The following is a 62,789-nucleotide window of genomic DNA, read 5'->3' as shown; positions in this document are numbered from 1 at the left end:
AAAAAAAAAAAAAAAATATTTATCCAGTTCACCTAAGTTTAAGTGGTTTAAAAATCAAATTACCTTGGGGGTTGGGTCAAGATGGAAGACTAGAAGCAGCTCATGCATGCCATTCTCATGGAGAGGAAACAAAAGGGCTAGTGAACACTGACCCTGCAGGCCAATCATCTGAGAAACCACATCAGGATGCATCAAGGCAGCAGGGGGGCAGAGAGAGCAGAGAGGAGCGAAGCTGGGCACCAGCCTGTCTGGGCTTAGGGTGGAGGCAGGAGAATCTCTTCAACACAGAAAAAGATCAATAAGTGAGAGCCCCCTGGGGGACACACACTCTCCACAGGGACCTGTGCAAGACTGGAACAGGAGAACCCTCCCGGCCCCCCTGCACCTCCCTCACTGTACTTTGAGGACTGAGGTGGAGAGACACTGGGACATTTTGTAGGGGCAACACTCAAGTCCAAGGGGACCTCGACAAGCCTTGAGCCCCAGAGCAGACCAGCACTGGTGCCACAGACCCAATAGAGGCTGTAGTCATGGTGCCTGGGAGCAGTAACATTACTGCACACCCCCTCGCTGGACAAGGCTTGGTGCTGGCCTCCAGCCCTGCGGAACCACTTCCGCCTGGACTCAGCCAGTGGCTGCAGCCTCTTGTCCTGGAAACACCCAGACAGCAGGGTGGGTGACCCCACTCACCCCACCCACCCCACTCACCCCTACTACTAGTAGTCTGGTGGGCAGTGCTTGCCAGAGCTTCCAGCTCAGGGGTCGCACTTCCGTGTGAACTCAGCCAGAGTTTGCAGCCCCCTATTGCCCAGGAAGCACCTGGATAACAGGGTGAGTGACCCCACCCAACCCCACCACTAGAAGCCAGGTAGGCAATACCTGCTACAGATTCCAGCCCAGTGGTCCCCTTCTGTGTAGACTTAGCTGGTGGGCACAGCCTCCTGTTGTCCCAGGAAACACCTGAATAACAGGGTGGATGACCCCACTCACCCCTGCAGCTGGCAGCCAGGCAAGCAATGCCTGCTAGAGCTTCCAGCCTAGCTGTCCCACTTCTGTCTGATTGTAGCACCCTGTTGTCCTGGAAAATACCCAGAGGGCAGGGTGGGTGACTCCAGGAGAACCACACCTGCTAGAGCTTCCAGTCCAGAGGTCCTACCTCTGCCTGAATTTGCTGAGGGGCACAGCCTCCTGTTGCCCTGGAAATGCCTGGATGGCAGGGCAGGCAACTCCATCCACTCTCTTAAGAAGGGCCATACCCATTAAAGCTTCTAGTCCAGGGGTCCTGCTTATGCCTGGGCAGGCACAACCCTGTGGCCCCCCAGGAAGCACTCGGAGAGCAGATTATGGCTGACCCAGCAAGTATATGGCTTGTCTACAACTGTGAAACCTGCCTGAGGGAGCTCCATGGACAAGAACACCCAACAAAAGAAAAGCAGGGGCCAGGTGCAGTGGCTCATGCCTGTAATCCCAGCACTTTGGGAGGCCAAGGCAGACGTATTACTTGAAGCCACAGGTTCGAGACCAGCCTGGCCAACATGATGAAACCCTGTCTCTGCTAAAAATACAAAAATTAGTCAGGCATGGTGGCAGGCACCTGTAGTCCCAGCTACTCAGGAGGCCAAGGCAGGAGAATCACTTGAATCCGGGAGGCAGAGGTTGCAGTGAGTCAAGATTGTACCACTGTACTCCAGCCTGGGCAACAGAACAAGACTATGCCTTAAACAGAAGAGAAGAGAAGAGAAGAGAAGAGAAGACAAGAGAAGAGAAGAGAAGAGAAAGGAAAAGAGAAGAAAAGCAGGCACAGAGACAGTAATTGAGGGGGGAATCCTCCAAGACCCAGGAGCAGACTAGAATTAAGGCCAGTTGACTGAACTCACCTTATACCACAGTGAAACCACAAAGGGCATCAAAGAAGGTAAAAGAGGGGGGAAAAAAACATTCAAAAGACAGCAACTTCAAAGATTGAAGGAACATCAGCCCACACAGATGAGAAAAAACCAACACAAAAACTCTGGTAACTCAAAAATCCAGAATGTCTTCTCATCTCCAACCACACTAGTTCCCCAGCAATGGTTCTTTTTTTTTTTTTTTGAGATGGAGTCTCGCTCTGTCGCCCAGGCTGGAGTGCAGTGGCCGGATCTCAGCTCACTGCAAGCTCCGCCTCCCGGGTTCACGCCATTCTCCTGCCTCAGCCTCCCGAGTAGCTGGGACTACAGGCGCCCGCCACCTCGCCCGGCTAGTTTTTTTTTCCAGCAATGGTTCTTAACCAAGCTTAAATGGCTTAATGTCAGAAATAGAATTTAGAACATGAATAGCAATGAAGATCATCAACTTTCAGGAGAAAGCTGAAACCCAATCCAAGGAATCTAAGGACTACAATAAAATGATAAAGCTAATAAAAGACAAAATGATCCTTTCTACTTCTCAGTAGAAAGAACTACTGAATTGACAGAGCTCAAAAATTCACTTCAAGAATTTTATAATATAACCACAAGTATTAACAGCAGAATTGACCAAGATGAGGAAAGAATCTCAGAACTTGAGATTGCGTCTCCAAAATAACTCAGACAAAACTACAAACAAACAGCAAACAGAAAAAAGCAGGGGTTGCTATTCCAATTTCAGACAAAACAGACTTGCGACCAACAATGATCAGAAAAGATAAAGAAGGGCATTACACAATGGTAAAGTGTTCCACAAGAAGACCAAACTATCCTAATATATTAATATATGCACCCAACACAGGAGCACCCAAATTCATAAAGCAAGTTCTTAGAGACCAACGCAGAGACCTAGATAACCACACAATAATAGTGGGAGACTTCAACACCCCACTGACAATATTAGACAGATCATTGAGGCAGAAAACTAACAAAGATATTCGGGACATGAACTCAACATCTGACCCAGGGGCCTAACAGAACTCTCTTCCCCAAAACAACAGAACATATATTCTCATCTGCACGTGGCACACACTCTAAAATCAACCACATAATCAGTCATAAAACAATCCTTACCAAATTCAAAAAAATTGAAATCATACCAAACACAGTCTTGGACCACAACACAATAAAAATGGAAATGAAAACTAAGAAAATCACTCAGAATCATGTAATTAAATGGAAATTAAACAACCTGCTTCTGAATAACCTTTGTTTAAACAGGAAATTAAGATAGAAATAAAGAAATTCTTTGAATAAAACAACATATCAGAATCTCTAGCACACAGCTAAAGAAGTGTTAAGAAGGAGAAGTTGGCTGGGCCCAGTGGCTCAAGTCTGTAAACTTAGCACTGTGGGAGGCTGAGGTGGGCAGATCACTTGAGGTCAGGAGTTCGAGACCAGCCTGGCCACATGGTGAAACCCTGTCTCTACTAAAAATACGAAAATTAGCCGGGTGTGGTGGTGTGCGCCTGTAATCCCAGCTACTCTGGAAGCTGACGCAGAAGAATCGCTTGAATTGAATGAACCCGGGAGGCGGAGGTTGCAGTGAGCTGAGATCGTGACACTGCACTCCAACCTGGGCAACAGAGTGAGACTGGGAAAGCTAAGGGGAAAGGGGAAAAAGGGAAAAGGGAAAAGGAAAGGGAAAAGGAAAAGGAAAGAAAAGAAAACTAAACTTCAGGTCAATATCCTTGATGAGCATAGATGCAAAAATCCTCAACAAAATACTATCAAACTAAAACCAGCAGCATAGTAAAAAGGTAATCTATAAAAATCAAGCAGGGTTTATCCCTGGGATACAGGGTTGCTTCAACATATACAAATCAGTAAATATGATTCACCGCATAAACCAGAACTAAGCACAAAAACTATTTCAATAGATGCAGAAAAGGCTTTCAATAAAATTCAACATCCCTTCACAACAAAAACTCCCAACAAACTAGTCATTGAAGGAAAGCACCTCAAAATAATAAGAGCCATCTATGACAAACCTACAGCCAACATCATACTCAATGGGCAAAAGCTGAAAGCATTTCCCTTGAGAATCGTATCATGACAAGGATGCCCACTCTCACCACTCCTATTCAATGTAGTACTGGAAGCCCTGGCTAGAGCACTCAGTCAAGGGAAAGAAATAAAAGGCATCCAAGTAGAGAGAAAGTCAGTCTATCTCTGTTTGCAGACAATATGACTCTATACCTAAAAAACTCCATAAGCTCTGCCCATAAGCTCCTAAATCTGATATACAACTTCAGCAAAGTTTCAGGATATAAAAATCAGTGTACAAAAATCAGTAGCATTTCTAAACACCAAGACCGTCCACGCCAAAAGCCTAATAAAGAATGCAATACCATTCACAATAGCCACGAAAGTTATAAAATACCTAGAAATACAGCTATATACAGATATATATACATATATATATGAGTATATTAAGTATTAACTTACAAGATCACAAGGTCCCACAATAGGCTGTCTGCAAGCTGAGGAGCAAGGAGAGCCAGTGAGTCCCAAAACTGAAAAACGGAGTCCGATGTTCGAGGGCAGGAAGCATCCAGCACGGGAGAAAGATGTAGGCTGTGAGGCTAGGCCCGTCTCTCTCTTTTCATGTTTTTCTGCCTGCTTTGTATTTGCTGGCAGCTGATTAGATTATGCCCACCAGATTAAGGTGGATCTACCTTTCCCAGTCAACTGACTCAAATGTTAATCTCTTTTGGCAACACACTCACAGACACATCCAGGATTAATACTTTGTATCCCTCAATTCAATCAAGTTGACCCTCAGTATTAACCATCACACAGACTAAACAGACAACCTACAGAATTAAAGAAAATATTTGCAAACTATACATCCCACAAAGGTCTAATATCCAGAATCTATATGGAACTTAAATTAACAAGCAAAAACAACCCCATTAAAAAGTCAGCAAAGGATATGAACAGATACCTTTCAAAAGAAGACATATATACAGCCAACAAGCATATGAAAAAATGTTCAACATCACTAGTCACAGAAATTCAAATCAAAACCACAATGAGATATCATCTCACACCAGTCAGAATGGCTATTAAAAGTCAAGAAAAATGTTGGCAAGGTTGCAGAGAAGAGAGAACACTTATACACTGATGGGAGGAAGGTAAATTGGTTCAGCCATTGTGGAAAGCAGTGTGGCAATTCCTCAGAGAACTGAAAACAGTATTACCATTCAACCCAGCCTCACTGTTGGGTATATACCCAGAGGAATATAAATCATCCTACCATAAAAATACATGCACACGTATGTTCATCACAGCACTATTCAGAACAGCAAAGACATGGAATCAACGTAAATACCCAACAACAGTAATAGACTGGATAAAGAAAATATGCTATATATACTCCATGGAATACTACACAGCCATAAAAAAGAACAAAATCATGTCGCTTGCAGCAACATGGATGGAGAGGCAGGCCATTATACTAAGCAATCTAACACAGGAACAGAAAACCAAATACTGCATGTTCTCATTCCATGTGTACTCAATGTGGAAGCTAAACATTGACTACACAAGGACACAAAGAAGGGAACAACAGAAGTTGGATGGTGGGAGAAGGGAGAGGACTGAAAAACTACCTATCATGTACCATGCTTATTATGTAAGTGACAAAATAATCCCTGTAATCACAATTAACATATGTAACACAATGTAATCACAATTAACAATGTAATCACAATTAACATATGTAGCAATACTGCATATGTACTCTTGGACCCAAAATAGAAACTAAACACGTAAATCTTAAAATGTTACAGTTGAACAAAACTGCATTCTAAAAAAAAAAAAAAGTTTTTATCCTATTGCTGTTACTACATATCTATGTGATCTTAGACATTAATGTATCTGTGTTCTTACCCTCTGTTCTAGTTGTTGTGTACCCTACAACAAATCAAAACATGGATGATCAAATATGGTAATATACATATGAGAGAATATTATTCAGCCTTAAAAAGGAAATTCTGACATATGCTATAACATATATCAATCTTGAAGATATTATGCTAAATGAAATAAGCAAGTCACAAAAATACAAATACTGCAAGATCCCACTTATATGAGAAAGCATAGTCAAAAGTTTGGAGCTGGAAAGAATAGCGGTTGCTAGGACCTGGGAGAAGGGGAGGGGTATTATTTAATGGATAGTTTCATTTTTGCAAGATTAAAAGAATTATGGCAATGGATAGTGATGATGGTTGCATATTATGAATGTATTTGATATCACTGAACATCTCTTAAAAACTGTTTTAAGATGAGATGGGCACGGTAGCTCTCACCGGCAACCCAGCACTTTGGGAGGCTGAGGTAGGCAGATAGCTTGAGCCCAGGAGTTCAACACCAGCCTGGGCAACGTGGCAAACTCTACTAAAAAATACAAATTAGCCAGGCATGGTGGTATATGCCTGTAGTCCCAGCTACTCAGGAGGCTGAGGTAGGAGGATCACTTTAGCCCAGCAGGTTGAGGCTGCAGTGAGCTGTGATTCCACCACTGCACTCCAGCCCAGGTGAGAGACCCTGTCTCCAAAAAAAAAAAAAAAAAGTTAAGATGGTAATTTTTATGTAGTATGTATTGTACCACAAGAAAAAGTATTTTTTTTAAAGAAATAACTGGCCGTATCCAATGGCTCATGCCTATAATCCCAGCACTTTAGGAGGCTGAGGCGGGTGGATCATCTGAAGTCAGGAATTGAAGACCAGCCTGGCCAACATGGGAAACCCTGTCTCTACTAAAAATACAAAAATTAGCTGTGCATAGTGGTGGGTGCCTGTAATCCCAGCTACTCAGAGAATCACTTGAACCTGGGAGGCAGAGGCTGCAGTGAGCCAAGATCCTGCCATTGCACTCCAGCCCACACAACAAGAGCAAAACTCCATCAAAAAAAAATTAATAACTGCAAGTACTCTGGATGCCCTAAGTTACATGCATCCCAAAAGGTTAGAGATAAACCACAAAAATTCAGAGGACAACCACATTGGTAAAGTTATGAGGGGTTCACTGGTCTGGAGCATGCTAGGACTGCCCCTCACTAATGGATAAATTATTTCACCTTGATCCTCCTACCATTAAAAAGAGATACAGCACTTTATAGGCTTCTGGATTTTAGCAACACAAATTGTAGACAGGAAAATTCCTTTGACCCATTTCTTATGTGGCTTAGATTTTAATGGGGCCCAGAGTGAGGGCGTTTGGGAGCAAGTTCAGGCTTATAGTACAAATAACTCGACATTTAGGCCATAGGACCTGGCAAATCCCATGATGCCAGAGACACTCCTGGTAGACAAGGATGCTACGTAGAGTCTCTGGCAAGCCCTGGTTGCATAAGTTGTAACACAGACCTTTAGGTTTCTGGAGTTAAGTCAGTCTTTCCATAGCAGATAACTAGTCACTATTTAAAGAGTAGCTCCTCACATCAGAGCACATCAACTATGTGACCAGAGCTATCCATCACAAGCTGGGTATTGTCAGATCCACCAAACCCTAAGAATAGACCAGCATAGTAATAACTCATGGTACATTCAGGATGGTGCCCAAGCAGTTCCCAGGGCTCCAACTTTCAGGAAAAGGTGGCCCATGTAACTTACCTCCAAGACACCAGCACCTTTCCCTCAGCTTATGGCTTCGTTGGGGTTCACCACTACAATTAGGTGACACAGGAGGAAAAAACCCCACGCTTGATTCACAGATAAATCAGCTTGGTATTTTACTGTAAACCAAAGACTGACTCCTGCCATATTAGCCTGAGTAGACTTGAAAAGCGCAGATAAGGAAAAAGCTCCCTAGAGGCCTGAGCTTCAAGCAATAAACCTGGTCAGCACTTTGCTCATGATGTAACATAAAATGAAATGCTCACCAGACTGTATGTCATCTTTCTAGGCATTTAGCTTGCTGAAGGTGCATTTTCTAGTCTATTCCTCAGGACACACTCAAGGGAAACACGTTCCCTGAATTCTTGCATGTTGATAGTGTCTGAGGAGCTATTTTTATACTTAATCAGTTTTGGTAGATACAAAATCTTTCACTCAAACATTTTCTTTCTACAGATACCTTAAAGGGGCTATTCTTTTTCCTCCTGACATAGTGCTGCTGTTTTAACTCTTGCTCTTATAAGTCAGTTGCTGTTTTTGTCTAGTCAAACCCAGTTTGTATATTGCCATTTGTTGTTCCGGTATAATCTCAGGTAGGCAGGGTTGTTTTCAAAGTAGTCATTTGATTTTGTTCTGTATGTTGCGTTTTTTCTTTTCTGTCTCTAAAGTTTGTCATATCCCTACTAATCCTTTTTATCTCTTTTCTTTCTGATTTCTAAAAGTCCTCCATTTTTATTATTCATTTCGCTTAGGGTATTATCTGTTGTTGTTCATCAGCTGTCATTTATTCTAGTCTTAATTTATGGTGATTTTTTCCTCTATTACTACTATTTCCCCAAGTTCTTCAATTTTATTTTTGTTTTCTCATATCTTGTATCATTTTCTAAACATCTTAAAACTCAATTTTAAGTATACTCTATAGCTTTTATCTATTTTATGGGCATGCCTTTCTGGTGTGCTTTCAATGTCTACAGGGATGTTATTTTTTTCCTTATACTCTTTAACAACCTTGCATTGACTACAGTTTCATATCATTTATTTTTGTTTGAAGTCAGCTTCTCTGAGGTTTTAAAAGGAGGCTTAGTTCAGGGTAACTTTTCTAACATCACAGATATTCCACTTTTGTTGTTTTTATATAGTGTTCAAAAATAAGACAGCTTGCTTTCTGAAATTTTCCTGGATCTTTTAAACTAAATGATAGATACAAAGATGGGTAGGATATGATACTGGGAGAAATAATAAAATATAGCAAACAAGTATTTTTGGCCCAAAAGCAAACTTCACACTCCATGAAGGCCTATGCAAATAAATAAAACACTCCCTTCAATAAACAACTCTTTTAATAAAATGTGTATTAATTCAAATACAAATGCAGAACTTGTAAAATGGAATTTAGTAGCCAGTTCTAAATTGAATAACTGAGTTCTGCACATAATGAAATAGGATATAAATATAATCCTAAATTGGAAGAAAAAGACTTCAATGTAAAAGTTTTCAGATGAAAATACACTCTATAAATGCATTTTCATTCATGCCAGTACATTCCTCAGTATTACTTAGTAATACTTCCCAGTACTTTGGGAGGTCATGGCAGGCGGATCACTTGAGTTCAGGAGTTCCATATCAACCTGGTCAACATGGCGAAATCCCGTCTCTACTAAAAATACAAAAATTAGCCAGGCATGGTGGCGCACGCCTGTAGTCCCAACTAATTGGGAAGCTGAGGCACAAAAATCACTTGAGCCCAGGAGGTAGAGGCTTCAGTAAGCCAAGATTGCACCACTGCACTCCAGTCTGGGTGATAGAACAAGACTCTATCTAAAAAAAAAGATACTAATTATGTCCAGTGGGATACTGACATTGTAATTCCAAGTAGAAATATTTTTTGATATATCCTCAAGTATTTAGAGTAAAATGACATCTTATCTGAGATGTGCTTTAAACAAAATAAAAGGGGAAGAAAAGAAACAAGTATGGCAAAATTTAACGGTAATTAAAGCTGGTATATAGTGGTTCATAACATATTTTCTCTTTCAAAGAGTACTTAAAGCTTTTTATAATAAACTGCACTTTCAAAAAATGTTCAATACATATTGATATCATTTGGGTATCTGTCCCCACCAAATCTCATGTTGAAATATGATCACCGATGTTGGAAGTGGGGACTAGGGTGAGACGTTTAGATCATGGGGGCAGATGCCTCATGAATGGCGTGCTGCCCTCCCTGCAGTAATGAGTTCATGTGTGATCTGGTTATTGAAAAGTGTCTAGAACCTCTTTCTTCCTGCTCTCTTCCTCTCTTTCACCATGTGATATGCTCACTGTCCTTCAGTTTCCTCCATGAGTAAAGCATCACGCTTCTTGTACAGCTACAAGTCAAATAAACCCTGAGCCAAATAAACCTCTTTTATTTTTAATAAATTACCCAGCCTCAGGTATTCCTTTATAGCAATGCAAACAGACTAATACACATATCATTGACAAGGTTTATTATCAAGAAACTTTAGTACTAAGTTTTTAAAAAGAATGCTCGTTTTAGAATACATCAAGAGGACATTCTGTGACAGGACATATACAAACAAGGATAATTAAAATATTAAATACTATCTAAATTAAAAGACCATAATTCAAATTGCTAATTATAATCTTTGTGTCAGTAGAAATAACTACAGTTCCCCTTCATGAAATTCACCCCCACGTTCTCATGAAGACTAAGAAGTCTCACCACAATTTCAGTTATTTAATTTACAATAATCAATGCTGAGTTTTCGGTGCTGAAGCATGCACTGTTACAGAAAGCACAAAATCCTATTCACAGGGATTTTTAGTTTTCTTTAAAATGTATCTCAAGCATCTTTTAAAGTGCGAGCTACGAAAAGGCTGTATCCTTAATGAAAAAGGCTTCTTTCTAAAAGAAGTATGAGACAGCTATCCAATATTGCAGGAACGGTTATATAACTAACCGAAGGAACCAGCAGCACTCTGCTAACTCGGTTTTAGTGTAGCAACCTCCTCCTTGGTCTTCTACTACCAGCCAAACATGTACTCCATTGCTTTGGATACAAGACTTTCATCTTTTTTTGGCGTTTGTCTGTCAGAAATAACCTATTAAAAACACATACACACACAAAGCTGTTAAGTTATTGTTACTTCAGTGTCATAGTCAATTCTAGAATTGCTCATTTAAAAGAGAAACACCAAAATGCATGTATAGCACTGAATTGTATATTTTTAAAATTAATATATGGACTTAGAATATCCTTATGCTTTTAAGAATGCCAAAATTTCATTTCTTTGGAAAAGCAAATAGTATCTGTTTCTTAAATTAGAAAATTTAATAGCTGTGTGCAGTGGCTCATGTCTGTAATCCCAGCACTTTGGGAGGTCAAGGTGGGCAGATCACTCGAGGTCAGGAGTTCGAGACCACTATGGCCAACATGGCCCCATCTCTACTAAAAATACAAAAAATTAGCTGGGCATAGTGGCACGTGCCTGTAATCTACTCAGGAGGCTGAGGTAGAAGAATCAACTGAACCCAGGAGGCAGAGGTTGCAGTGAGCTGGGATCGCACCACTGCACTCCAGCCTGGGCAACAGAGTGAGATTCCATCTCAAAACAAAAGAAAGAAAACTGAATAAAACAAAAGCTGCAAAAAATGGGAAATTTAAAATAACAGTAACAGAAACTAAAGAAACAGTTCTAGAATGATCTCCAAATTTCAGAGGAAGTCAAAAAACTGAACTACCACTATCTGCCCTACTAAAGCACAAGTGTTTCACGTACTGTGTTTGCAGGACCTGTTTCTGCAGCTGGTTAAGTTCAAACACTTGGCTACTCAGTAGGAGACAATAATATACTGAATGAGGTCATAATACTTCTACCATTCTTCAAAGAACATAATTAACTTCTTTAAGCTTTTTTGAAATGAGAAATTTTTTTCTGTCTGAATGGGAGTTGGTCAATGTCTTCATTTCAATAACCAAAGCTACTCCAACCTAAGGTTCTGCACTTTGGATACCATCAATTTAGTCACCAATTTAACAGAGCTTTAATGCGCCCTCATGTCAAAGATGTACATGGGATACATTTTGTATGTATGCAAATATAACTTAGAAAAAGCTAAAACAACTCTCAAAAAATTTTAAGGAATGGCAAATAAATTGTTCTTTAATTCATGATAACTTTCCAATTGGCCAAGATGCTAACTTTAAAAAAGAAAATTTTTAAAGTGTAAAGGTTTCATCAAGGTAATAGCCTCATCAAGAAACATTTAATAGCATACAAATCAATACAATGAAAAAGTTAAACATGCTATGCACTCAGCCGCTAAGGTACATCTTTTTTTTATCTAATCCTTAAAATACCTGATAATCACTAGTAGAGGCTTTGTATGCTGTAGCAAGAGGTCTCATGGTAGAAATCCTAGGAGTACTTCCAGGTTGTGTTGGTGTACCTAGAGTTTTGATTGGTGGTGTAAAGGCTAAAGATGGAGATGATAAAGCACATCTGTCACTGCTTTCCATAACACTCTAGAGAAACAAAGAAACAACTCCTTTGTTTATAAAAGTAATACATATCATCCAGTATTACAGTCTACTTAGAAAGAAAATTTAATTAAAAGATAAGGATGAAATACTTTATTTGCTCTACTTCCAAATAATTTTAAGCTTGAGAAAACATTTGCTCCTTAGGTAGCATTTGAGATTGAATGCTCAGCCAGAAATCTCACTTCAGTGACCTCAAACAATCTCAATACAACTATAGACCACAGAAATAAGAATTTCCTAAAACACTATGAAAAATCATCAAGGACAAAAAAAGTTCTTAGGGAAACCTGGAAAAGAATCAAAATCCAAAGATTTTTAATGCTCAGTAACCCCAAATATTCTCTGGCCTCTGCAAACATTTGTTACAACACAGTATTATAACTATATAACTACACTGCTATAACAGATTCTAAGAATAGGAACCACGTCTTGCTTTGTTCATTAATGCGTGTATACTGGCACCAAGCACAATGCCTGGTATGTAGTACAAGTTCACATATACTTAAAGAATGTTCACAATGATTTAACAAGCCACAAAAAACAGTTTAAATTGTACTCTGTACTATTTAATGAGTATATATAGAATAATTTTAAAATAGTTTGAAATAGAAATATTTTGAAACAAAAACCTTTGGCATTTAAAAGTTAACTATCAGTTAACATTCATATGAACTAATTCATTCTGAAATAGTATCATTCCATTTAAGTACTTTAAAGAATCTGGTATCGCTTTGCACAAGAAAGAGAATGAATTAGTAGTCAAGAGACCTAAAACCTAGGCCTCATCTGTAACAACTCTGGACAAGTTACTTAAGTCCTCTCGGTTTCTTTCCTTTATCTGAAAAATGAAGAAGTGAGGACAGATTATCTCTAAATTCTAAAGTCTATGATTAAATACCTTCGGCTTACCACAAAGAGTACTGTAAGTATCATCACATGTTACAAACTACGAAAAAGAGACACAGTGAAACCAAGTGACACAACCACCAATTTCAATCCTTGGTTTGTGTTCTTCATACAGATTAAGCTACTTTCCTTACATCACCAATAACTTACTTTGTCAATACATGGTTTTACACCAATCATGATGGATTCTCCAAAAATCCTCCCATCTTTGCTTAAGGCTTTCCGAGCCTGCAGTTTAGATTGGTAACGAATATGCATCCAATTTCCTGTATTAGACATCTGCAAAGAATGAAATTCTCTTAAAATAGAAAATATATAAAATCTACATCTAATGAATTCTACTACAAAATAGAAACGTGAAGATAAATTTACTTCCATTTCATATTTGATGCCTTGTAAAAAGCTGTGAAGTTCAACAAAAATCATATTTAAAACAGCTTCAACAATCTCTCAATTCTCTACAATCAATATGTACATATTCTCTGAAAGTAAAATACTTCTCAAAATATGTTTATTGTAAAGAGATCATAGCAACACTTGCCATAAAATTATTTAAAACTACTCAATTTGATTTTGTATAGGAGTTAATTAAGTCAATCTCTAGTAACAAAAAAAGATTTGTTACTTATAACTTGTAGCACAAGGTAAGATAATTTTTTAAATTTTAGAACTATAAAGCTCTAAAAACTCTAAAAGCTCAGGAACCTCCTACTTCCTTTATCCCCAATAAAAGAAGCTCAAAATTGGAAAACAGTAATATAATACTTGGTATAATCTATCTTTTTTAAGACTGTAAACTGTTTAAGGAAGGGGGTGAGAAGAGGTGGATTTTCAAACTCATTTTATCTCTTTTTATCAAAAACTATGCAACTTCCAGCCTTCCAGACTTCAAAGGATATACGATATCAAAACTTTTAAAAAAAATTAAGTTTAAAAAAAAAAATCCACAAAATTCAGAAGCAAAGTTTCTCTCAATTCACAGCTTACCCCTCTTTAGTCAAAACTCTGAACTGAAAAAAAATTAAGCCTTACCACATGTTTTAAGATATTCCCATACTGTGCAAATTGTAATAATATGTAGGACGCAGATGCTTGAGGAAACCTGAAAAAAACAGTTGTCCAAAGAAAACAGTCAGCTTCTACTATCAATGTGAATGCAAATTACTACAAGATAATGTTTCAAGATACATTCCCCCCAACTGTCTAGAACGTTAACAGGAGAGTGCTGATCATCCTGTTTTCCTCGATATGGGCTAATTCTGTCAACGACCAGTCACTCAAAAGCAAATACCTTAAAGTTAGTCTTATTCTGCCATTCTTCTCCACCCTCAAATTCTACCTCTGAAATCTCTAAAAATGCTACTCTCATTGCCATTATCCAGGTCTTAGAAAAAAACTATAAAGTTGCAGTTCTATATATAATTTATTTCAATATATGTACGTTAATACGTAATACATTTAGGTATACTACAGTTACGAAAAGATAAAGAATTTTACATTATAAGCAAATCATTATACATTGAGCATCACTTAAAAATTCTGAAATTAAGTCTTATAACAAAGATAAAATTCAGCATCAATATCTATGGTATAGAATCACTTAAAAGGACAGTTACCAAAATTTGATTAGCCATATCTCTGCATGAGAAAATTCTAAGTAATTTTTACTTTCTTCTTTATAAAGTTCTGTATGGTTTGAATATTTTACAATGACACATTATTATTTTATAGTCCTAACAATAAAGCTATTTTCAATTTGAGAACAATAACCACTACCAACAGAATAGAAATGGCTATCTGGAGGCTCTCTAACCTCTAACTTCAGTTATCTGAAGACTGATTTAGAACCCTAAAGACAAAAAAAAAATCTGAGTCTCAAAAATAAATCAGAAACCAAACACATTAAAAATCTATGTGAGGCCGGGCACGACAACTCACGCCTATAATACCACCACTTTGGGAGGCCGAGGCAGGTGGATCACTTGAGGTAAGGAGTTCGAGACCAGCCTGGCCAACCTGATGAAACCCCGCCTCTACTAAAAATTAGCTGGGCATGGTGGCGGCACCTGTAGTCCCAGCTACTCAGGAGGCTGAGGCAGAAGAATCGCTTGAACCTGGGAGGGAAAGGTGGCAGTGAGCCGAGATCATGCCACTGCACTCCAGCCAGAGTGACAGAGTAAGACTTTTTCTCAAAATAAATAAATTAATTAATTAATTAAATCTGTATGAGTAACATATTCATGCAATCAGAACTGAAAATTCATTTGTATAAAATATGGACATGAAATTTCTAACCACAAAGAAAAACAACAAATAGGTTGGGTGCCTACAGGGCGGAGATAAAACAAAAATGAAAAGAAGAAAGAACGGCTGCAAGTGAGGGAAGTACTTAAGAAATAAAACATAATTCTAAACTCTTGGACCACTTTGAGTAGAAACTTACATTCTAATACTCTACAGTAGAATCACCCAAAACAATGAATGATATTTCATAACCCTAAGTCAGTAGGAAAAAGTTAAACTACCAAAGAACATATATAGTGCATCTTTCAGAGGTACTTCCCCATAAATGATCAAAATAAAATACTTTATCCCTTAAAGGAGAATGCTTCAGTTCTTGAAATTAAAGTCACAGAGGGTTGTTAAAACCTGAAAGTAAAAAAATAAATAGCTGGGAAACTTAATATCTGAAATTTGAAAACATACTAGGAGTGCTTCAAGTAATTTATCTAATTACTGGAAATCTTAAAAGTTAAACCACTACTATTGAGCCTGAAAAACAGATTTAAGAGTGCGTATCTATTTTCAAAAACATGCAGCCAAGCTGGCTCATTACTGTTATCCCAACTACTCATAAGGCTGAGGCAGAAGGATTTCTTGAGGCCAGGAATTGGAGACTGCAGTGAGCTATGATCAAGCCACTGCACTCCAGCCTAGATGACAGAGACTGTCTCAAAAAAAAAAAAATCAAAAACAAAAACAAAACAAAGCAAAAAGCCATTTTATGAGAGAATATAAAAATGTAAAAGAAGAAGAAGAAAAAAAAAAAAACACGCCAGCCCAATTGCTATGGATATAGGACTGAGTATGGGCTTTCTAGAGAACAACAAAATGCAATGACCCTGCTTTTTACCTAAATAGAAATCAATAACACAGAAAATCTCTCTGGAAACATACACAAAAAACAGGTGGCAATCACTGCCTTAAAGAGGAGGAAAACTAGCTGGGGAGAAAAGCAAAAGGGAAGACTTCATTGTTCATTTTCACACACCTTTTGAACTTTTTAATTTTAAATAAATTGAATACACTAAACATTTATTGTGCACCTTTCTTCCTTCAAGGAGCTCATGTGTTACTTTTATGTTTTTTAATCCCCCCAAAAAATATAATAGATAGATACATTCCAGTATCAGCATGTGATACAGTTCAGCTGTGTCTCCACCCAAATCTCAACTTGAATTGCATCTCCCAGAATTCCCATGCGTTGTGGGACGGACCCGGGGGAGGTAACTGAATTGGGAGGGCCGGTCTTTCCCATACTGTTCTCATGATAGTGAGTAAGTCTCAAGATCTGATGGGTTTATCTGGGGCTTCTGTTTCTGCTTCTTCATTTTCTCTTGACATCACCATGTAAGTTGCCTCCCGCCATGATTCTGAGGCCTCCCCAGCCATGTGGAACCGTAAGTCCAATGAAACCTCTTTTTCTTCCCTGTCTCAAGTATGTCTTTATCAGCAGCATAAAAATGGACTAACACAGTAATTGCTACCAGTAGAGTAGGGCATTGCTGAAAAGATACCCAAAAATGTGAAGCGACGTTGGAACTGGGTAATAGGCAGAGGTTGGAACAGTCTGGAGAGCTCAGAAGAAGACAGGAAAATGTGGGAAGTTTGGAACCTCCTAGAGACTTGTTGAACGGCTTTTACAAAAATGCTGATACTGATATGAACAATAAGGTCCATGCTGAGGTGGTCTCAGATGGAGATGAGGAACTTGTTGGGGACTGGAGCAAAGGTGACTCTTGCTATGTTTTAGCAAAGAGACTGATGGCATTTTGCCCCTGCCCTAGAGATTTGTGGAGCTTTGAACTTGAGAGAGATGATTTAAGGTATCTGGCGGAAGAAATTTCTAAGCAGCAAAGCATTCAAAAGGTGATTTGGGTGCTATTAAAAGCATTCCATTTTAAAGGGGAAACAGCATAAAAGTTCAGAAAATTTGCAGCCCGACAAGGCAGGAGAAAAGGAAAACTCATTTTCTGAGGAGAAATTCAAGCCAGCTGTAGAAATCTGCATAAGTATAAAGAAGCCTAATGTTAAGGCCCAAGAGCATGGGGAAAATGTCTCTAGGGCATGTCAGAGCCCTTCAAGACAGCTAATCCCATCACAGGCCTGGAGGCCCAGGAGGAAAAAGCGGTTTCGTGGTCTGGGCCCAGGATCCCTGTGCTGTGTGCAGCCTAGGGACTTGGTGCCCTGTGTCCCAGCCTCTCCAGCCATGGCTGAAAGGGGCCAATGTAGAGCCTGGGCTGTGGCTTCAGAGGGTGGAAGCCCTAAACCTTGACAGCTTCCACATGGTGTTGAGTCTGTGGGTGCACAGAATCAAGAATTGAGGTTTGGGAACCTTCACCTAGATTTCAGAAGATGTATGGAAATACCTGGATGCCCAGGCAAAACTGTGCTGCAGGGGTGGGGCCCTCATGGAGAACCTCTGCTAGGGCAGTGTGGAAGGGAATTGTGGGGTCAAAGCTCCCACACAAGGTCCCTACTGGGGCACTGCCTAGTGGGGCTGTGAGAAAAGGGCCACCATCCTCCAGACCCCAGAATGGTAGATCCACTGACAGTTTGCACTGTGTGCCTGGAAAACCCACACACTCAGTGCCAGCATGGGAAAGCAGCCGGGAGGGAGCCTGTACCCTGCAAAGTCATAGGGGTGGAGCTGCCTAAGACCATGGAAACCCACCTCTTGCATCAGCGTGACCTGGATGTGAGACCAGGAAGTCAAAGGAGATCATTTTGGAGCTTTAAAATTTGACTGCCCCGCTGGATTTTTAACTTGCATGGGGCCTACAACCCCTTTGTTTTGGCCAATTTCTCCCATTTGGAATGGCTGTATTTACCCAATTCCTATACTCCCATTGTATCCAGGAAGTAACCAGCTTGCTTTTGATTTTACAGGCTCATAGGTGGAAGGGACTTGCCTTAGCTCAGATGAGACTCGGGACTGTGGACTTTTGGGTTAATGCTGAAATGAGTTAAGACTTTGGGGGATGTATCGGGAAGCCATGATTGGTTTTGAAATGTGAGGACATGAGATTTAGAGGGGCCAGGGATGAAATGAAATGGTTTGGCTGTGTCTCCACCCAAATCTCAACTCAAAGTATATCTCCCAGAATTCCCATGTATTGTGGGAGGAATCCAGGGAGAGGTAATTGATTCATGGGGGCCAATCTTTCCTGTGCTATTCTCATGATAGTGAATAATTCTCACGAGATCTGATGGGTTTAGCAGGTGCTTCCGCTTTTGCTTCTTCCTCATTTTCTCTTGACACTGCCATGTAAGAATGTCTTTCACCTCCCACCATGATTCTGAGGACTCTCCAGCCATGGAAACATAAGTCCAATTAAACCTCTTTTTCTTTCCAGTCTGGGGTATGTCTTTATCAGCATGAAAATGGACTAATACAGTATGGCAGATCATACTTTCAGAAACAAACCTTATATTGTACAGTATAAATATTAGCTTGAATATCAAAAGACCTAAGTTTTTGCTGGAGCTTTGCTAATAATAACTAGATATAAACTGCTGAATAAATCACTTAAGCTGCCTACACCTGTTTCCTCACCTGTAAAATAAAACATTATACAATATGATCTCTAAGGTGTTTTACAGTGATATACATACACACACACACACACACACACACACACACACACACACACACAAAATGGAATACTACTCAGCCATAAAAAGGAATTAATTAATGGCATTTGCAGCAACCTGGATGGAACTGGAGACTATTATTCTAAGTGAAGTAACTCACTTATTCTAAGTGAAGTAACTCGGGAATGGAAAAAGCAAACATCGTATGTTCTCACTCATAAGTGGGAGCTAAGCTATACGGATGCAAAGGCATAAGAATGATGAAATGGACTTTGGGGACTCAGGGGAAAATGGCGGGAAGAGGCTGAGGGATAAAAGACTATAAATTGGGGTCAGTGTATACTGCTCAGGAGATGGGTGCACCAAAGTCTCACAAATCATGTAAAGGACTTACTCATGTAACCAAATACCACCTGTTCCCCAAAAACCTACGGAAATAAAAATTTTTTTTAAAGAAAGGTATTTTAAAGTATATTTTGGACCTAAAAATCTATTCAAAAATGTAACGAGGAGCGTCATACTCTGTTTCTATTAATATTCAATACTTTGTGACTAGAAAGTATCAACCCTGTGATATGTGTGTGTGTGTGTGTGTGTGTGTGTAAACGTTCATTCTGTTAGTTCAAAACTGGTGAATTCCACTAGATATAGAGAACTAGTCACTAGAAAAAGGGGAAGGAGTCCCTAAGTCTAAAGGGACAACTGTATTCCATCTAGCAAATATGCTTAAGAGAAAATAAGCTGGGAAGAAATAAACAGACAAATGATTTAAAAAACTACAAACAAATATCAAACTCTAGTTAATGACATGCATGCTCAAGTGTCAGGGTAATATGCATTGTTGTCTACAACTTATTATGAAATGTACCAACAAAAAGAATGAATTGATAGATGGATGAATGATAGATAAAGCAAATGTAGCAAACTGTTAACCACAGAATCTAGGCAGTAGTAATATGGGTGTTTGCTATGCGCTTCTTTCCATTTTTCTGTATGTTTGATTATATTCGGTGGGGTTTTTAAAAGGCAAATGATCTAAAAACCTTACCCAAACACAGTCACCCAAGAGTCATCGAGGTGATCTTCTGAAGTCAAAGAATCTCCTTGAGTATAAAAAGGATCCAACTGGGCAGGAGATAATGTCGTCTTTCGTGGCTGACCGATACTTGCTGGACTAAACATACTTTGGCCTGTATTAAGATATTTAGCAAGTTAGTTACCAGTATAAACACCTTGATTGATTCTAAATCAAAAATCTTAGTTTTAAATGATAAAGTCTAATAAAGTTGGCAATTACATAAATAGTTCAAAACATACAACTGTGGTCAAATAGCAATTTCATGCTACCACACAATTAGAGGAAGTAATAATTGGGCATAGTTTATAATTTTGCCAATGTTTTATTATGTATGATAAATTATCTAAATGCTTTATTAAGCATGTCTGGTTAAGCCGACACCAGAAGGATATCCCAGGCAACCTCAAAGACTTCTGATGGTTTCATCTTCCAAACCTACCACTTTCATCACAGCACTTCTGCCTTAAGAACATGTAAAAATGTATTACCCACAGAACAAAATCCGAATGCCTCAGCCTTGGCTATACAGTTGCAATCTTACTTTGCCAGTATGCACTAAACAATATCTACCCTACCCCTTAAAATGTGAATGCAATTTCCTTTTATTCAGGTCATTTCTACTTAAAATGTCTTATCCTTTTATTTCTTATTCTTCAGTAACAGCCACCAATTAATGAGTACTTCCATGTATCCAACATGCCATGCTAAATAAACACTTTACAAATTCATTTTATCTCAGAAGCACTGTCCAATTAAGGTTATACATTTGTGAGAAACAGAGACTATTTCCCTTTCATCTTCACAGTAGCAATCATGATTTACTCATTCAAAAAATATTTTGTCAGCACTTAAATATGCACCAAGCATCAACCTAGGTATTGAAGGTATAGCAGTAAACACATTAGACAAATAAAAACAAAAAATCCATCCCTACTGGAGCCTACATTCTAGAGAAAGAGAGACATATAAGTAAATACTTAGTGTGCTACAAAACTAAAAATACTATAGGGAAAAAAAAATAAAGCAGAGAAGGGAGACAGGGCCAATTTGTGTGGATGGGTTAAATGAAAAAGGATTTCACTCAGGTGCGTTAAAGCAAAAACCTGAAGGACAAGGGAAGCAAAACAATATTTGAAGAAGTGAACATTCTGTGGAGAAAATAATAAAACCAAGGCCCTGAGGAAAGACATGACTGGTTTTAGATGAACACAAGAAGGCCACTATTTGCACAGTGAGTGGGGGGGATGTGAGATGAGAACAAGGAAATGAAAGCAGAGAGGCAGCAATATGCCAGATCATGAAGAAAAACCTTATAAAGCCACTGTAAAAGCCAAAGCTCTAAGTGAGGTAGGAAACCAACAGAAAATTCTGAGCAAGCGTGACATAACGGGACTAAAACTTTGATAGTAAAAGGTAGCATTTTAAGGGCCAGGCCAGTGGCTCACGCCTGTCATCCCAACACTTTGGGAGGCCTAGGCGAGCAGATCATGACGTCAGGAGTTCGTGACTGGCTTGGTTAACATGGTAAAACCCCATCTCTACTAAAAAATACAAAAATTAGCCAGGTGTGGTGGCACATGCCTGTAATCCCAGCTCCTCGCGAGGCTGAGGCAGGAGAATCGCTTGAACCCAGGAGGCGGAGGCTGCAGTGAGCTGAGATAGCATCACTGCGTTCCAGCCTGGGTGATAGACAGACTCTGTCTCAAAAAAAAAAAATAGGTAGCATTTTATTAAGTGATTATTATACTTTACGAGTGTAATTACATTTAATCCTAACAATCCTATAAAATCGGTCCAATTAGTCCATTTAACAAATTAGGAAAATGATAATATTAAATAACAGTAGGGAAGTTGGAATTCCAATCCAGGCAATAGGAATCCAAAGCATGAGCTCTGAGGCAGTAATCTAGTTAACATGTTTATTTCTTATGGCGGTACTACAAGCGTGGTCTGGAGACCCTTGGCTCCCCCAAGACCCTCTCATGAGATCAGCCAACTCAAAATTATTTTCACAAAAACATGAAGTTTCATTTGCCTTTTTCTCAGTCTCTTATGAGTGTACAATGGAGTTTTCCAGAGGCAACTTCATGTGATTATGTGATTTAATGGACTCAGGTTGAACAGAGAAGCAGATTCATGAGAATTCAGAGGTATTTTATTAAGCCAGACACTAAAAAGATTTTTAAAACAAAAACAAAGTCACTCTTTCCACAAAATTTTTTTATCTTTAGAAAATAGTTACTGTTCACTTCAAAAAGGGTTGTTTATATGAAATAACTTTATTATTTTTAAATCAGTTAATACTTAAGTTTTAAAATTTTCTGTTTTAATTTTGAATGCAGTAAATATTGATAGCTATAAGCTATATAAACAAAAGCTCTTTAACTGTTAAGAGTATAAACAAGGTAAAAACTATAAAACTAAGACGTTTGAGAACCACTGTTCTACAGGTCAATGCACACGAGTCACGCTCCATTTTTACTGATTTTCTGGAGGCTACTTAACACATTCTAACTATTGTATATATCTCCTGGCTTGTCATTTATCCTTAATTCCCAAATGAGCTGAAAACCATCCTAACTCATTCCAAAGTGTTTACAGTCACCTGGATTTCTCAATGTTCTCAAGAAACCAAAAAGACTATCTATAGAATGTGGGGGGAAAAGCTACTGTGATAAAAAGCTTGACTTTGCACCATGGCTCATGGCTGTAATCCCAGCGCTTTGGGAGGCCAAGGCAGGAGGATTGCTTGAGCTTAGGAGCTCAAGATCAGCTTGGGCAACATGGTGAAATCCTATCTCTACTAAAAATACAAAAAATTAGCTGGGCGTAGTGGTGTGCGCCTGTGGTCCCAGCTATTTGAGACGCTGAGATGGAAGGATCACTTGAGCCTGGGACATGGAGGTTGCAGTGAGCCGAATTGCGCCAATGCACTCCAACATAAATGACAGAGTAAGACCCCCATCTCAAAAAAAATGTATATATATATTTGATAAAAATAACTTATTAAAGAAGTGGGTAAAGAACATGAATAGACATTTTTCAAAAGAGATACAAATGGCTAAGAGGTATATGAAAAAATGCTCAACATCACTAATCATCAGAGAAATGCAATTCAAAACTACATTATCATCTTATCCTAGTCAGAATGGCTATTGTCAAACAAAAAAAACAAGGAGATGTTGGCAAGGATGCAGAGAAAAAACTCATACACTGATAGTGAGAACATAAATTAGTACAACCTCTATAGAAAGCCGTATGGAGATTTCTCAAAGAACTAAAAATAGAACTACCATTCAATCCAACAATCTCTCTTACTGGGTATCTAACCAAAGGAAAAGAAATAATACACCAAAAAGACCGCTGGACTTGTAAGTTTATCACAGCACTATTCACAATAGCAAAGATATGGAATCAACTAAGGGTCCATCAATGGGTGAGTGAATAAAGAAAATATGGTATACATACACAATGGAATATTATTCAGCCATTAAAAAGAAAGGAATCAATTTTGTAGCAACATGGATGGAATTGGAAGTCAATATCTTAAGTGAAACAACACAGGCACAGAAAGACAAACATCACACATGCTCACTCATAAGCAAGTACTTTAAAAAGTATTCACAAAAATCAGTAGCATTTATATACGGCAATAACATTCAAGCTGAGAACTAAATCAAAAATGTAATCCCATTTACAATAGCCACATACAAAAAAAAAATTAAAATACTTAGGAATACATCTACCCCAGGAGGTGAAAAATCTCTACAAGGAGAACTCCAAAGCACTGATGAAAGAAATCACAGATGACACAAATGGAACAACATTCCACGCTCATAGATTAGAAGAATCAATATCATTAAAATGACCATATTGCCCAAAGGAATTCAACACATTTTCAATCAAATAACCAACATCATTTTTCACAGAATTATAAAAAACTACTCTAAAATTCACAGAGAAGCAAGAAGAGCCCAAATAGCCAAAGTAATTCTAAGCAAAAAGAACAAAGCCAGCAGCATCATATTACCTGACTTCAAACTATGGGGCTACAGTAACCAAAACAGTATGGTACTGGTACAAAAATAGGCACACAGACCAATGAAACAGAATGGAGAATCCAGAAACAAAGTCACACACCTACAAACAATGGATCTTCAACAAAGTTGGCAAAAATAAAGAATGGATAAAGGATGCCTTATTCAATAGATGGTGCAAGGAAAACTAGCTAGCCATATGCAGCCTGCCTCTCACCATATAAAAAAATTAACTCAAGATGTATTAAAGGCTTAAATGTAAGACCTCAAAATAAAAGTTCTAAAAGAAAAGCTTGAAAACCCTCTTCTGGACATTGGCCTAGACAAAGACTTTATAACTAATATTGCAAAAGCAAATACTACAAAAACAAAGATTGACAAGTTGGACCTCATTAAACTAATGACTTTCTGCACACAAAAGAAACTATCAAAAGAATAAACTGACAACCTACAGAATAGGAGAAAATATGTTCAAAGTATGCATCCAACAAAGGAATCTGTAAGGAACTTAAATTAACAAGAAAAAAACACATTAAAAAATGGGCAAAGGACATGAGCAGGCATTTCTCAGAAGAAGACATGCAGGTGACCAACAAACATGAAAAAATGTTCAATGTCACTAATCAGAGAGACTGCAAATCAAAACCACAATGTGATACTATCTCACACCAATCAAAACGGTTACTATTAAAAAGTCAAAAAATAGGCCAAGCACAGTGGCTCACACCTGTAATCCTAGCACTTTGGGAGGCCAAGGCATTTGGATTGCCTGAGGTCAAGAGTTCGAGACAAGCCTGGCCAACATGGCGAAACCCCATCTCTACTAAAAACACAAAAACTAGCTGGGCATGGTGGCGGGCGCCTGTAGTCCCAGCTACTTGGGAAACTGAGGCAAGAAAATCACTCGAACCCAGGGAGCAGAGGTTGCAGTGAGCCAAGATCGTGCCACTTCACTCCAGCCTGGGTGACAGTGAGATTCCATCTCAAAAAAAAAAAAAAAAAAAATCAAAAAATAAGAACGTAGGCCGGGCGTGGTGGCTCAAGCCTGTAATCCCAGCACTTTGGGAGGCTGAGACGGGCGGATCACAAGGTCAGGACATCGAGACCATCCTGGCTAACATGGTGAAATCCCATCTCTACTAAAAAATACAAAAAAAAAAACTAGCCGGGCGTGGTGGCGGGTGCCTGTAGTCCCAGCTACTCAGGAGGCTGAGGCAGGAGAATGGCGTGAACCTGAAAGGCGGAGCTTGCAGTGAGCTGAGATCCGGCCACTGCATGCCAGTTTGGGCAACAAAGCGAGACTCCGTCTCAAAAAAAAAAAAAAAAAAAGAAAAGAATGTAAGAATGTTGGTGAGGCTGCAGAGGGAACCCTTATATGCTGTTGGTGGGAGTGTAAATTAGTGCAGCCCCAGCAGAAAGCAGTTTGGAGATTTGTAGAATTCAAAATAGCACTACTATTTGAACATCTTGTTGTCTAGTAAGGTATAGAATAGCGTTCTGGATAAAATAGATTATTTAATAAGCTTAATAGATGTGAGGTGATCTGAAACATATTTTTCCTAGAGGAAAGTTTACATTAATAGGTTAAATTAGATTAGTTCTAGTTTCTAACTTTGAATTCAAAGCAGTCTAGGAACTCAAATTGTTTAGCAACCCTAAAGAGGTAAGATTTTTGAAACACTTTTTTTTTTTGAAACAGAGTCTTGCTCTGTTGCCCAGGCTGGAGTGTAGTGGTGCAATCATAGCCCACTGCAACCTCCGCCTCCTGGGTTCAAGGGTTTCTCCTATCTCTGCTTCTGGAGTAGCTGGGATTACAGGTGTGCGCCACCACAGCCAGTTAATTTTTGTATTTTTAGTAGAGACGAGGTTTCACCAGGTTGGCCAGGCTGGTCTCAAACTCCTCACGGCAGGTGATCTGCCCGCCTTGGTCTCCCAAAGTGCTGGAATTACAAGCGTGAGCTACCATGCCCAGCAGACTTTTGAAATTCTTAAGTGATTATATTTTTTTCTCTTCAGTTAGAATGATATTATTGCATTATAGCTTTTACTTGACAACTCTTTTGATCCTGTCCAGGCTGTAGTTTTGTTTTGATATCATTTGGAGGCAAGACATGGACATCATTCCTAGAAGTCTTTTAGATTTGACTTTATAAATTAACATTTGTGCTGTAATTGAAGTTATATATTACTAACAACAGTTAACTTTTTTAAGTTCTTGTCTATTGTCGCATTTTATTTTTGGAGTAACACCTAAGTCTTGTGTTACAGGTTCATTACAAACATAATAACTAAGTAATATTTGTTAAACCTTTTTAAAAATTTTCTTTCAGGTAATCTTCAACTATACGGGACAGTTTTTTTTTTTATTTGTACAAATGTACGGGGTAGATGTGCAGGAATACTAAAGTACATCATCCTATAATATATTTAACAATTTATTTCCCTCATCGTCACAGAAGCATTTAATAGGTATAGGCTGAGTATCCAAAATCTGTAAATACAAAATCCAAAATGTTCCAAAACCTGTAACTTTTGGAGCACGAGCATAACACTCAAAGGAAATTTCAGATTTTCAACGCTCAACTGATAAGTATAATGCAAATATTCCAAAATCTGAAACTCTTCTGGTCCGAAGCAGTTCTGATAAGGGATACTCAACCTATTCAATATATTTCTAGAATAAGGCTAATTTAAAATGAAACATCCCACTTTGACAAGAGATATATTTTTAAGAATCTGCTTATCAACTAAGTTACCAACTATTGCTTTACTAAGTAAGCAAAAGCATATATTTATACAAAAGATACTCTTAACTAATTTTAGTTACTACAAAGATTCCATTAACAAACCAAAGACAGTAAAAGGCATTTAATCTGAAGCCAATCCAAATTTTCTATGGTCTATATGTATTACCATTAAGATAAAATTTAGTTATGCTACATCATGTAATAACTTTCAAGCAAGAAATTAAATGAAGGTTCAAATTATGACAACCATTACAACCTTTAAAAATAAAATCAAAAATAAGTCTCAAACGAATAAGCAATCTAATTTTTCCCCTGTCAACTACTCTGAGTAACATAATTACTTATACATAATCTAAAACTATTTACATAACTTTAGCATAATTGCCCCCCACCTAGTTAATGTTTAATTGCTCCACTGATTTTACTTCCTTTCAATCAGACTTCTGGTGCCCACATGCCATGCTTTATAAGATGAAAATAAAGTGTGCCTATCAAACCACATCAAATCGGAGTGCAATGTGTCTCCCTGAGTAAATCACTATCCAAACATTCTTCCTAAAACTGGATTAAAGCACAGGGCAAAAGACCTTATTACCCTTTATGACAATGTCTTCAATTAAAGAAAGATTCAATTATTTCAAAATAGATCACTAACCTAAATGAAAACAAAAGAGATAAAAAGATAAGTAAATTTTAAACAGATATAAGCCAAATGAAACTTAGAAAAAAAGAGGTTTCTGGCAGTGTTAACTTCTTATCATGAAACAAAGTAGCACAAAATGTACTAAGGGATTTGGTCTCTGCTCAATGAGAGGAGGAAGACTGGAGATTGAACTCAACCATTTGATTGATAATTCAATCATGCCCACGTAATGAAACTCCAATAAAAACTGTGAACATAGACGCTCCAGTGAGCTTCCCTAGTTGGTAGTACTCCATGTATATTGCTATACATTGACAATGGGAGGATAACACATCTCCCTTCACATTTGGAACCCTTTCCAACTTCGCCCTATGTCTCTTCCTTTGGCTGGCTCTACTTTGTTTCTTTTTGCTGTAATAAAACTGTAACCATGAGTACAGCACTTTCAGTGGGGTTGTGAGTCTTTCTAGTAAACTACCAAACATTACAAGCAGCCTTGGGAATCTCTTACTTTATAGACAGTTGGTCTAAAGTGATCGTTCCAAACTTAACAGCTAGTATCTGAAGTAAGGATAATCTTATAAGGACTATTTAATCAGACTTTGTAGTATGGCACACACATTGTACCCAAAAAGCGTACTGAACAGTGGGTACAATGTCCAATCAAGCATAGTGAACTGAACCCTGTATTCACTTGTAATCCCTTGCAAACACCTAATGACAGACACTCTAAAAAAGTATCAGGTTTTGGGGACAATGATACTGTGGAAAACTCCTGGCTGAACTTAAGGAAAACTAGCGTAAAGTATATAATAAGGGCTTAGAGGCCAGGCCTCTCCTTATCCCAGGCAGCCAGATAACTGTCACTTTCCCAATCCACCCTCAAAGACCAAAGAGTTTGTCTCTGGAGAAAAGGAACCTAAGCAGCTCAAAACTCAATGAGTCTGACAGCAGAAGACAATTGTAATGAGATTAAGTGAAAATCTGCACACTGAAAAGGAGACTTGCCCCTGCCTAGATTCAGAACACCAGCTTAGGCAATAAGGCTATTAAAAGATTCTTCTTTGCGAACACTTAAAGGTGAAGCCCAGTAAGATACAAAACAGCTTCTCTCCATCAATTCTACCCTGCTGCCAATACTGAACCCTATACACACAGTTATTCCAAGTAGCTTTCTAGTGCCTCATTTGATAAATATTTGCTCACCAGCAATGACAGAGGAGTTAAAAAAAAAAAAAACAAAAAACAAAAAACAAAAAAAACAATAACTAGAAGAGACGAGACAGTAAAAGCAGGAATAAAAAAGACTGCTATTAACCTCACTGCTAGGACATTTTACCTATGAAAGAACAGAATGCTGTATTTCTAAGTATATTCAAAGAATAACAACAAAAATGTTCCCGGAATTAAAATGACAGAGAAAATAAAAAACTGATTGAGATGGTGGGGCACGGTGGCTCACACCTGTAGTCCCAGCACTTTGGGAGGCTGATGAAGGTGGATCACTTGAGGTCAGGAGTTCGAGACCAGCCTGGCCAACATGGTGAAACCCTGTCTCCACTAAAAATACAAAAAATCAGCCCGGAATGGTGGCGCACCATCTGTAGTCCCAGCTACTTGGGAGGCTGAGGCAGGAGAATCACTTGAATCTGGGAGGCAGGTTGCAGTGAGCAGAGATTGCATCACTGCACTCCAGCCTGGGCAACTCCATCTCAAAACAAAAAAAAAAGCCAAAACACACACACACACACACACACACACACACACACACGCACACAAAATTTGAGAAAATCTCTCAGAAAGTAGCATACAGATATAAATGATAACATAAAAGGGAAGAAATAATTAGAAATCTCTGCAGTAATGCAACACACAAACAGAAATAATTCCAAAAAAGGGAACACAGAAAGCAGAGAGAAAGCAATTGTCAAGCAAATAATACAGGGAAGTTTCTCAGAACTGAAGAATATAAGCTTCTTGATGCCAAGGATCCATCAATTCCCCAGAAAAACAATTTAAAAAGCTCTACACCTAGTCACATTTGTGAAACTGAGAATACCAACCATAGAGATACCATAAATTTTGGAAAACAGGTCACACAGAAATACTCAGGAATCATCACCACAAATGGCTTCCACAGAACACTGGAAGGCAGAAGACAATGGAATGATGCCTCCAAAATTCCAACCTACCAACCTACGCTATCAGTCAAGTGTGAAGACTGAAAATAAAGCATTTCTGACATGAGGTCTTAGATTTTTGCTTCCTAAGCAAGCTTTTTTAGAAAGCTACTCAAATATATTCTTCACCAAAACCAGGACATAAAGAGGAAGGGATGCTTTCTAGGAAAAAGAACTCGATGCTAGAAACTTGCAAGTCCTAGGATGACAGTCATACACCATGCCAAAACAAGAAATCAAGACAGAGGCTAAGAGAGAGAAATTCTCAGTTTAAAACAAAGAAAAATGTGCTTGAAAAATGAGTGTACTAAAATAGGTGTATACCATAGCAACAGAATGTTTGCTTAAAATAAAGGGAACAAATGGCACATAGAAAAAAAATACAATTATTAGATATTGGAGAATCAAGACTTTTACAGAAAGAATAATATTAATTGGTTCAGCACTGAGCAGTATTTACATAGTCACAATACAAACACTGACAAAGGAATAAAATTAGATATAACTATATTCAGATAATATGAGGGGAAAATATAGTATCTTCAATTACTTTAAGAGAAATACAGCAAAATTAAAAACTGAAAATTAAGATTTAGCAATATGATGATATGTGGCTGGCTAAATAATAACCCTCCAAGATAACAAAATCCTAATCCCTGAAATCTGCGAATGCTATCTATGTGGCAAAAGGGATCTTGCAGATGCGATTACAGATCCCAAGATGGGGAGATTATCCAGGTGGGCCCTACATGTAACCACAAGTATCCTTACAAGAGGGAAGTAGAAGGAGATTTTACTTCGGAGAAGGTTATGTGATTATGGAAGCAGGGATTGGAATGACATGCTTTGAAGATGGAGGAAAAAGGCATAAACAAGAATCCAACTAGATGCTTAAAAAAAACAAGGAAGCTGATTGTCCATAGAATCTCCAGAGGTAATCCTATCAACACCTTGACTTTAGCCCACTGAAACTGATTTTGGATTTCTGACTTCCAAAACTCTAAGAGAATGAATGTAAAGTGTTTTAAGTCACTACATTTGTGGTAATTTGTTATAACAGCAAGAGTAAACTAATTTAGCATCTCATTTGGACATGAAAGTAAATTCCAAAAAGAACAGCTCTAAGATCTGGACTGGCTAGTTCAAAATAAGGTTAAAGATTATTGCATTTTGTTGTAAGTATTTAAGTTCTATTTAATTTTCTTTTTTTTTTTTTTTTTTTTTCTTTTTTTTGAGATAGAGTTTTGCTCTTGTTGCCCAGGCTGGAGTTCAGTGGTGCAATCTTGGTTCACTGCCACTTCCACCTCCCCAGTTCAAGCGATTCTCCGGCCTCAGCCTCCTGAGTGGCTGGGATTACAGGCACCCACCACCATGCCTGGCTAATTTTTTGTAGTTTTAGTAGAGATGGGGTTTCACTATGTTGGCCAAGCTGATCTTCAACTCCTGACCTCAGGTGATCCACCCGCCTTGGCCTCCCAAAGTGCTGGGATTACAGTAAGCTCTATTTAATTTTCTAAAACTATCTGAATTTATTATTTTGACTAAAACATAAATATTGCCACCACCGTAACTAGAAACCACTCAATGGTAGCCTAATCTGACATGAGAGTAAATAAAATTTTGGTGACTATCAAAAATAAGATTATCCTAGATTATCCAAAAAGGCCCAATATAACCAACAAGGTCTTAAAGAGGGAAGAGGAAAGGAAAAGAATGATGTAGAAACACTGCTGGCTCTGAAGATGGTAGGGGCACACAAGTCAAAGAATGTGGGCAGCCTCCAGAAGTTGGAAAAGAAAAAAAAAATTATCCTCTAGAGCCTCCAGAAAGGAATGCAGTCCTGCTAACATCTTGATTTTAGTCCACTGAGGCCTACTTCAGACTTCTGATCTCCCCAACTGTAACACAATACATTCGTGTTGTTTTAAGCCATTAATTTGTGATAATATGGTTCAGCAGCAATAAGAACCTACATAGTCTAGAATAAGGATAGTGTTTGTTTGGTATTATTAAAGAAAAATGCCTTGCCAAGTTGGATGCAAATACTCCAATCCTCTTATTTGGTAGTAGATACTGGTGTTGGAACGTCATTGTCTTGAAACAATATTTACATATATTAGTTACCTGTGGCTGCTGTAACAAATTACCACAAACTGGATAGATTAAAACAGAAATTTATTCTCTCACAAGTTCTGGAGGCCCGAAGTCCCAAATTATGTTGTTGGCAAGGTGGCATGCCTGCTGGAGACTCTAAGGAAGGATCCACTGCTTGCTTCCTCCATCTTCTGGTGACTTACGGCATGCTTTGGAAACAACACTCTAACCTCTGCCCCCTTATGAACATCACCTTCTCTCTCCTCTATGTTTCTCTTCCTCTTCTATTTCAAATTTCTTTCCACCTCGTACCTACAAGGACCCTTGTGACTGGGTTTAGGAGCCATCCAAGCAATCCAGGATTCCCTCCCCTTCCCTCCCTAACTCTTTACACTCTCCTTCAGAGTCTCCCCTCTGAAAATCCTTAATGCAATCATATATAAGTTAACAGTCACAGGTTCCAGTGATTAGGATGTGGACATATTGTATGGAGGCCACCATTCGACTCTCTACAGCTTATATCCATCAATATATTCAGTCAACAAACATGTACAAAGGGCTGGGTATGGCATGGTGGCACACGCCTAAAATTCCAGTACTATGGGAGGTCAAGGTGGGAGGACTGCTTGAGCCTGGGAGTTAAAGGCTGCAGGGACCTATGATTGCACCACTGCACTCCAGCCTGGGTGACAGTGAGATCTTTTCTCAAAAAAAATAAAGAAATGCAAAAACATAACGTTAAGTAATGTTTTACATTTTAGCAGCTCTATTAGTTGACTGAAAAGCATACATTTTAATTTTCTTAATGTTGTCAAGTGGAAAAGCACAGGATTAATGTTAGGCCCTTTGTACCCAGCTCTGAGATGGGTAAACACTGAAGACACAGGAAGTCTCTGTCCTGAAGGAGTTCATAATCAAGTAATAAAGACAGAAGAGAGTCAAGCAGAGAGAACTTTAAAAGGAGCACATGTTAGGAGTACCTAACCCAAACCAGAAAACAAAGAGTCACTTTTGGCCCCTACTTCCAGGAACACTATCAAAACTCTGAGGTCCTTCCATCAACAAAAGCAGCCATAAAATGCTATTATCACTTAATATCACACTTAACCCCTTAACAATATGCTAACACAAATAACGATTCTAGTTAATTAACTAGTGACCTACCATTTTGGAAGAGAGCTAATATATAAGTGAAAGAACTTCTCAAGAAAAAAATTAATAAAAAATATAATGGAAGAAGAAAAGCAGAAGAAAACTTCAATAGCAGCAGAAAAAAATATTGAGGGATGAGGATGGAGCAAGCAGAGCAAACACATTCAATGTCCTTTACCAGGGGCAGTAATATACCATGACTAAGAGTTTCTTATATTCTTTAATCCAGATTTCCTATTTTGACTTATGACCAACGTTTTCCTGCACCAGAAATAATATTCTAGAAAAGATCTTAACATCAGTTACAGAATGTTTAACAACAAAAAAAAAAAACCCACCAATCTCCTTATTGGATGCAAAAAAACCCTAAGCATAAAATGGCAGTCATGCCATTACATCCCATGACATCTCTTTATAAAAGTTGCCAATCTCAGAAGGCTAAGATTTACTAATCATCCAAAAAAACTTCACTTAACAATAAATACAGGAGCTAAAAAAAAAAAAAAAAAAAAAAAGCTCTAAATGAAAAAACCTAGGTTTTCCCCTCAATTTTCTTATCAATTCCCTTTTCCTATTTCTTGCCTATCATTGGCCATGGATGATAGGTCTCCACACCTTGTCATCTTTTCAAAAATATTCTTGTTAACTTATGTCCTATTAAGACTTTCTACATGCAAATTCCTTAAACTCAAAGTAGAAGCAGCAGTGGCTCCCAGTGGCCAATTCATGATAACTACTTTTCCTATCACAGCTCTTGTATTTTCACATATAGTTTCCACAATTACAAAACCTCGCAGAAGTCACTATATTAGAAAAAAAATAAGTTAACAAAAAGATATTAACATTAATCCTGTGCTTTTCCACTTCACAACAGTTAAGAAAATTAAAATGTATGCTTTTCAGTCAACTAAGAGAGAGGCTAAAATGTAAAACATTACTTAACATTATGTGTTTTTGCTTTTTTTTTTTTTTTTGAGGTCTCACTGTCACCCAGGCTGGAGTGCAGTGGTGCAATCATAGCTGCCTGCAGCCTTAAACTCCCAGGCTCAAACAGTCTTCCCACCTTGACCTCCCATAGTACTGGAATTATAGGCATGTGCCATCATGCCACGCCCAGCCCTGTTTTTGGATTTTCAATGTCCCTGGGATCACTTACTGACTCAATTATTTTATTTATTTGAAACAAGGTCTCACTCTTGTCACCCTGGTTGGAATGCAGTGGTGTGATCACTGCTCACTACAGCCTCGACTTCCCAGGCTCAAGTGATCTTCTTAACCCCAGCCTCCGAGGTAGTTGGGACTACAGGTGTGTGCCACCATGCCAGGCTTATTTTTTAATTTTTTTGTACAGACAGGCATCTCACTATGTTGCCCGGGCTGGTCTCAAAACTCCTGGACTCAAGTGATCTGCTTGCCTCAGGATTACAGACGTGAACCAGTGGTACCTGGCATGACTCAAATAACTGAATAGTCACTATTTCTGTGTGTAACAAAGCATCATCATCCACCTATTTGTTACAGTTTGATCAGCTTAAGGCTGTTCAGAACTAATTTTCCTAGACATTCAACCTCAGTTATGTAGTTGAAAAGATTAGGGTGACATTCTAGATGTTTGATATCTGAAGATGGAAGATGGAGAGCCATGAGCCAAGGAGTGAGGGCAGCCTCTAGAAGTTAAGAACTTTAAGGTAACAGTCAGCAAGGAAAGGGACCTCATTCATTCCTATAACCACACGGAACTAAATTCTGCCAACAACCTGAAAGAGCCTGGAAACAGATTCACACCCAAAGCCTCCAGAGAGAAACACAGCCCTGTTGACACCTGAGCTCTAAGCAACGACCCAGATATCTGATCTCTAGAAACTAGAAGATAATACATGTGTTGTTTTAAACTACTAAGTTTGTAGTAACTTCTTATGGCAACTACAGCAAACTAGTACAGATTGTTGGGACAAGAATTCTGAGCATCGTGATAGAAAATGACTAAGTTTCCTTGAACAACCTGTTACTAGAAATGTAGACTTTAAAGACATGGCCAATGAGTGCTCACAGACTGCCTGAAGAAATTCAGACTTGCAGGATTCAAAGGATCCAATTTGTATTGGGTGTTCCTTTGTTATTTATTCTGACAACATCTGCCTTAACCAGAGTGTTTAATACATTTTACATAATTGTTAATTTGGTTAGTTTTGCTTTTTTTTTTTTTAATTTTATTTACTTTTTTTTTAGAGCTAGGGTCTTGCTCTGTCACCCAGGCTGGAGTGCAGTGACAAAATCAGCTCACTGCAACCTCGAATTCCTGGGCTCCAGCAATCCTCCTGCCTCAACCTTCTGAGTAGCTGGAACTACAGGCACATGCCAGATTTCTTAGTTTAAAATCTACTGTCTTGCTATTGTTTCTAATGTTCCATCTTTCTGTTACTGTATTCTTTTCCTTCTTGCCTGCCTTCTTTTTCTATCACTATCATCTCTCACCTAGATTGCTACAAGTAGCCTCCTAACTTGTCTCCTTGCTTCTAGGCTAATTTTTACTCCCAAACTAGTTGTATCCAGCAACAGTCTCATCCTTATTGTCTTCCACCTTTTCTGGGTAAAGACCAAGTGTGACAATAACCTACAAGGCCCTGTAATACATCTGCCCCCATTACCTCTCCTCTCTGACCTCATTTTCTACTATTCTCCCCCTCACTTACTCCATTTCAGTCACACTGTCCCCTTATTCTTCCTTGAACACCCCAGACACACTCCCACCTCAGGACCTTTGTGTCTGCTGTTACCTCCATCTAGAATACTATTCCCTACTTCCCTCACTTACAGACTTTTGAGTAAAGTTTACTTGTCCCGTAACTATCAGTGGTAGGTGGAATAATCTGGGTAGGTCCCCAAATGATGTCCATGATCTAATCCCTGGAACCTGTGAATGTTACATTACATGGCAAAGGGGAATTAAGGTTGCAGGTGAAATTAAGGCTGCTAATCAACTGACCTTAAAATACGAGATTATCCTACATTACCTAGAAGGGCCCAATGTATTCACAGGGGTCTTTAAAAGAGAGAGGAAGATGTGACTACAGAAGAACCGTCAGAGAGTTACAAAGTTGCTGACTGTGAAGAGGGAGGAAGGGAACCACAAACAAGAAACATAAGCAGCCTCCAGAAATGGAAAAGGCAAGAAAATAGATTATTGCTGGCCAGATGCGGTGGCTCAGGCCTGTAATCCCAGCATTTTGGGAGGCCGAGGCGGGTGGATCACAAGGTCAGGAGTTCGAGACCAGCCTAGCCAATATGGTGAAACCCCGTCTCTACTAAAAATACAAAAAAAAAAAAAAAAATTAGCGGGAACAGTGGTGGGTGCCTATAATCCCAGCTACTCAGGAAGCTGAGGCAGGAGAATCGCTTGAACCCAGGAGGCAGAGGTTGCAGTGAGCCGAGATCGTGCCACTGCACTCTAACCTGGGTGACAGAGCAAGACTCCATCTCAAAAAAAAAAAGATTATTGTCTAGAACCTCCATAAATGAACACAGCCCTACCAATGTCTAGATTTTAGCCCACCAAGACCCATTTCAAACTTCTGACCTCCAGAAATGAAAGATAATGAATTTGTATTGTTTAAGCCACTTTTATGTTTGCGGTAGTTTGTTATGGCAGCAATAGAAAACTAATACATTACCCTATTTAAATCTCTAAGTCCCCACCCCTTTCCCCACTTTGCTGCTTAATCTTTTTCTTCCACAAAATGCAATACCTTCTAACAAACTTTATAATTTACTTGTTTTGTTTATAAATGTAAATTCTGCAAAGAAATGTAAGTTCCATAAAGGCAGGGAGTATCTATTTCGTCTGCTATTTCCCAGAGTACAGTTAGGTGCTCAAATATTTGCCGAATAAACATTTGATGGGATTATACACATATGACTACATATGAAGAACTGTGCTAAGGATAATGATGATGATTAAAAAGCCATTAATCTTAAAGAAAAACTAGGTATATAATCAGTGGTTGCTTCTATTCAACAGCATTTAGATTTATAACTATGCATTAACATCTCTCAAAACACCTTTGTTATTCAGTGTCTTAACTATTCCTTTTCATCCCAATTGCAACGGCTTTTTTGTTGACAAATTTTAATAACTAAGGAGACACTTCAAACATCTATTAAGTATACAATTTCTTAAAAAGACATTCTGAATATTCACCCATCATGCCTTTGGGGTGATTTGATTCAGAAAATAATCAATATACAAAGTATTTCCTTCCTGAAAGAAGTTATAGAGATTTCGGAAAATCCCCAGGTTTGAAATATAAAACAAAAAATTTTGGCAATTACCAACAAACATATCTTCATTCGACGAACAGAGAAATCTTTGGTATTAGAGTTGTTTACTCCATGATTACACCACTGCACTCCAGCATAGGTAGCAGAGCCAGACCCTGTCTTAAAAAAAAAAAAAAAAAGAAAGAAAGAAAGAAAGAAAAAATCACTTACCTGTTCCAGGAGTAGATGTTACTCCAACAAGAGGACTCTGCATTACTGAAATGTTTGGCTACGCAAAAACAGAAGAAAGTGTTATGGTAAAAATGCAAAACACAAATACAGTAAGCGTTAAAAGGCTTCATTCAACAGATAACTGAACTTTTATCAGGTGCTAGAGATGCCTCTAATTAGATCAAAGTACAAAGGCACTCTTTTTTTCCGTAAGTTAAATAGTATTAACCTAAAATATACTAGACCCCTTAGTATTTGTTAAAATAAGAAAAGTCATGTTTAAAAAAAAAAAAGACATTATCTTCTATAAAAGGTGACATGGTAACTATTTGTTTTTAGTTTCTAAAGTGCAATATTTGAAATAACAGAGATAATGGTAATTTTTAAAATGACCAAGTTCATACAGAAAAACAGAAGGGTGACAGAATATGATTTTCAACAGATACTTAGAAACCATGAAATACTCTAGATTCAAATCAGTCTAAACAATAATAGACAGCATATCCCTACCACTACCGGTAGAACGTTCCAAAACTGGTAAATTATCCATTTTAGTCCCTTTAAATACAATTAAGGATTAAAACAGTTAAAAATCCTTCTAAAACAAAGACGATATTCAATCAATAAATGAGAACAGACTCTACCTAGAACTCAATATTTTTAAAAACAGATTCTAATTAAACTAAGGAAATCTCAAATAGCTTCATCTAGCAACCAGAACTAAATGCTGAGAGAATGTTGGGAGAGATATAAAATGTATTCTTCAATTATTAATGCCAATTCTTTCATGATTAGAAAAAGGTTGAGCAAATTCCAGGGGGCATAACTAATTTGGGCTCTAATCTAGCAATGATATTCTTACCAACTTTCAAATCAAAAACATTCTCTATAAATTATGACCCATGAGTCTTTCAAGCATTTTGAATACAGCAATATCTGCAAGTCTTTGCCTATATCATCAGAGAAGTAATGAAAACTTGCACAAATTTAGAAGCCAGTGGTTCTTGTAACAAACAATTTTTAAATTTTTATTATTTTATTTATTTTTGAGACAGGATCTCACTCTGTCACGCAGGTTGAGTGCAGTAACACAATCACAGCCCATTGTAGCCTGAGCTTCCCAGGCTCAAGTAATCATCCCACCTCAGCTTTCTGAGTAGCTGGGACTATAGGTACACACCACCACACCCAGTCAATTTTTTTTTTTTTTTTGTATGTTTAGTAGACACAGAGTTTCGCCATGTAGCCCAGGCTGATCTCAAACTCATGGGCTCAAGTGATCTGCCCAAAGCCCAGCACAGGGGCTCACGCTTGTAATCCCAGCACTTTGGGAGGCCAAGGAAGGTGGATTACTTGAGCTCAGGAGTTCAAGACCAGCCTGGGCAACAGGACAAATCCCATCTCTACAAAAAATACAAAAATTAGCTACACATGGTGGTGCACGTGTGTAGTCCCTGCTACGAAGGAGCAGAGGTGGGAGGATCACTTGAGCCCAGGAGGTCAAGGCTACAGTGGGGCATGAGCATTCCACTGCACTCTAGTCTGGGTGATACAGCAAGACCCTGTCTCAAAAAATAATAATAATAAAAATGATAAAAATACATAAAAATCAAGCAATCCGCCCACCTCAGCCTCCCAAAGTGCTGGGATTACAGGCGTGCACCAACACGCCCAGCCTTCATACCAAACTAAACATAAGCTTTACTTACCAACCTTTAGAAAACCATCCCAGACCAGAATATCTGTCCATTAGGAACAACAAATGCCATACATGTAATTTTACCATTTCTAGTAGGTACATTTAAAAAGTACAAACAGGTGAAATTTAGTAATGGTTTATTTAGCCCAACACATCCAAAACATTCTCATTTCAATATGTAATCAACATAAAAAATAAGATACCTTACATTCTTTCTAAGTCTTCAAACTCTGGTGTGTATTTTATACTTAAAGTATATCTCAATTGAGAAGAGTTATATCTCTAGTATCAATAGCCACACTTAGCTAGTGGCTCCTGTTAGACACAAAGGCAGGTCTAGAAGTGCTGGGAAGAAACAGTAATCTGTTTACCACAGTGAATGAATTTTGCTTTACTTGACAAGTAAGCCTAGTATGCCAGATATATCAAGCCTATAGATAGCACGAATCTACTGAAAAAAGCTTTCTAATATTCTTGAACTCTTAACTTCACTAAATACGATTTAGGGAAAAGCATAAAACATATATCTAAAGCAAACAGCAGACATATGTTTATATAAAGAACTTATCAACTTAACTGATAAACGTTTATGATTGTCCTACTAAGCATAATAATAATAGGAAACAACACTTGTGTCTATGAAGCTACTAAATTTTCCACTTAAAAGAAAAGTTGGCCAGGCACAGTGGTTTACACTTATAATCTAGCGCTTTGAGAGGTCAAGGTGCAAGGATCACTTGAAGCCAGCAAGACCTCATCTCTACAAAAAATAACACAATTAGCCAGGCATAGCAGCACGTGCCTATATCCCAATAGGACAGTTGAGGCAGAAGGATTGTTTGAACCCAGGAGTTCAAGGCTGCAGAGTTATGACTGCATCACTGCACTCTAGCCTGGGCAACAGAGCAGGACCCTGTTGGGACCTTAAAAAACAGAAGAAAATAAAGAGAAGTCCATACTACTTCTCAGCTGACAAGTGCCCTAGATCTAGATGAAACTCTAAATTTTCATTTATTCTTTCACATAATTTTTAAATATTAAACTTCTTAAACAATCAGAAAGATTTAAACCATAATCACATTCTACATGTATATTAAGTAGATTGGAGGTATGAGCAGGTGGATAAGGCATACCTATAAAAACTGAGAATTACCTATGAGAGAAAATCTAGAGTTCTACGCTGTTAAGTACAGTTCATCATCAACAATTTAAGTAGATTGTACGATAAATGTGTTTAATGCTTATTCTGTGCAACACAGTTATATTAAAATAGACCTCAGGGAAACATTTCAAAGTATTGACTCTCACTGAACAGTCACATAAAACCATGATGTTGTTCACTGTGGATCAAAATGGTATTTATATTACCTGTCTTCTTGAAGTTAAAGGTGTTGATCCAAGTCCTGGGCTAGAAATGTCATCATATATACTTCTAACTGGTGGAGCACCACTTTTATCTTTATGAGCTGGTAAAACTGGTTGTGGTGGTGACCCACCTACAGTGTACAAAAAAAAAAAAAGTGAGAAAAGAAAGGATTCTTCTATCTTTTTGGTAAGATTTTAAAAAATTTATATTTTTGAAATATTGACTTAAAATCTTGTCTCCTAGTTCTTTTCAAACTTTAATAAGCTGAAGAGTCACCTGGGGACCTTGTTAAAATTCAGGCTCTGATTCAGAAGGTGTAGGGTGAAGCCTGAGATTATACAGTTCTAACAAGCTCCCAGGTGATGCCAATGCTGCTGATCCACAGACTGCACTTTGAACAAAAGGATTCCGAGTAAGTAGTTAATGAAAATCTTAGTTTTCAGAAAACACATGTAACTTTTGCTCTCTCTACAAAATGCTTAACATTTAAATACAAAACTTGATCCCATTTCTCACTTGAAAGTAGGTACTAAACAACTCTAGTCTGTAGATTCCTGAATAAATATAATTCCCTAATGTAGAGTCTGACTATCTAGATTAAGTACATCCCATTCATGTTTCTCACAGTAGAAATATATTTAAGTACATAATAAAGATGTAATAAAAGGAACAACTTCTGTGACATAAAGATGTCTTTTTCGATCAGAGAACATGCAATGCCAAAGAGTGATGCAGCCCAGGCCATTGGTAAGACTAATGTCTGGGCTTGGACAGTATAGCTTGAGCTATTTAGAGCACAGTCTATGGAATAAGACTAACCTGAGGTTTATAGCGCTCTCTCACTAGCAAGTGAGCTTCAGCAAATTATTTGTTGCATTTAGCCTCAGTTTCCTCTTTTTAAAAATGGGGATACTGTTACCTACCCTTTAAGATTGACAAAATAAGGATTAGCATACTGCCAGGCTCATAAGCAATCAATACATGTTGGCTACCATAATAAAACACATTTGAAATTTAATGTTTAATGTTAAATGAATTATTTCAAATATAATTTATAATTCTCCTGGATAAATCCTAAATAATAATAAACCATTTTAAAGCAAAAATACTTTAAAGGGCAATTAAGGTAAAAAGAGTTTTCATTTGAACAACTACTAAAGGATATTAGCTCACAATTAGAATTCAACCACTTCCGTAGCTAATTCTCACTACTCAGTTAAAACTTTGAAGTCATTTTTCAAAATATTTCTTTGCTAAAGGAGTTCTGCAATAAATACAGGCTGCACTTACAATACTTTGCCCTGACAATCACAAATTCTATGTATAAAACCTCCCCCTGGTTTGCAAAGTCAGTCCTTTCCTCAAACATGCTATATGTGACAATCTCAATTCACTAAGACTAAAGGCAGAATTCACATCTACATCTTCAAGTTACATTTCTTTTGACCAATCATTTCCTCTGCTTGTATCTTAAGATGAATTACTTTAAATTAATTCAGTTGAAGCTAAATGATGGTATTTCATCAACTCTATGAGGCACTCTCCCCCCACCACACTCTGACATCTCCAAAACAGAAATTTTACAAAAAATGGCATCTTAGCATTATGTCATATTTAGGGTTATTTTTGCTAGTGGTACTTAAAAGCCAATTCAATGGCATCTTAGAATGAATAAAAAGTAGAATACATTTTAGTGGCTCTAGAAATTATAGCTTATACTGCTTACATCTCTATTCCAAGAGCCCTAAAATAAAAGCTTTGCTTTATAATAGACACATTGCTTAATTTTTTTTAAATTAATGAACGTATTGACGAGGGTGAATGCTGCACCATTACACTTTTTAAAATTCTAGCATAAGCTTGTCCCACCCGTGGCTTGAATACCACATGAAGCCCAGGATGGCCTTGAATGTGGCCCAACACAAATTGCTAAATTTTCTTAAAATATTATAAGACTTTTTTTTGCAATTTTTTTTTTTTTTTTTTTTTTTTGTAGCTCATCAGCTATTGTTAGAGTTACTGTATTTTATGTGTGGCCCAAGTCAATTCTTCTTCTCATGTGGTCCAGGGAAGCCAAAAGATTGGACATCCCTGTATGCAGCACGTCTATAAAATTATTTTAAGCAATTCACCTACCTGCAAGTAAAGGTGATCTCATTTCCATTACTCCTACCGAAGGGCCACTAATTGATCGAGGTTGGGGAGTCACCGGAGCTGGCAAATCCCCCATTAAAAATCCAGGTAAGAACTGGGCATTAACTCCTGGCTTTGGAGATGTGGGTGAACCCAGCATCATTGGTTCAGATCCTACATGAATCAAAAAATAAATTAAAGACTTTTCTGTTACAATATCTGACAAATACATGCAAGAATCTACCATAATTTTGAAAGTTTAATCAAAACTTTTAGATATAATAGAATTATAGTTGAATTTATTATTTTAAAAGCCAACAAAAATTATTTCTAGAAAAATGTAAAGTTATCTTGTATTCTTTTTTTTTTTTTTTTTTTTTTGAGAGTCAGAGTCTCGCTCTGTCACCAGGCTGGAGTGCAGTGGCGCAATCTCAGTTCACTGCAACCTCTACCTCCTAGACTCAAGCAATCCTCCCTCCTCAGCCTCTCAGTAGCTGAGTCGACAGGCCTGCACTACCACGCCCAGCTAATTTTTGTATTTTTTTGTAGAAATGGGGTTTCACCATGCTGCCCAGGCTGGTCTGGAGCTCCTGAGCTCAGGTGATCCACCAGCCTTGGCCTCCCAAAGTGCTGAGATTAAAGGCATGAAGCCACCATGCCTGGCAGCACAATATTAATCCGTGACAGCTATTTTTGTTTACATTATTTCAGGGATTTAAAAATCACACTAATAACTTCTTTCCATTTCCGAATCAGTTTGGACTATGTAACAACCGAAAACAAGGACAGGCTGCACTACTTCTACAAAGTCTTAGAATATCAAACACAACCCGTTTAGCTTGCTAAATTGTTTCTTTTTCTTCCCCATAAAAAGTGCATCATTATTGTGATAAAACTGTAACCATGCATATATTAGAGCACTTACAAAATAACAGTGATAACTAGCACCCTAACTCAGAAGCATGTTGAAAAGAATTGAAAACTTATTTTTGGGCCGGGCGCGGTGGCTCAAGCCTGTAATCCCAGCACTTTGGGAGGCCGAGACGGGCGGATCACGAGAGCTCAGGAATTCAAGACCAGCCTGGGAAACACAGTGAGAGCTCATCCTTTTTAAAAAAAAAAAAAAAAAAATTAAAGAATCATCTCTAAATATTCCCCTAATATAAAGCCAACTTAGAGAACTGAAACCTCTCACAATTGTTGATACAAAATCCTCACAGTCTATAGATATTATTTCCCTTATGAAGATGAGTGAGCTATATAATTCTATTTTCATAGCAAAATAGCAGAATAAGGAAAACGACGGGCTATGGAGTCAAAGATGTGCGTTCAAGGTCTTTCAGCAAAAGGGAAACAGAGCTTTTGTTAGAATTATAGCAAGTACAGCTTGACCTGGTACCTGATACACAGTTAAGTGCTCAGTAAATACGAATTATTATTTTCTACAAGTATTTCATAATAGCAAAAACTGAGTAGTGAAAGTATAAATGTAGAATTTGCAATCTCTGCTTATGAAAATAATTTTCAACTAGCTGACAAGCCTGAGTGTGACTCATGGCACCCAGAAGGGTCAAATGTTTGCTATGTTATTTGTATGTTTTTTATTAACTATTACTTAACTTCCAGACAGCCTTAAAAATCTGTTTCTTGATATCTAAAAGCTGCCAACTCTCTTTACTCTTCCTCTTATTTCCCATTATACTAGGCCTAGATATTAACAATACAAGTGTATAAAAGACAAAAAAAAAAAATTCAATAAATGGATAAAGCAGATGCTAAAACAAGGTGTAAAAAACTCTAATTACATTGTAATTACTTTAAAAAGTGCTAGTTACTATGTTACATGGGACTACAGAAATATTTCCTAAGAATATCCACTAAAATCAAACCAAAAGTCTAAACAAAGGCATATTCCTAACAGATATTTAGAATACCATATTAAATGCAAAGTTTTTGGTAACATCCACTACATTCACTCTCCTCACTAAAAGAAAAAAAAAAATTATAGCAAAATAAAGTAAGAATTGGCTTAAGAAAAGTTGTGATATATCTGGATACATATAGACACAGTAGAAGCCTCAAGCCTGTAATCCCAGGATTTTGGGAGGCCGAGGGGGGCGGATCGCTTAAGCTCAGTTCCAGACCAGTCTGGACAAAAGGGCGAAACCTTGCCTCCACCAAAAATACAAAAAGTAGCTGGGAGTGGCGGCACACGCCACTGGGAGGCTGAGGTGGGAGGATTGTTTGAGCCCGGAGGCGGAGGCGGAAGTTGCAGTGGGCTGAGATTGCACAACTGCACTCCAGCCCAGCCCGGGGGACAGGGCGAGACCCTGTGTCAAAAAAGAGGAACGGAGGGAGGGAGGAGGGAGAGAGGGAAGAAGGAATGAAAAGAAAAAAGAAAGCACCAGACAGCAAGGAGGGCACAATGGGCACTTAATCAGGACTGTCACTAACCACCCTTCAGACTAAATTTCACTTAAAGCAAACTTAAGGAAAAAATGCTGCATGTCCTCAATTCCATTTCATATTCTGTGCTCCTAAAAGATTCGTACTCAGCTAGTACAGTTTGTTGAAGTCAACCCTTAGTTTTACTACACCAGTGGGCACCTGGAATATCTGCAAAATGTGAACTTGCACATTAATACTGGCTAATGTCAGATTTCTGGCAAGGCAATATACAGGGATTGGTTTACTCACATTTGTAACCCCAATAAATATGCACTCCAAAATGTTTTTGTTCAATAGAAAAATTTGGAACTGGAAATGAAGAGTTTTCTGATCTCTAAAATATATTAAAAATAAATACCAAGACGACATTTGTACATAAATTTTAATGCAGAGTATCTGCATTATTGACATTATGCATTTAGTTTTTTTATGACATACTAAAGCAGTTCAAGTTACTCTATTCTCAAAAGGAACTTATTTTACACCAAACATGGCAAGCATTATATACCCTTCAAATCTAAAAAGACTCTTTCTACACTATATATATATATCACACTTGCTCTCTTTTCCAAGCTCAGAAAGTTATAACCTAACTTTCAGGTAAGTCTCTATGACAGTAAGACGGTTTATTTTCCGTTCTAAAATTTTCGACGGTTCTCACAAGTCGCAAAACTCAGCAGGAAAAAAAAAAGGAATCCGCGTGCTGTTACATTGGTAGATTTTTTTCAAATACGACATATTTCAATGAGGCTCCGCAATAAATAATGGGAGTGAATCTTTAAAAAATTCAGATCGTGACCTATTAGAGAAAAATACCTCCTACAATACTTAAGAGTCACTTTCCCCAAATAAAGGCGGGAAATATCGTGCGAACTCCTAGCTTGCTATTAAGGCCAATATCTCAATGATTACCAACCACCTGGTTGATTAAACGTTGCACGATTCAAGCTTCCATTAATAACAAGATTCCTTTTGCAAAGCCCGGGAGAGAGGAGGAGTCAAAACAGGAACTAGAAGCACAGGTGATCAAGAAGCAGTGGACTGCACCCACACACTTCAGGGCACCGCCCACCCACGTGTACCGCGGTCAGTTCCTCCCAGGGAGGCTTCCGGGGAACCGGGGAATCCAGCAACTAGCAGCGCGTCTCGGGTATTAGAAGGAGGTTAAGGTATGGGCCAGTCTGGCGTAGCTGGCGTGTGGGAGCACAAACACAGCTCAGTCACCGTCCGACGGCCTTTCCTTCACCCTCCCAGGCCCACAGCTTCCCGGCGCCACCTCTGTAGCAGTATGGAGGCGATGCGTTGAGTAGGGGACTGACTAGGAACTTGGGGGCACCCAATGGTTCCCTCTCCGCGACTGAAACCAGCAGACGAGAGCCTGACGACTGCCCTTCAGTCCTGCCCGCCTCCAGGCCCAAAGCAGGGATGGCAGTGCCAACAAGGAAAAGCAGTATTTCACTCACCTAACGCGGGCCCCTGAGGTTCCACGGCAAAGGCTGCCATTGCGTCGGCAACTACACTTAAAACCAGGACCTTACCAATTTTCAAAAATGGCGGAAACGCTCCCTACGGGTAAGGGCGTGCTATCTCTTGGGGTTGCGTAACTTCCGGACCTGCGCTGTGCTTAAGTTGTGGGCGCCGGAGCCATTTTGGAATAGGGCAAAGTTTTTGCGCTAAGAATTTACGAAAAAAGGGTTTTTCCACCGGGAAGGTGGCGAACCAGCGTGTGGTTCTGGGAATGCTTTTCGTCCCTCTGTGAGCTTCCTGATTTGTTGGCACTTGAGTTACATAGAAGCACAGATTATTTTACTCACGGTTTCATAATTAGCGTGAGTTGACCCAGTGCCCTATCACCGGTCAGCTTTTCCGAGTAACACCTGGGAAAGTCAGCTTGATGAAAACAATTGGTGCCTCTTTCCAATGTAAATTTCTGGACTTAGTGCATGACGCTTTTTTCTCAAAATATGTTTTCCACTATCTGTATGCCATTTCTTTTAAATTTTGTGTTATGTAGACAATTTTACATTAAAGCATAACTCATACGATGTTTTGTTGCATATTAATACATACAAAAATATAGCTAACGAACGCATAAGTACACATGTAGATAATGGAGGATAATTATACGCACCCACAAACCCTCCACACCGCGGAATGTTTCGTGCTCCTGCCTGTGCCATCCCTGCCATCCATCTCCCCTCACTTTGCTGCTTTTCTTTAGGGCATAGTCATACGTAGATCACATATACATATTCTGCATATGTGTGTGTAAAAATATGTTGTTTAGTTTTGCTCAGTTACTAACTTTATACAATAATGTGCTACATATGTATAACTGGGGTGTTCTCAGCTCCATACCATGAGGATTATTTCCAAAATATCCACCCATGCTCAGCTATTTCTTCTACGACTTCCAAAATCTCAAATCCAGTAAGAATTTTGTCTTTGGAATGAGGCAGTAACAATTCCAGAATTAAATGGTAGGTTCCCAGAAATCAAATTTTAAAACCACTCACAGATCGAATTGACTTTTTGAAAATGGGTGTGTAAATTGAATTGTGTCCCCCAAAAATTTATGTTCATGTCCTAAACCTCATACTTATGAATATGACCTTATTTGGAAATTGGGTCTTTGCAGATGTAATAAAGGTCAGATAAAGTCATATTGGAGTACCACAGGCTCGGTAACCTAAATCAGCACAAATGTATCTCTTATAATTCTGGAGGCCAGAAATCCAAAATGAGTATTATGGGGCTAAAATCAATAAGAAGGACTATTTTCTTCTGGAGGCTCCAGGGGAGAATCTATTACCTTGCTTTTTCAAGCTTCTGGAAGCTACTTATATTTCCTAGCTTTTGTCACCTTCCTGCCTTTTCAAAGCCAAAGATGAAGCATCTTTGGTCTGTCTGACACTGCTTTGTTCAGCTTCTGCCATCACATAGCCTTGTGATTACATTTAGGACTCGCCCAGGTGATCCAGGATAATCTTACTATTTCAATATCCAGTAGAGGTGATTAAGTTAATAATCACATCTTCAAAATATCTTTTGCCATATAAGGTAACATTCACAGGTTCTAAAGCTTAGTGTATGGATATCTTTGGGGACTAGTTAGCCCACAATACAGAGCAATCCACTTTTTAGAATTAAGCTACCAAGAAAGGTTCATCAATGAAGAAATTTCTACACACATTGAGGCTAGATGTGGTGGCTCACACCTGCAATCCCAGCACTTTGGGAGGCTGAGGGGTGGATCGCTTGAGCCCAGGAGTTTGAGACATAGTAAGAACCCACTTCGCTACAAAATAAAAAATAAATTTTTAAAAAAGAAATTTCTATAAAAATTATGATCTAGCCAAGCAAAAGAACACTATACACCAGCTAAAATAAATTAGATGGATTTGATATGAGTGTAAATATTAACCTAGAAAGATCTCTGTGATAGATACAATGAAAAAAAGTAATTTGAAAACATAAATATATATGCATACATATGTGGCACCATTTTATTTTTATTTAATAACAGGTTTATTTAGGAACAGATACAGAGAAAGAGAGAGAGAGAGAGAGAAAAGAGTGATGCTTCTTTAAATAAAGGAAGATGTTGAAAAAGATTTGCACTGGCCAGGCTCTGTGGCTCACACCTGTAATCCTAGCACTTTGGGAGGCCAAGACGGGCAGATCACAAGATCAGGAGTTCAAGACCAGCCTGGCCAACATGGTGAAACCCCATCTCCACTAAAAATACAAAAATTAGCCAGGCATGGTGATATAATCCCAGCTGCTTGGGAGGCTGAAGCAGGAGAATCGCTTGAACCCAGGAGGTGGAGGTTGCAGTGAGCCAAGACCGTGCCACTGTACTCCAGCATGGCGACAGAGCGAGACTCTGTCTCAGAAAAAGAAAAAGATTTGCACCAAACTATTAACAGTAGAAATAAAGTAGTAAAAGGTTTGTAAATTGGAGAAATGGCCTTTAACTTATATTATACAATTTTTGTGGTTGATTACAGGTGTTACTGCTATTTTGTTTATTTATTTGTTTGTTTATTTATTTATTTATTTATTGAGATGTAGTCTTGCTCTGTCACCAGGCTGTAGTGCAGTGTTGCAATCTCAGCTCACTGCAACCTCCACCTCCGGGGTTCAAGCGATTCCCCTGCCTCAGCCTCCGGAGTAGCTGGGACTACAGCCGCCTGCCACCACGCCCGGCTAACTCTTTTTTTGTAATTTTGGTAGAGACAGGGTTTCACCATGTTGGCCAGGATGGTCTCGATCTCCTGACCTCATGATCCACTCGCCTCACCCTCCCAAAGACCTGGGATTACAGGCATGAGCCACTGTACCCGGCCCTATTTTCTTTATTTTTTTAATTAAAAATTTTTTCCATTAATAAATTTATTTTCCTTTCTTTAGCTGCATTTCAATATTTTACCCTTTTGATGGGCTCTTTTCCTTACCAAGCTATAAAGAAGCCCAGTATTGAAACCCTCCCTAGGCCTTGCTCTTCCACCTACCTACCATGTGCTAATTTCTCTCTCATTTCATTTTTTCATGATCTCAAAAGAAATGTCTATAGATTTTAGTAAATTATCTGTTTCCCTATCTTTACTATTTTGATTTTTAATTAATTACAGATTGGCTCCTGTGTAATGCTCTTCTGAAATAAAACTACTGACCCCAACTATTTTTTTTTTCTAATTGGCAAATTAGACCTGCCTCCTTGACATCTGCAGTATCCAACAGCTTTGACAATCTTTTCCTAAGTGCAAGTGTTTTCTTTATTTTTGGTGATGCTACACTTCCTATTTCTCATAACTTTACTCCTTTTCTGGTTTTTCAATAATTGATCCCATTTTTTTCTAACCTGGGAATATTATTGTTGTTCAAGCCTTTGCTCTCTCCTTTCTTTTTCAACTCTTAGTGGTCTTCCTTGGAATCCTTATCATTGTCACCCTGTTCAAATAATTGTTAATAATCTATGCCCAACATCTCTAAAGTCAAATGCCACTTTTCCAGATGCTTGCTGGACAACCTACCCATACATCAAACCTCAAAAGCAAGCTCATCTTTTGTCCCTTTTTCTGTTCATCTCTTAGAAACTCAAAATTAAATTTATAGTGTGTTAGCAGAATTTAGAGTCAGACGGACCTCAATTCAGAGCCCAACTCTCTCACTAAAACCCATATACTTGGATTTGTATTTGATTTCTAGATTTTATTGTTTGTAAAATAGAAACAATACCTGCTTTGAAAGGTGGTTATTCTTAGTACAGTGTCTGCTCCACTTCGGTTTTTATGACATACACCTTCTCTACCATCAAACATTCAGATATTCTTTCTGCCTCTTCAATTCCTATACAATTGCAGTCAACTCTTCACATCTCCCTGCCTTCAGTTTCTCCCACCTAACACACCAGTAGCCAAAACTTTCTTTTTGTTGTTGTTGTTTTTTGAGACGGAGTCTCATTCTGCCATCCAGACTGGAGTGCAGTGAAGCGATCTCAGGTTACTGCAACATCTGCCTCCTGTGTTCAAGCAATTCTCCTGCCTCAGGCTCCTGAGTAGCTGAGATTACAGGCGCACACCACCATGCCAGGCTAATTTTTGCATTTTTAATAGAGATAGGGTTTTGCCATGTTGGCCAGGCTGGTCTCAAACTCCTGACCTCAAGTGATCCTCCAGCTTTGGCCTCCCAAAGTGTTGGAATTACAGGCATGAGCCACTGCGCCTGGCCCAAAGTTTTTTCTTCATACACATTACCTAGCTGTCTGAAAACACTCACTGAGTTCCTATTTTCTACAGAAGCCTCCTTTTCTTCAGCCTCCACAAGGCTCAGGTGTGCAGCACATGTCATCTAGTAACATCCTTTATTATACCATATACATTGTCACCTGGACAGCAAAGGAGGAAAAAAATCAAAATATCTCATGGTGGGAGGGTAGAAGCATCTCTTTGAGAGACTTCCATAGGAACCCCTAAAGGCAATACACATTGTTACCCTACTTTCACCTTGGGATAACTGAGAACCTTGGTTTCAAAAGTAAAATCCCAGGGTGTGGTGGCATGTACCTTGTAGTCCCAGCTACTCAGGAGGCTGAGGCGGGAGGATCGCTTGAGCCCAGGAGTTCCATGCTGCAGTGAGCCATGATCCTGCTACTGAACTCCAGCCTAGGCCACAGAGCAGGACCCTGTTCCCTGGCCCCCCCAAAAAAGAAAATTTCCTTCACCTCCTCATCCTAAAATTTGCTCCAGTCAATTATCTCGTTATTCCCTGTTGGAAACCCTCATTCTCTTGTGAACAGCTCCTCACATTGTATTTCTTGCTCACATCAACCTTCAGACTAGCATCCCTTAGCTTTCCACCCCAATTTGCAAAGTCTTGTGTTTCTTTCAAGTAGCAGCTCAAGTCTCTTTCTGTCATGAAACCTGCCCCAGCCATGCCAACTCTGAATCATCTTCTCTCTTCACCTCACTTTGCTGTAAGATACTTGTAAGTTTTCTTTTCAGCCCCACTAGATGGATTTTCTTGAGGCCAGGGACCATAACTTTTCCTATTTTGTATTTCCATTACTTTTCAATTAAATGTATCTTGAAAAATGAATGGTTACAGTATGTAGCTATTTAGGCATAAACAGAGCAAGAGATGGTGACCCCTACCCCAACCGGGAATGTCAAGCGGTTGTTAAACTGTCTCTCTGAAATAATTGGTTGCAGCCAGTGCCAGGAAAAGGCAGTTTCCCAACAGATAGAAACACCTAAAACTGGTGATCAGCAGCTTCCGGATAAGATCTAAGGAGATGGGAGAGTGGGCTCAGGCATGCATATTAAGAGGCAAAATCGAGGAGTTTAACTGGTACATGACCTCCTAAGGACATTCAGCTGGTAAGGGAAGAACACCTCTGGTGAGCATGCGTACAACTCCAGTAAACACACTGCGCACGCTCACCTCCAAAGTGCTAACAGGCCTCCCTCTCCAAGGAAAGAATCAAGGGAAAAGGGACGCAAGGTGCCGGAAGTATGCCAAGATGTAAAACCCTACGTCCAAGGTCAAATGGGGCACTTGTCCTCTAAGATGGCCACTTGGCCCTCTTCCAAGTGTACTTTACTTTCTTTTCATTCCTCCTCTAAAGTTTTTCAATAAACCTTCACTCCCACTCTAAAATTTGCCTTGATCTCTTCTTCTGCCTTACACCCCTTAGTCGGATTCTTTCCTGAGGACACAAGAATTGTTGTTGCAGACCCGTATGGATTTGCCGCTGATAACATGTTCTGATGCTGTGTAACTCGGATTCCCACCACCGATAACAAAATGATTAAACATTAATTACAAGCTGTAAATAAACATTAAACAAAGGATAATTATCTGACATAACTTATTTAATGCAATTTTGCATGTTTGCCAATTTTAAAAATCATAACTGCACATTAATTATATTAGTGCTTATTATAAAATAAAGACCTATTTATAGTTCTAATTACTCTTTTTTGTGTAAAATGAGATCTTCAAAATGTGGATTACCTTGAATGAGAAACATTTGTACTTTTTTTATTTCTTGTTAAACTGAAATTTTAGAAATATTGCAGGTTCACTATATTCCTCTGTACATGAATATTATCTTGATTACAATACTTGTTTCTCTACCTTCTATTCTGAACATATTATATAAACTGTCAAATGGAACCTGTTTCCTATTTCTGTTCTGAATTCCTCCCTCCCAGGGCATCAGATTTCATCAAAGTGCTATTTTTGTAGACTATTGATTATCAAACTTAGGTGGGGAGCCCTTTCTTCAACAAAGGATGGTGCAGATGCTTAATAAATACAACTGCCCAGTTGGGAGGGGAGGAACAGATAGAGTACAAGTGTTCTTGCCCCCTAAACTGCCAACTATCACAACTCCAAGTGACTCTTGAAACACTTGGTTTGGAGTACCTAGGGCTACAGAGAGCTCAACCTGAAAATTTGCTCTGGGCTGTATTTCAACTTTCTTCTAAACTCAAATTTTGAAAAAGTCAGAAATATGTAAAATCTCACATTAAAAAATTTTTTCAATAAGTTTAATATATTCACACCCAAACTGCTTGTGTATCTATCATATACTGAATATTCATCAACCTACTTATAAATGTCTAACTATGCAGTGTTTGTATATAAATATAAAATCAACTTCTTAATCTTAAAAGCCCACTCTCAGTCTATTCTATAAAACAAAAACAAATACGTTTTTTAAATGAAGGGAAGAAAAAAGATTTCCACCTTTAGTAAGACTTCAGAAAAAAGATGGAGTTTGTCATCTTCAGAAAGAGCAAGGGGAGAGAACATCTTATCACTCATGCTGTCACCATCTCAGCCTTCAGCACCTGGTGTAGCATGGGCTACCATTCACTTAGTGATGTCTCATAAAGCACACAGAGGAACCATGACTTCATGGGTACCAAGGACAAGTGATCTCCAAAGGCCCTTTGTGATGTTTACGATGTAGAGATCTGGCTGGGCATGGTGACTCATGCCTGTGATCCCAGCACTTTGGGAGGCTGAAGCAGGAGGATTGCTTGAGCTCAGGAGTTTAAACTCAATCTGGGCCACACAGTGAGAACTCATCTTCAAACAAATCACCTTTAAAAGAATCAGACATCATCTTTAAAAAAATACAAATTTGGCCGGGCACAGTGGCTCATGCCTGTAATCCCAGAAATTTGGGAGGCCGAAGTGGGTGGATCACCTGAGGTCAGGAGTTTGAGACCAGCCCAGACAACATGAAAGCCCGTTTCTACTAAAAAAGTACAAAAACTAGCTGGGTGCGGTGGCGGGCGCCTGTAATCCCAGCTACTCGGGAGGCTGAGGCAAGAGAATCGCTTGAACCCAGCAGGTGGAGGTTACAGTGAGCCAAGATCACGCAATTGTACTCCAGTCTGGGCAACAAGAGCGAAACTCTGTCTCAAAAAAAAAAAAGTACAAATTCGCTCGTTGTTATTTGCGTTATCTGACCTCTATAAACAATCATGACCAAAGCCACGTCTTTATAAAGTTAAAAATAAAACGTTACATGTGAAAATACATGAAGTTTTTATGATCATTTTATTATAATAAACAACTGGCAGACAGGAAGTAGCTAAACTTCAAAAGAAACATCAGTGTACTTCATTCAACTGTTGTTGTTGAATCAATTAAATGATTCCTTTCACCTGTAGGAAGTGAAAAACTAAAACTTACATAACTTTCAGGTGTAATTTTATTTCCTGCTCTTCTATTTGAACTATCAGGTAGTTTGATCAGATGTTTAAAAGTAGAAATTTATAGCAGGCAAAATTGACAACTTTGAATAAAAAATGCTATAGATTTTAGGAAGAGCTATGTCTGGGATTTGCCTTGAAATAATTTGCTAGGGTAGGGAGGGCAGAAAGAGAGGAGGGATGATGGCTAGGGGTATATATTAAACCAGAAAAGCCATGAGCCTAAATTCTAGAGTGTTCAAAAGTCATTCATTCTGTCTCAGCTTATGTGAAAAATGAGAAGGAAAAAAACAAAGAAACACACTGGGCATGGTGGCCCCAGCCTGTAATCTTAGCCACTCAGAAGGCTGAGGCAAGAGGATCACTTCAGGCCAGGAGTTTGAGATCAGCCAGGGCAACTTAGGGGGACCCAAGAAATGAAAATTAAAAATTTTGCCAGGCATGGTGATGCATGCCTGTAGTCCCAGCTACTTGGGAGGCTAAGGTAGGAGGATAGCTTGAGCCCAGGAAGTTTGAGGCTGCAGTGAGCTATGATCACAGCACTGCACTCCATCCTGGGTGATTGAGTGAGACCCTATCTCTACAAAAAACAAAAAAAGGAAAACATGAATCTTTCCTTGCTTGATAATGCCGTTGTTTAGAGAATCAGCATGTTGTTGAGTACAGGTGCAAATCTTGACTTTAAATACTTAATAGTTATGTGACATTAACATCTCTAAGACTCAGTTTTAAAAATCCGAATAGTGTGAATAATTTTACCTACCTCATGTAATACATTGACTTATTTACCCAGTGACATATATATAATATATTCAACAACTGAATTTTAGCCTAATGGCCTTATCTGTCATCAGCATATGACATAGCCTTTGATAAACTAATTTGGCTTCTTCCCCCATTAATCTGCCAAACAAGTCTTTCCAAAGTCACCAAAGACCATCTGATATGTTTTGGATCTGTGTCCCCACCCAAATCTTATACTGAAATGTAATCCACGGTATTGGAGGTGGGGTCTGATGGGAAGTGATTGGATCGTGGGGATGGATTTCTCGTGAATGGTTTAGCATTATCCCTCCTGGTACTGTCTTTGAGATAGTGAGTTCTCACGAGATATGGTTGTTTAAAAGTGTGTGGCATGTCCTGCCTCACTCTCTGGTTCCTGCTTTCACCATGTGAAGCACCTGTTCCTGTTCTGCCTTCCACTATGAGTAAAAAGCTTCCTGGGGCCTTCCCAGAAGCAAATACCACTATACTTCCTATACAGCCTGCAGAACTATGAGCCAATTAAACATCTTTTCTTATAAATTACCCAGTCTTCAGTATTTGTTTATAGCAAAGCAAGAACAGACTAATACAACCACCATGAGGCTAAATTCAATACATTTTCCGTTCTAACCTTTTGTAACTTCTCAGCATGAGTTCTTGAACACTCTCTTTGAAGCCTTCAGTTTCTCTGGCAATGTACTCTTGGGTTCCTGCTTACCCCTCTAATCATATGACCGTGTCTTTTCTTGACTCATCCTCCTCTACCTAGCCACTAAAAATTGTTCTCATAGCCAGGTGCAGTGACTCACACCTATAATTCTAACACTTTGGGAGGCTAAGGCAGGAAGATTGCTTGAACCCAGGAGTTTGAGACCAGCCTGGGCAACATAGCAAGACCCTGTCTCTATAAAAATAGGAATAATAATAATAAAATTGTCCCCCAAGGCTTTATCTTATGATCTGGTCTTGCCCTACACTCTTTCCTTATATGTTGTCATCCATGCACATTGCCTATAATGTCTCTCAATTCATACCGCCAGCCCAGATCATTCTGTGTGGTACAAATTTATGTACCCAATTACCTATTTGACATATCTATTTGACTTGGATATCTCAAAGGTACTTCAAAATCAAATTTAAAAAGCCAAACCCATGGTCTTTTGTGTAAAACTTGAATGTTTATCTCAGGGAATGGCACTACCACCATCAAGACCATGGATGGTCTTGAAAACCTCTTTCCAACACCAATCCAATGCCAAGTCCTGTGAACTCTACCTCCTAAATACCATTTTAATGCATCCATTTTTTTTTTTTTTCAATTTTTACTGCTTTAGCAAAATCCCGGTTTCATCACTTGAGACCTGGACCCTAGTTTCCTTAATGAACTTGCTTTCCCTCCCTAATCCACTCTCCATAGTGCAGTCAGACTGATCTTTTCAAAGTAATATTCTGCACAAGTTTCTCTCCTGCTTAAAACTTCTCCATTTTGCTGGGTGCAGTGAGTCACACCTCTAATCCTAACACTTTGGGAGGCTCAGATGGGATTGCTACAGGTAGTCCCAGCTGCTTGGGTGGCTAAGGCAGGAGAGCCCGGGAATTTGAGGCTGCAGTGAGCCCTGATCATGCCACTGCACTCCAGCCTGGGCGACAGAGCGAGATCTTATCTCATAACTTCTCAGTTTCTTTCACTGTTTAAAAGGCCAAAATCCTAGAGCTGCCTACAATCCCCTGCTTGATTTAGCCTAACAGTCCAGCCTCATCTGACACCACCTTATTGCTTCTGGTTCACTGCTTCAGCCATTCAGCCCTCTTTCCATCACTCCAATGTGTCATGCTCCTTCCCAATCCTGGGTCTTACGTATTCTCTTCCCTCAGTTCTGGAAGACCTGCAACAACCCACTCTCCCTCACTTAGTCAACGCCTATCTTTTATAACTGATGGTAAATGTCACTCAAAAGTCAGGAAAGCCTTCCCTCATAACTAGATGAGGTTACTGTTTGAGTTACACACTTCTGTACTTTAAAAAATAATCCGTATCTCCCCTCCCAACTAGATTATAAGCTCCATGAAGTCAAGGAATTGGGTTTTTTTCATTAAGCCTTTTAAAAACTTTAAAAATTTTTGAGATATTTATAGATTCACCAGCAGTTGTAAAAACTAATGCAGAGAAATCTCATGTGCGCTTTACCCAGTTTCTCCTAATGTACATCTTGCACAACTAAAGTATAATGTCATAACCAGGATATTGAACAGTGATACATCAAGTTAGAGGACATTATTATTATCATGTGACCCTTTCATAACCCCACCAACTTCCCTCTCCTGCTACGATTTCCTTAATTCCTGACAATCACTATTCTGTTCTCCATTTCTATAATTTTGTCATGTCAAGAATGTTATAGTAGTGGAAAATTACAGTATGTAACATTTTGGGGATTGACTTTTTTACTCAGCATAATTCTTTGTAGATTCATCTGGCTTGATGCGCATATCATTAGTTTGTTCCTCTTTATTACTGAGTGGTATTTCATGGCATGGATGCAACACACTTTAGACAGCCATTCACCCATTGAAGAACATCTGCATTGTTTCCAGTTCTGCCTATAACAAATAAAGTGTCTATAAACATTCATGTAAAAGTTTTTGTATTAATATACATAATCATTTCTCTGGGGAAAATGCCCAGGTGTATAGTTGCTGGGTCACACAGTAGTTGTGTATTTAGCTTTTTCAAAAACTGCCAAAATCTTTTCCAGAGTAGCTGTACCCTTTTACGTTTCCACCAATAACATATAAGTGATTCTATTTCTCTATTTCCTTGCCAACATTTGGTGGGTCATTATCTCTTAGCCATTCTGGTGTGTATGTAGTGATATCTCATTGTGGTTTTAACTTGCACTTTCCTGGTAGCTATGATGTTGAACATTTTATTATGTGCTTATTTGTCATCTGTGTATCCTCTTCAGTAAAGTGTCTCTTGATACATTTTGTCCATTTCCTAATTGGGTTGATTTTTTTTCTGACTGTTGAACTTTGAGAAATGTTTAAATATATTCTAGATGCTAATCTTTTGTCAAATACATGGTTCGCAAATATATTCTTCCATTTTTCATCTTCTTAACAAGGTCTTTCAAATAGCAAAGTTTTTAATTTTGATGAGATCCAATTTATAAATTTTTGCTTTTGTGGATCACAAGTTTGGTGTCAAGTCTAAGGACATTTTGACTAGCCCTGGAGCCCAATGATTTTCTTTGATTTTCTCCTAAAAGTTTTTTAGTTTTCCATTTAAGTCTATGCTCCATTTTTGAGTTAATTTTTGTTGAAGGTATGAGATTACATAGAATTTCTTTCTTTTTTCTTTTTTTTGTCTATGGAAATACAGATGTCCAATTGCTCCAGCATCATTTGTTAAAAAGGCTATCTTTCCTTCATCGAATTGCTTTCGCACCTTAGTCAAAGATCACTTGAGCATATTTATGTGGGTCTACTTCTGGATTTTTTTGTTCTATTCCATTGATCTAAGTGTTTATCTCTCTGCCAATACTACATAGTCTTGATTACTGTAGCTATATAACCAGTCTTGAAATCGGATTACTTTATTCTTCTTTTTCAAAATTGTTGTAGCTATTTTTGTTTCTTGCCTTTCTGTATACATTTCAGAATAATCTTGTCTATATCTGTAAAAAGTCTTGCTGAGGTTTTCATAGGAATTTGATTAAACCTGTGTATCAATTTGGGGTCAACTGATATCTTTACTATGCTTAATTTTTCAATACATTAACAATTTTCTACATTTATTTAGATCTCTTTTTATTTCATTAGCATGCTATAGCTTTTGGCATATAAGTCCTGTACATGTTATATTAAATTTACACCTAAATATTTCTTCACTTAAAAAATATTTTTTTGAGATGGAGTCTCACTCTGGCTGGAGTACAATGGCACAATCTTGACTCACTGCAACCTCCGCTTCCCAGGTTCAAGCGATTCTCCTGCCTCAGCCATCCAAGTAGCTGGGATTACAGGCACCCACCACCATTCCTGGTTAATTTTTGTATTTTTAGTAGAAATGGGGTTTCACCATGTTGTCCAGGCTGGTCTCGAACTCCTGATCTCAGGTAATCTGCCTGCCTTGGCCTCCAAAAGTGCTGAGATTGCAGGCCTGAGCCACTGCGCTCGGCCTCTTCACTTTTGTTTTTTTTGAGTAAATGTAAATCGTATTGTATTTTTAATCTTAGTGATCGTGTTTGTTGCTAGCATGTGGAAGTACAATTGTATTCAGTTTTTTTGTAAATTCTTTTGAATTTTTTATGTAAACAACCATGCAGTCTGCAAAAGGAACTCTTTTATTTCTTCCTATCTGATCTGTTGCCTTTTATTTCCTGGTTTTGATTTATTACACTGGCTAGGAGTTGCAGCAATATGTTGAAGAAGAGCGGTGAGAACACACATCCTTGCTTTGTTCCTGATCTTAGGAGAAAAGCATTTAGTCTTTCACCATTAAATATAATATTATATATAAGGTTTATTTTATTTTATTTTTTACTTTTATTTGTTTATTTTTTGAGACAGAGAATCACTCTGTTGCCCATGCTGGAGTGCAGTGGCGCAGTCTCGGCTCACTGCAACCTCCATTTCCTGGATTCAAGCGATTCTCCTGCCTCAGCCTCCCAAGTAGCTGGTATTACAGGCACCCACCACCACACCTGGCTAATTTTTTGTATTTTTAGTAGAGACGGGGTTTCACCATTGTTGGCCAGGCTGTTCTCAAACTCCTGACCTCATGATCCACCTGCCTTGGCCTCCCAAATTGCTGGGATTACAGGCGTGAGCCACCGTGCCCGGCTATTTTATTTTATTTTTTGAGACAGAATCCTGCTCTGTTACCCAGGTTGGAGTACAGTGATGTGATCTTGGCTCACTGAAACCTCCAACTTCCGGGTTCAAGAGATTCTCCTGCCTCAGCCTCCCGAGTAGCTGGGACTACATGTGCATGCCACCTTGCCTGGCTAATTTTTGTATTTTCGGTAGAGACGTGGTTTCACCATTTTGGCCAGGCTGGTCTCAAACTCCTGACCTTAGGTGATCCGCCTGTCTCTACCTCCCAAAGTGCTGGGATTGTAGGCGTGAGCCACCATCCCCAGCTATAGAGGTTTCTTGTAAATGCTTTTTATCAAGTTGAAATAGTTTCCTCTCCAACTTTTCTGAGAGTGATGAATTGGTGTTGAAGCTTGTCAAATATTTTTTTGGTATTAATTTACATGATTATGTGATTTTTCTTATTTTCCCTGTTAATATGATTGATTATACTGATTGATTTTCAATAGTTGAGACAACCTTGCGTCTCTGACATAATCCACTTGGTCATGGTACGTCATTCTTTTTACAAATAGCTGAGTATTTTAAAAAGCTGTCTCCTACAGGAAGGAAGAGCTGAATTCTTTTTTCTAATATTCTGTTAAGGACTTCTGCATCTATATTCAAGAGTGATATTGGCTGTATTCTTTCTTTGCCTGTTTTGGGTATCAGGCTAACTTCATAAAACAAAATGGAAATTGTTTCCTCCTCTTCTGTTTTCTGTAAGGGATTGAGTAGATTGGGTGTTGTGCTAGGTTCTACACTATATATACATAACTGGTCACACTATACTACTGTTATTTTAACTATTTCAAATAAAATATGGAAACTTTTATGCCTCTTTATCCTTCCCCATTTGCAATATAATTGTTTTAGATATTTCCTCTACATACAGTTAAAAACACATCAGACTGTTATCATTATGGTTTAAACCTCAAACTTAATGCAGTAACTCAAGATGACATGGAAAGCTTATTTTATTTAGTCATATTTTGTTTGCCAAGTTATTCTTGTTCCAAGATTTTTTTTCCTTTATCATTTTGTCTCTGTTTAGAGAACTTCTTTTAAGCTATTATTTTAGAATAGGTGTGCCAGCCACAGCTTTTCCTCATTTTCCTCATATAATAATGTCCTGAGGACAGGCACAGTAGCTCATAACTGTAATCCCACCACTTTGGGAGGCTGAGGCGGGCTGATCACTTGAGTCCAGGAGTTCGAGACTGGACTGGGTAACATGGTGAAACCCTGTCTCAACAACAACAACAAAATACAAAAAATTAGCTGGATGTGGTGGCACATACCTGTTGTCCCAGATACTAGGAGGCTGAGGCGGGAGGATTGCTTGAACCTGGGAGGCAGAGGTTGCAGCAAACTGAGATCATGCCACTGCACTCCAGCCTGGGCAACAGAAATCCTATCCGAAAAAAAAAAAAAAAAAAAGCAAGAATGTCTTGATCGATTTCCCCTTAATTCCTGAAGAATATTTTGGCTGGTTGTAGGATAAACATTTGAAAAATATGATGCCACTTCCCTTTGGCCTCCATGTCTTCTGATGAGAAATCCACTGTCATTCAAATTGTTTTATACAGACAGGGCCAGGCGCAGTGCTCATGCCTGTAATCCCAGCACTTTGGGAGGCTGAGGAGGGTGGATCACCTGAGGTCAGGAGTTCAAGACCAGCCTGGCCAACATGGTGAAACCCCATCTCGACTGAAAATACAAAATTAGCTAGGCGTAATGGCACATGCCTGTAATCCCAGCTACTCAGGAGGCTGAGGCAGGGGAATCACTTGAACCCAGGAGGCAGAGGTTGCAGTGAGCCGAGATCACGCCATTGCACTCCAGCCTGGGCAACAAAAGCAAAACTCCGTCTCAAAAAAAAATTGTTTTATATAGACAGAATAGATAAGGTGTCATTTTCTTTGCTCCCCTCATGAATTTTTTTTGTCTTTCAGATGTTCAAGTGTCCTGATGTGCATTCGTTTTGGATGGGTGGTTATCCAATTGGGGTCTGTTCTGCTTCTTTAATCTATCAATTTATTTCTCTGGCCAAATTTGTGGAGTTTTCAACCATTATTTCTTCAAGCACTTATTCATCCCTGACCTTTCACCCTGCTTTCCAGGACTCCACTGACAGGAGTATTCAACCTTTGGTTATAGTCCTACAAGTCTCTAAGCCTCTGTTCATTTTTTCAGTCTACTTCACTCTCTTCAGGTTGGATTGTTTCTATTGTTCTATCTTCCAGTTCATTGGGACTTCTTTCTGTCACCTCCATTCTGCTGTTAAGTCCATCTTTGGAGATTTTTATTTTGGTTACTTTATTTTTCAAGTCTAAAATTTTCATAGGGTTTTTTCTTATATTTTCTATTTTTTTATGAGGCTTTCCTTTTTTTATTTGTTTCACACATTCATAATTGCTCATTAAAACATTTTTGTAATGACTGCTTTAAAATCTTTGTCATATGCTTAATGGTAACTAAATATTATCATCAAAATCATTAATTAGTTTTTGATAACCTTCAGAACTGAATCTCAAAATGTTGCCCATTACATAGATTTTTCTTATCACAAACAGCCATGCAAATTGTACCCTCTGCCTGCTAACATCACTGAAACATGCTGTAACCCTGTTCCTTATTAATGGCTTCTACTATCACCTGTACTTCTGGCTTAACTCCTAAACCTGTCTCTTATCCAACAGTTTCCCTATAGCTTCTATGTCTCCTATTTTTACATATAGTCTACAATTATATTGAACTGTTTCCAAAAAAATACGTACTTACAAACATGTAAACTCTTTTTAGGCCCAAGATGATCTGTTCTAGGCATTTAACAGTATTTGTATATGCAATACTAAGCATCATTCAATGATATTTAAAAAACACAATATTTATCAAGAGCATTTGTTAAGAACATTAGCTTCATGCCTATGTTGTTTTACATTATATTAGTTTCTATAAATTAAAAGAGAAATAA

At 38.5% G+C, this 62,789-nt stretch overlaps 1 protein-coding gene across 3 annotated transcripts; it reads right to left on the bottom strand.

The window, feature by feature from the left end:
• Positions 1 to 10,037: 10,037 nt before the first annotated feature.
• NUP35 (nucleoporin 35kDa) lies at positions 10,038 to 53,346 on the bottom strand. Of its 3 annotated transcripts, XM_012000066.1 has the most exons (10): positions 53,214 to 53,346; positions 50,739 to 50,847; positions 42,513 to 42,683; positions 40,379 to 40,506; positions 37,312 to 37,369; positions 19,941 to 20,082; positions 14,051 to 14,120; positions 13,169 to 13,297; positions 11,930 to 12,094; positions 10,038 to 10,670 (listed from the first exon to the last, which is right to left on the bottom strand). In XM_012000066.1, exons 3-10 carry the CDS (start codon positions 42,670 to 42,672, stop codon positions 10,593 to 10,595), a joined length of 930 nt encoding a protein of 309 aa, XP_011855456.1. In that variant the 5' UTR covers positions 42,673 to 42,683; positions 50,739 to 50,847; positions 53,214 to 53,346; the 3' UTR covers positions 10,038 to 10,592. The 3 variants fall into 3 exon arrangements, with proteins under 3 accessions (XP_011855456.1, XP_011855455.1, XP_011855457.1); XM_012000065.1 differs by lacking the exons at positions 50,739 to 50,847; positions 53,214 to 53,346 and adding an exon at positions 46,421 to 46,559; XM_012000067.1 differs by lacking the exons at positions 10,038 to 10,670; positions 50,739 to 50,847; positions 53,214 to 53,346 and adding an exon at positions 46,421 to 46,559 and having other exon boundaries at positions 12,032 to 12,092; positions 13,165 to 13,297.
• Between the last annotated feature and the right edge of the window lie 9,443 nt (positions 53,347 to 62,789).

Source organism: Mandrillus leucophaeus, unplaced genomic scaffold (assembly GCF_000951045.1).
Source record: "Mandrillus leucophaeus isolate KB7577 unplaced genomic scaffold, Mleu.le_1.0 Scaffold614, whole genome shotgun sequence".
In the NCBI taxonomy this organism is placed as follows: domain Eukaryota; kingdom Metazoa; phylum Chordata; class Mammalia; order Primates; family Cercopithecidae; genus Mandrillus; species Mandrillus leucophaeus.
The sequence above is the reverse complement of the archived record's forward strand: the minus strand, read 5'-3'. Positions and strand labels throughout refer to the sequence as shown.

What these genes read in the sequence shown, in the direction of transcription:
- NUP35 (XM_012000065.1), bottom strand. Translation starts at nt 46,460, where the DNA reads ATGGCAGCCTTTGCCGTGGAACCTCAGGGGCCCGCGTTAG. An exon ending in CTTTAACTTCAAGAAGACAG is followed by an intron (nt 37,370 to 40,378) that starts GTAATATAAATA and finishes GTTTTTGCGTAG; the next exon opens with CCAAACATTTCAGTAATGCA. An exon ending in AACATCTACTCCTGGAACAG is followed by an intron (nt 20,083 to 37,311) that starts GTAAGTGATTTT and finishes ATCTTAATACAG; the next exon opens with GCCAAAGTATGTTTAGTCCA.